Source organism: Sinohyriopsis cumingii, chromosome 19 (genome assembly GCF_028554795.1).
Source record: "Sinohyriopsis cumingii isolate HCF-2022 chromosome 19, ASM2855479v2, whole genome shotgun sequence".
NCBI lineage: Eukaryota > Metazoa > Mollusca > Bivalvia > Unionida > Unionidae > Sinohyriopsis > Sinohyriopsis cumingii.
The window spans coordinates 53,180,412-53,252,500 of NC_142979.1; the positions used below are offsets into that span (position 1 = coordinate 53,180,412).

Below are 72,089 nucleotides of genomic sequence, written 5' to 3' on the forward strand. Positions count from 1 at the left end.
AATGAAGCTATGAGGAGCTCTGTTGTTTACAATAACAGAAACTCCTCCTGATGCCCTATCAACATTTGGAGAGCAGGTGTTAAACAGGGAGTAGTTTTTAAATGTGATATTGTCTGTATCTTTCAAGAATGTTTCTTGAAGGCATAGTACCGCAGGATCATGTTCGTTTAAAAGCAGGAGAATATCATTGTAATTTGCTTTAAGTCCTCGACAATTCCATTGTATGATAGTGTTTTTCATTATAAATTTAAATTAAAGATTGTGGAGCTAGGTTAGACCTTTCGCAGACGGAATTTGTTTTGTTATTTCTCTGGAGGAAGTACGGGGGTGAATTTTTTGTTTGTAGGTCTGGAGTTCCCTTGTGCGCATGGAGCAGATTCTTCTGCATCCATGCTCTCGATGTCTCCAAACCTGTTATAAAGTTTGATGGGGTCATCTGACCCCTTTTGTTGCCTGTTTCCGTGAGATTTTTTATTCTTTGGTGATTTAGGTTGTTGGGTATTATTAAATGTAGTCTGAGTAGATGCCGTGTTTTTCTGTGCTTGGTAATGGGGGGTGTTTGAATTTGGTGTTGAATCGGGTGCTTCTGTTTGTGTTTGAGCGTCCTTCGTTGTTTTAGGATTGCTCTTCACTACAGTGGAGAAGGATGGGCCAGGATGGGCTGTTTTTGCCTGTACAATTTTTCTGGCTTCTGGATAGGGAATATTATTTGTGTATTTTACCCTCTGAATTTCCTTCTCCTGTTTCCAGGTATCGCAATCCTTGGAATTTGCGTGGTGCTCTTTTCCGCAGTTGACACAATGCGGAGTTGCTCTACAATCAGATTCCTGATGAGCATTGTCTCCGCATCGGCCACATATTTGGCTCTTGGAGCAGCGGTCTTCGTGATGGCCGTATTTTTGACACTTATAACACCGAAGGGGGTTGGGAATGTAAATCTCTACCTTTACTTGCAAAAAGCCAACTTTCACCACTTTGGGTACAGTTGGCCTGTTGAAGGTGAGTACAATGGTGTTGGTGTCCTGCAGATTGTTATTACGTTTAATACGTATTCGTCGTACTGCAGTGACACCTTCATCTTTCATTCCTTCGATGATGTCAGCGTCGGTGACTCCAGCCAAGTCACGGCAGCGAATCACGCCTTTGGACGTATTCAGTGTGGTGTGAGCGAATGAGGTTACTGGGATATCAAAGAACGTTTTCATTTTCCTGATATTGTCTGATTGACCTCGTCGCTCACACTCAATAAGAAGACAACCCGATTTCAACTTTTTAACACTTTTAGGTGTGCCAATCGATCCTGTGATAGTCTTTTCGATGACAAATGGAGATAGTGCGCCAAGCGGTTTCGTGGCATCTTTTGACTGTATGACCATGAAGCGTGGAAATGACTCCACACTAAATGGTTCATCGTCAGACTCTGATAAGGGTTTCGATCTTTTATTTTGATTTTTTTTGGAATTATCCATGATGGCTAGATTAAAAATTCAGCACCCGTGCTCCCCACCCACCAAGGAGCCCAACAAGGGGACACTTTTCAAGTGTCAGGGATACACAGATGCCATACTCAGTTGATAAAATTACCTTTGAATGACCCTGAAGTCGCCAATTTCTAAGGTCGGTAAAATTACCCCCCGATTGACCCGTTAAGCCACCGCCTTCTAGGAAGTCTTCTAAGACTTGGAAAAGGGAAATATAAAGGAAAAGAATATAGGGGCAACGGTGGTATCAAGAGAGATACAAGGAGAGAGAGAAAGAAGGTGAGAAAGTTAATAAAGACCTCCTAGGGCTCGGCGTGACCAGCCGATTTGTCGGAACCGGGCCCATCCCGACCACCCGTCTAAGAGAAGTAGAGGCCAAAGTAGTGTATTGCAGGGAAAGCCACTGCTCAACTACCAGGATCCTTTCCTCCCCCGACACGAGACGCAACCCACGGCAAACAGGTTGCCTCTACTTAGTCGCCTTTTACGACACGTAGCGAGGCACGTCGGGCCAATTCTACAACCCCGGACCCGCAGGGGGAATGAGATAATGAAGTTTGGGGATATTTGTTCTTGCAGAACTACTATATTCACGGGTGATGATATAATATGATTTTCAAACTTGACTTTTTTTCCTTCACTAACCGATGTTATTAATACGTCTGTCTTATCTGGGGAATTCCCTTCATTTTTGAAAACTGAAATTGTAAAGCCTCTGTTGAAGAAACCAACTCTTGACTAATGATTTATAAAACTACCAAACTGTTTCCAACCTTCTATTCATAAACATTTTGTTAAGAAAATTTTGTTCTGCCCCAACTTGTATTTCATCTGAATTTGAATAGACTTAGCAATTCAGTCTCCATATCGCCCGAGACACAGTACCGACAATGTTACAGAAAGTGTTATTTGATAAAAATCCTTATATCTGTCACTAGGAGGAATCAAATAATTTTTTTCTTTTCTATAGTTTTCGTTTCTGAGGTTTCACCCAATGTCGGATTAGCATGACACTTCCAATGGGTTACTGTGACTTGAATAGATATGCATCGAAGTTATGTGGCTATCATCGTTACCACTGTTCATACATATCAACAAATGATTGGGGAAAAGACACAACTGATGCGTGTCATAGTCTACATTTGTTTAGCCCATTGTTGCAAGCTGAAGTTTACACTAACAGTTCCAATCACAAAATATAACTGGAACATCGGCCAGAAAAATACATTTTAATTTTTGGGGAGACATTCTCCAGAATGTCGGGGTTACTGTTTTCGTTTTTTTATATTTTTGGCTCCTAAAATTAAGAAAAGTGACGTTAACACAGCGTGCATGACGTTTTCTTCTATTTATATTAGATGAGTTTCAAAGCTGCAATCCAAGAATTGAAACTTGGAGGATAATTTTTAAACGGACTTTTACTTCTTGTTTCCCCATTCATATTTTCCAGTATAAAGACAAGTGGGTAACTTAAGTAGCACTCTGGAGTTTTGCATTTTGCATAGTTAGATGCAGGGGAAAATCGCTACATTACCCATGCCTCAGAGAAATACCTATGCAATTTAAAATAAAATAAGAAAATAATGAAATAGATTTTAATAATGGTAATAAAGCTATCAACACATTATCAATCAACCAGAACATTTTAACACGATGCGTTGGTTCACAATGATTCTATATATGACAGAGCAACTTATTTAGAGGACATCTGAGATATCATGGAAGACTTCGTTCTGGGCTGCCTCCAATTTGTCATCAATGCCCTTACAAAGGCTATGTCACAATCTGAATGATATCTTCATTGGTGCTAAGTTTCGAATGTCGTGCTCTCCTCTTAGACGAACCGCTTTCAACCATCCTGAAAGTTTAGTTAAAAGATTCTTCGATCAGCGCAAACTCTGCAACCACATCTCTATCCTCACCACGTTCTCAGGCGGTGTAATAAGCCATTCGTCAATTACTATTCTAGACGTCATGTTAAAAAAACTAAGTATACAAGCACCTTCTTCAGTTCGACTTTTGACACCAGTTAATATTGGACGTGTAAGGAGTAATGTGTCAGCGTCAGCGAATATTTACAGTTTTGGTATCGAACCTTGCCCCCATGCTGTTTTATTTAGAGATTGTTATCAGTAACTGATAAATATTCTCTCGCCTTGGCGCTTGCCTATGTGAAGAAGATAAACACAACTCGTTTATCGCCTTTAACATTGCTACCGCCGTAGACAGCTTTCCTCAGGCATTTCACCTTTTATCTATATAATACAATAATTACCTCACGGTTATCTTCTTGATTTATCATTTCTCTGGTCTTTTTTCTCTGAGGACGCACCACACTAGAATCCCGAGTGAGATTGCCTTTGGAGTTTCTATACACAGCACTAAGTGAGCTATCACGTTACATGACGAGTTTATTCATAACTGGACCAGCCAATTCTCAGTAAGGGGATACCTATCAAAACGGCGACCTAAGATGCAAGGAAAAGTTGCTACAGTACCAGCGTTATGATGGTGCCCATTTGCGTGTAAATAAAAGTTTCATTTCTTCTTTATCTTCTGCTAGCATAATGTGTTATCTCGGACTTTCTAATAGTAAAGAGTGTGCTGACTGGCAGTTATTTTAACGCTACACAATGTGTTCTGAAGGACGATCAAAACGAAAGTTCTTTTGTGTTCAATCAAACGCTTGACACATTCGGTTTTACCTGAACCATTAATTCCAGCAAATGAGAATGTTATAGTAGTGGCGATATTACAATTCTTCCAAACGTCGAGGATCAGACTTTTATTAAATATCTTTGTAATGTAAGATACAATCATGATTGGTGACCTCTAAGAATAAACAGGTGGCATATGATATTTTATGCAAAAACGAAATTGAATTGTTTTTCTCAAAAGAGACAATAAATGCAACATCATGTCACAATAATTAAAAATATATATTTTTGCATTTCTTTCATGGGGTCACAGCATGATCCGTCATCTGGGTTCTTGTTTGTATGGAAGTGGTGGTAATGGCTAACACTGTAGACATTCAAACACAAAATTGTTTACATAGAGAGCCGCTTCTCGTCTCCAAGCTTTGATTCCAATACTTTTCCAGCCATGTACATTATTAGCGTGTAAAGACTGTTGTGTACTTCACTAGCGACAAGCCATTCCTGGCAAATGTAAATTGTGGACAAAGTACGAACTCTTCTTCACAAAGTACATTTGAATTCATCACTAATTTCATAACTTTCAGCGCAATATTCTGGTGAAGGATGTTTTTGTCGTCCTTGCAATCATGTCTTTTCGTGATGATATACGTGCCAAAATTAATATGCATGTTAACAATATCTAGTAAATACAGTTTCCAGCACATACACGATACGTAGTATCAAATGCAAAGGAGTGCCGTCTAGTGCTATGCTTTCCTCTAAGAGTACACTGTAATCTGACAAGGCTACAAACGTTCCATTACCGTCCTCCCAAGTAGTTCAACTTAACACTGCATGTAGAAAACAGTACTGAATCCTTATGACGTTTATAGAGAAACGTCTTATTACGAGCGAATAGAAAACATCCCTTCCAGATCATGCCTTCTTCAATCTATATTTTCATATTATTGGGTTAGCAATGGCTGTTCGTTTTATACCGTGATGGATTTAATTGTTCTTTGTATTTGTTGTATTTTACTTGAATCTGAACAGTATTATGGTAAATATCTTCTCGCAGCTCAGGAGAGCACCGAGCAAGTGAATGTAATGACGGCGCTTAAACCACTTAAAATGTTCTTTGTTCCCATTAGTAATGTTTCAGTGCACACCTGAAACACTGTTCCGTGTATCTTTCACCTATGTACAGAAATCCTGCTCTAGCTAAAGTTTTGGGAGCAGATCCTCTGTAGATTTTGTCTGTCTGACTATAAACGTGTTATTTTTTGACAAAAATCAGGTAAAGCCACAATGAATATGTATCCTCTCCTAATTAATGATTATCCGTAATAAAATGGAATTAAAATCTTGAACGATCCATTAACCTCAAGCTTAGAGCGAGTGTAACGGTGATGGCATTCAGTACAACTAGACCATGCATCGATTTTGTCGCAGGGTACAGCATCACTCATGTTGTAGGGTACAACATCGCAATCTTCTTTTTCTTATGATGGACTCTGGACTCTTTCTGGATAAATGTCTGTGGTTAAAATTATCTTTCTTCGATAGAACTCTGCCTTGTTTATACCGAAAGGCTGTACGAAAAGGTACAGTGATGTCATTGGAAAGTTGCACTCGTTTCTCGTAGACAATCTGATACACTTTCTCCAAAGGGTTATTCAGAATTTGGTGAAACTGTCTCCAACGGTTTACTGAAAATGTCGTGATTAGACACACGTATAATCGTGATTTATTAGTTTTGACGAGAAGGGCTTTATCTCGACCTGGCGGTAGGCTTCTTCCAACAAATAAAATTCAACGATTTTACTAGAATTATATTTCAGTGTCAATGCTTTAATTTTGCATTTTAGGAGGAGTTGTCCTCTCCTTTCTCGGTGTGCTGTTATTATTCCTTATTTTTGAGTCAGGTACTGGCGAAACTGAGAACAGTATGTTGAAGATGTTAATCGGTTCACAACCCTAAAGGTTCATTTCTGATATGAGGGTCATAGCCTTCACGTTCATCCAAGCACATACAACTAACGATGTCAATGTAAAACACGTGGTCCCCTAGAGGGTCCAGATCCGAGTGTTACAGGGGATGGCTGTCACATAAGCAGCAACATTCGCATTGGCAAGCTAGTTAGGCTGACCCGATTCGATGACCTCTTCGTAATTTACTATGATCAAATCTTTGTACAATTTCGATGTGTTTCATGAGTTTTATTTTGAATTTTACTTTCATCGAAAGTATTGATTTGCATCCAAGTATTCTGTCTTAATTGTTGACCAAGCCTTCCCCCAACAACTGAGCAAAAGCCCGTATTACTTCGTCCAGTTCAATGCGTTCAATCTCGACGCCTTCCCTGGATTGGTATTATTATTATTAGTAGTAGTAGTAGTAGTAGTAGTAATAGTAGTAGCAGTAGTAGCAGTAGTAGTAGTAATAGTATACTATAAACGCACGCGCATATATACTAAGGTGGGGAGCCACTGTTTGATTTGGAAATGATTGAGAAGTATCTTCTCTGAGACATATCAATGCTTTTTGGATTGAAGACAAAACTTAAATCCTTCATGGATATTTCATAATTAGCTGCAACTGTCTTTACCTCAATCACTGACCGGACCGGTTGCCGAGTGGTTAGAGCAGTCGCCTCGGATGCGTGATGTCACGGGTTCGAACCTCAGCCCAATCATTCGAAAGACTTATAAACATGGTGCCAACAGCTGCCTCGCTTGGCACTCAGAAATAACAGGTTAGTGTTAGGATTGGTTGACCTGGTGTCAGGATAATGTGATTGGGTAGGACATCATTCTACATGCATGATGCCCCAGTTCTGGACATCACTATAAACTACCACACTGCAGATATCGTATTGATATGACTGAACAATTGTTAAAGGTACTGTAAAAACCCAAATCACACACACACACACACACAGACACACACAGACACACACACTCAAACATTCTGTTCCTACTTTACAGATAACACTTTTACAAGTCCGTTTGTAAGCGTTATGGTGCGTGTTGGTCAATATGGGTCAGTCTTGGTTAGTAAGAACGTGTGACGGTCAGTAAGGATGCACATTTTTCAGATAATGTTGGTGGTGGTCTTGGCATAGACGTGTGTTGAATTCGACTCCTATAGATCCCCATATTTACATAATATCCCCATATAGTCTGACAGTGTTAAATAGCCATAGATCTGCACAGTGGTAAAAATGGACGGTTACAACATTAAATTCCTCTTCTCTCCATACCTACAGTTGTTCCTCCATAACCATTCGTCCAAATTAGGTGAGCACACCATCTTCCCAAAAGTCATAATGAGTATAATTAATCAGTCTCAGTTTCCACGATTCATACATACATACATACATACATACATACATACATACATACATACATACATGCATACATACATTCATACATACATACATACATACATACATACATACATACATACATACATACATACATACATACATACGTTGTTGTTGTTGTTGTTGGCTTGACTTCGTTTGCGAAGATTAGGAAGGGGTATGTCAATGTCTATTGCCCGCGCTCTGGTGTCTGACGAGCCCTATACGTGGCAGGCACGTTCGTCCACTGAGGCTGCAGGGGAAAATCTGGGTTGTGGTGGGTGCTGCCGATGGTTCCCGTTTTTTCTTCACCATCTAGGAACCTCCATCCTGGACACGTGCCCTGCCCAGAGAACTGTATCTTCATGAGCGTGGCCTCAACGCTGGTGATCCCTGCTTGTTTGAGGACTTCAATGTTGGGGACGAAGTCACTCCAGTGGATGTTGAGGATGGTGCGGAGGAAGCGCTGATAGAAGCGTTCATGGAGGCGGAGGTGGCGGCTGTAGGTGACCCAGGATTCGGTGCCATATAGGAGGGTGGTCAGTACGACAGCTCTGTAGACGCTGATCTTTGTATCTCTGTTGAGACTGGCGTTGTGTCAGAGTCTGCCGAAGGCGCTATTTGCCTTGGTCAGTCTGTTGTATATTTCTTTGTTGATCTTGGCATCAGAGGATATCACACAGCACAGGTAGGTGAACTGGTGGACTACGTTCAGCTCTGTCTGGTCAATAAAGATGTTTGGTGGTCGGTACTCTTCCTCGGCAGCAGGCTGGTGAAGTACCTCAGTTTTCTTTAGGTTGACCTCAAGACCAAATAGCTGGCAAGCTTCTGCAAAGCAGGATGTTACGCGCTGTACATACATACATACATACATACATACATACATACATACGTACGTACGTAGTACGTGCGTGCGTGCGTGCGTGCGTGCATGCATACATACATACATACATACATACCCTCCAAATCTAAACGGACAAGCATGATAATTCTAAACATATCATGAACATTACAGAGAATTTGCTATCATGTTCAAAGCGTTTGGTTTATATCACTTATGTTGCAAGCCTGCTCCCACCCCAAGTTCGCCCCAAAATACACCGCTCCCCCCAAGAACCCCAAGAAACTAACAAACCAAACAATATACAAACAAACCGAGTAGACAAAACTAGAGTACCATCGATCAGATGGCAGAAATGAGTAATCGCGTTCTTTTTTTGTTGAAAATCGCGGGATACGATAATTAAGTGTGCGCATCATTAGATTTTGTTTAATATTTGTATTCATTTTTTGCAATTAGTTGAACCAGCTGGATTCAAAAGAGAATAAGAATGAAATAATTCCGTATTGGTTTCTTGACATCAGTTAATCAATATTCTTTTCTCGATAACCGATTATCATCGATACCAGTCTGACCATTGTTAACAAAAACAGATATAAATATGAATTATTATTGACATCAGCTAATATTTAACTGTTCAGAATGCAAGAATTATAAATTCTGCTTTGAAACTTATCTGATTCCTATTATTCTCATCCCCAATTTGTATTGACTACATTTGTGTTCATATTGTACCCCTAATTATATTAAATGCACGTCGCAAAATTAATTTTCAGGATTTATATATTCAAATACCCCCCATGTATCGTATTACATATCTCCATTTCGATCAATGTGACTGTTTTATTTCCATTTTAAATGATGTTCTACGCTTCCTCTGAAACTAAGTCCTTTTACACTCGAACGACAGTCTCTCTGGGAACAGGTGATAAATTTACCAAAAATTAAAAAAAGCAACATAAAGATGTTTCGTTAACTTAACACGTGGCCATTGCTCTTCAGAATGTTAAGATCTATCTATAAGGATTATACACTTTTATGCTATGTCTGAATACATACATACATACATACATACATACATACATACATACATACATACATACATACATACATACATACATATCTATAAGGATTATACACTTGTATGCTAAGTGTGGTGAGATACTATCCGAAACTTTAAAGCATAATATCCCGTTTTTCTTATATAAAAAAATTCGGGAATGGAGGCATAGTGACCATTTTGTCTGATCATTATAATCATAGAGATTGTGAAGCCTGGTCACAGTTATAGGGGAAATTGCCCATCGTGTAAAGGACTGAAAGTTGAAGTTGAAAGACGCAAAACAAACGAAAAAAGGGGACGGATAAAGGATTAACAAACATCCAAATCCATATTTATAACACCTGGTAAGAATTACGTCCAAACTAGAAAAAAATGTAAATCTGTAGAAGCACTAATGACCTAAGTTTTTCAACAATCTGAAACCAAACGATATTTACTGTTATCATGTGACATTCATCTTTAGCTTCTGATCCATCATTCTCATTGATTTTCTTATATTCGCTATACTATTCGCAAATTAATAGAGGTGTACAAACAAACAGAATGGTGTCATAATTTGTGCACAGTGTCAATCCATTGAAATATCCATTCAATCAAGTGCCCCTTACGTGAATTTAAACAATCACTAATTGCTATTTTGACCTTGCACCGGTATAGCTTTATCATTTTGTATATGCCGTTAATGACTTAGTTAATGAAAAGATTCAGGACTTTCTCCCAGAATCTACTCATGATTAGAAGAAATGCATGGTTGATTTGGCAGTCAGAGCCAAAAATCGAAGCAAAGAGTATATGCAGCTTTGACTCCACTTGTAACTTCGGTCATATCTTTACCGATTTTCTATGATAATAAACGTTGTATTCATAAAACTCAGAAACAGCAGCAACAGAAATAGGATGGTATTCTAAGTGTTTGCAACATATTATTTTGAGTCATAGTACACCAAAAGGAACTTAGATCATGATGCCAATACAAAGGAGAGACTTTTTGTTACAATTCATACAATGTATCGGTAAAATTCATATCGAAATTATAATTATCGTTGAACCACAAAGTGATATTCGTGCTTCATCGTGATATTGTTAGGACTCATCTTTACATTATGACGTAAGAGTGCTAGTATAAATGGTCGAACTTTTTGCCGACAAGGATCGATATAATGACGTAAGGAACAGACTATTATTACTTTTACGGGTTAATGGTGATGACAAAGCTACGCTGCAATATCCTCTCTTTCGAAACGTTGTCTGCTGCAGAAAATTTAACAAAAACACAACAAATTATCTTAAAAAGGCTAACAATATTGGTTCTTTCGGTGGTATCCCAAAATTATTTATATGGTTATTCTTTGTGAAGCATATTCTTTTTCTTCCGAAAAGGCATTCGTTTTCATCTAAACCCACAATCTTCTCAAGTAATCTTTGTTAAAAGTACCTTTTTTTAAATAAATATAATTATGGTTCACACATGCAAACGGGAAATATTGCCCTATCCAAAATAGCTCTTCATTTGTTCAGTTTACAATTGTCGTAAGGTCGTTCACCTTTTCGTAAGCGCGACATAATTCAGAGGACAAAGAAACAAAAAATTATTGCGAGCGATGTACACACCTCTGAGTCACCTGACTTAATTTTTGTTAAACTTTCCGTATGTGTCTTTCTTTCTTTCGTAATTCACCCTGCTCCAAACTTTTAACCGGATTTCTCCAATTAAACCGTTGTCATTACTTTTTGTCTATAACTTAAAGATTTTCAAGTAACTTTCAGTCAATGAATGGTTTACTTTAAAAAGGTTTATATAAGTACAGCTGAGTAATTGAATATACCTTCGACATTGACTGGAATATGCAATTGATATTATTATTATTATTATTATTATTATTATTAGTAGTAGTAGTAGTAGTAGTATCATACATTTAATATTATATAGTTTGCATAGAACATCACCTGATTCAAAGGTACATTAACATTTTTATCTTTTTCAGAAGCTGAATCGTAACATCCACTGACTAATTATCTCCATTTCATCATTCACAGAACTCTAGCTTGTCCCGATTTATATGTGCGCGTGCGTGTGCATGTGCATGTGTTTTAAAAGAAGTTTTCCTAATCAGTTAGTATTACTTTTTGAGTATTAAACCATTGTTTTCATCGATAACGCCATCGTTTTCGGCGTTTAGCATGATCTGATCTCTTTTTCTGGGGCAGGTGTGATGTTGCTTCAGTCACTAATGTTATTTTGTAGTATAACAAAAAGTGCATATATTACCGCTCGTTTTCCCACCTTCTCCCCCTCTGCAAACTTTGTCTCTAAAAGCAAACTCCCATTAGTCATCGTAATAATTCAGTTCGTATTTAGCATAGAGGGGATAAATAATTATCTTTTAAAGTTGCACATTATTAATAATTAATGTCCAATTATCAGTAAAGTTTACTTATTTGTTTTTGGACTTGATGGGTTGTTGATAAATTATCTGAATAGGTAAGATAACAAGGTCATATAAGGTTAATTGTTATGGAGTTAATTGAAATGACACCAAAGTAAGTATGTGTGTTTATTTACCGAAAGTGTGCATAATGCCCAATAAATGTGAACAAGAACAAAATGATGGTCAAATTTCAAGTGATAAGTGACTGTACGTTTGTGCGTGTGTACGTTTTACGTTTTGTTTTGGTCTTTTTTTTTTATTTAGCCTGGTAGGGATTTCAGGGCCCACCCCACCCCCTCTTCGACCCTGGACAATCTGTTCAAAAGATGGAAAGTGTATTTGTTATTCTGGATAATTACAGTAAATATGTTCTGTTTTATTCTTTGATGGAAATAAATAAATTAAAAAGATGTCAGTATATTATTAATTATATAATTATTATCCCGAGTCAAACATCATCTTTAAGGGGTTTCATGATAACCAAACTAAAGTTCAACTTGAATTTAACAATGCGCAGTGTTGTACACATTGCACGATTTCTTTGATGTGGCATGAGCATGTACTTCCGCTACATTCGGGTCAGGACACTCAATTATATTATCAATCTCGCTGCAAGATTATCACCTGTTGCGATGACCTTAAAACTATACACAGAACGACAATGTTGTAATTTCTTTTTTAATTATCATTACAAGTCTCTGATGATACCATGTTTCCGGAATTGTAATAGACGACTGATTCCGGTGCGAGCAGTATATAAAAGCCGGCCAGTTGTAACAAGCAGACAGAGCAAGGAGCCGAGAACATATAGCTTCGGTGGCTGCAACACCTCAGGTAATCATAATGTATTTCCGTATTCCTCTCTCTCTCTCTCTCTCTCTCTCTCTCTCTCTCTCTCTCTCGTAAGGGTTTCCAAGAAGATTTTTGAAATTCATTATGATTTAAATACGAAAAAATGTGCCAAAATATCAAAATCTGAAATTCCTAAGAATAAATGTATCAAAAAGTAGCAAGGTTCACAATATTAACAGACGTTAAATTTACCTAAGGGGAATGTATATTATTGAGATAAAAGTAATTATATCTTTAAACCTTTCAAATGTTGCAGTTAACATATACAGTATCGCCTAATGTTTGTCAGTTAAAATAGGTTCGACAAACTAAAAGGCAATCATGATTATTTGTTCCTGTTGCTGAAGATTAAACTTTACCACAGTCTCCATGCCTAACATATTATCCTATTGTATTAAATATGTAAAACAAACACAACTGCAGAATTGAGAGAGAGAAAAAGAAATAGAGATTCTGTATATAAGATTCTGAAAGACACGCTATTTTAATTTGTCTTTTATCTTGTAGGAATAAACATTAATTTTATTTGGAAGGTTCTACCTTCTTGAAGACTTAAAAAATTTTACTCTTTATTTTGTAAATTTTGTAAAGAGCTTAGGCTGTCATATTTACTTTTATTTGGAAGGGTTTAAGTTATGGACGTTTTTCAAAAATTATCTTTTAATGTTTTTAGAACTTTATTATTAATTGACACTCTATATAATGGATTGTGCTGACGTGCCGCCAAACTGTGTGTGTGAATGAATATGTATGTAACGTTCACACATATACGAGTATCAGCAGTTATCTATCACATATATTTATGAATAAATAAATTTTTGCAACTTTTTCGTTCTCCCCCACCCTTCGCTATGTATCTGAAATACTTATAAAATGTCATGAATTATTTAAATGGAAAATCTGCCCGCTTCCCTTAAATGTAACAGTATTGATTAAATTCTATTCCTTTTAATAAAAACCAATTTTCACTTTGAAATACTATATTTACGAACCAGATAGTACTAGGAAAGTTAAACAAATATAAATGGAAACTTTAACAAGAGTGGGTTGTTTTTTTTGTATGCAGGAAACAACCATGAATCCCATAGTACTGCTTACCGTTATTAATGCCTTGGCAAGTGCCGCCAGTCTTTACGGAGGTGGTAAGTATAGATATGTTTCTATTTTTAAAAGATGGAGTTTAAGAATTGTAGTTTCACCAATTTAAACGTTATTCTCTCTCAATACCTCGTGAAAGAAATTGTTCGTAGTTTTTGCTTTTATTTGGAAGGAATTTCTCAAGACTCAGCCACGTATTCCTCTTGTAACAATATACTAAATTTAACCAATGTCCGTTCACTACGGAGAGTTTCAGGAATTTGCTGTAGCTCTTGGAGGAGAAAAGAGAAATATAATCCTTTTTTGATTGGGTCTAATTGGAGCAACTCTAAAAAGGTTCATTGATATAATCAGATTTAAGTAACATGTGCCGATAGTTAAGTCTCTCAGTTCCGTGACATCGATGAGGAAGTTATAGCTTTTAACGTTGAATCAAGTAATAGTTTGTAATGGAATTAATAATATATCTTTGATTTTGAGATATGTGTTTTCATTTTCCGTTCTCTGCAGGATCTTACGGTAATGGTGGTGGGAAAAATGGCGGTGGTGGATACATCCCTCCTCCACCACAGAAAGGAGGTAATGGTGGTGGTATGGACATAGGAATGATGACGGTAGACAGGAATGGTGGGATGCAAGATATGAACGGAGGAGTGGATATGATGAACGGCGGTATGGACACGATGAATGGAGGAATGAACGGTGGAATGGACACGATGAATGGGGGAATGAACGGTGGCATGGACATGATGAATGGAGGAGTCAACGGTGGCATGGAAATGATAAACGGAATGATGAACGGAAGATTGAATGGAAACAAGGAAATGAACAGAGGAATAGACACGAATGATGGAATGAACGGCATGAATGGGATAAACGGCGGATTTAAACTGAATTCCCAGAACGGCATGGAAATGATGATGGTAAATGGCGGAAGTGGGGAAGGAATGCTTATATTGCCTGTTTATGGTGGATCCGGTATATCTGATGGTGCTCCCGGTAGAAAGGGTGGAAATGGAATGGGTCCAAGAAAGATGCCCATGCCATCTATGCCTACTGTGCCAGCTCAACCCACCATGCCATCAATGCCCACTATGCCATCAATACCCACCATGCCATCAATGCCCATCATACCACCAATTCCCAAAAATTCACCTATGCCACCCATGCCTCCAATGCCACCCATGCCTCTAATGCCACCCATGCTACCAATGCCTCCAATGCCAACAATGCCAGTTGGTGGCGCAGGCGGCAGAGTTGGAAACGGAATGCCATATGAAGTATACTTCCCTTCTATAGGAGGAGGTAACATTTACTGTCCTATGTTGTTTTTCTTTCAGTTGTTTTGGTTGTACGTTTTGTTGATAACAGGATCACAAACGGAAAGAAAATTAACGTTTAACGTCACAGGCGTAATTCCTTGTTGTTTTATTATGGTGACAGCAATGGACAAGCACTATGAGAGCGGGAATAAACCTAAATTATAAATTCCAAAATTATATATCTGATATTCAAGATTGGTTTGTATCCTGAAAAGTAATACATTCCTATCTCTTTTCAAGAACTGATTTCTGAAAATATGTTTTAAAAGAGACGACAGTTTATACATTTTCAAACCGTATTTAGCCACGACTAAGTGTCTTGTTATTATTGTTTACAGTCGGTGGTATGGGAATGGGAATGATGGGTCCCACAGCAGGGGGAAAAGGAGGTAATGGTGGTAACGGACCTGACTGTCCTCCAGGAATGGCACCAGGGAATGGAGTTGCTCCAGCAGGTTGATTATCATATCGCAAAGACTTCCACGTGTTTCTTTAGATTTCAAAACCACTGCTAATTTTCTCCTTTACTCTTTTATCATTAAAAGCTCTAAGCTAAATGTGACACTTTTCTGTTTGATATCAAACGGAATACGAAACAAGCAGATGTCAAATGGACCCGAATGTATCATTTTCTTCCATCCTTTTTACTGTTCAGAAAAATGTTCAATTCTCTGTTACTAAGTTAATGTCTCGAAAGGGTTATAATCTTTTAGATAGCACACTGAAATACTCCTTGTTATTTGCATTATTATAAGATAATGATTCATTTTAATTATGTGGGTCTGAAAGATTTACTGGAAATAAACCCCACCGTGTTATAAAATGCTAATCTTCTAGAGGGACTATATCATAAAAGCTTGATACCTCTTATTACATTTCTTTAAACCCTTCATATTCTATAGGAAACACAATAAAAGTATACCGTTGACTGTCGATGAAGGAAGCTAGTTATTTATTTTTGATCGTTGTTTCAGATCAACAGATGATTTTGGCTATTCACAAAATGGCTAAGATGCGTATAGGCATGGGTAGTCAGGGAGCGATGGAAGGTGGACCAACGGTTGGAGCTAATTCAGGTGGAACTAAGAACGGAGCTACGGGAGGTGAAGCCAGTGGAGCAAATGGAAACGGGGGCAATGGAAATAAAGCTAATGGAGAGGGAGCCAACGGGGCAAAGAACGGTCAGAGTGGTGGAGATTAATAAATTTGAGATAAATATAAAACATTGGTATAATTGGATGTGATCTGCTAATTTATTCATGGCATTTTATGTACAAATATATATCTGCGACTGACAATTAAAGAAGGAACATTGAAATAACTTTATCTTTCTTCTTCACCCACTGCACGTTTAAATGGTCACACGGTCTCATTCAGAAAATATTGATATATAATATTTATCAATGCTCTAACTCTTATAAATACACTGACGCTCATAAATGAAGATATACTCGTGTAAAAACATGTACCAAGATTATTCATTTATTTATTTATTTATTATTATTATTATTAAATTCTGTTTGTCATTCATTTGGTATCCCACCCGATTAATATATGTAAAACATATCAATACATAGCCTAAATGGTAGAACACACCAAGATCGTGAGGGATGGGGCCAGTGTAGACGATTATATTTTTAAATTAATGTTCCTATTTCGAAATTGGTTCTAGTAGTAAATCTGTGCAATACCCTGTCTTATGTGAGTTCTCTTTCCCACTTGTCGACATTAGAAACATGCAAACATTGGAGGAGAGATATTCGAGTCAAATCTTTGACAGGTAAAAATGGAATGAAAACGCAGAAGAACAAATTTATTAATTAATTCCAACGCAACCTTTCTGAATTCTGTGTAATTTAAAAAAAAATGTTCTCTACCTAAATTTTAATTTAATTGTTCAACACAAAATCTGATAGATTGTAAAAGCAGCAAAATGTTCATAAATGTAATTCGCATAAGGAAAGAGAATAATAAGAAAAATATTAATTGAATCAAGGTAAAATATCTCAGATTTGTGGAAATCGATCAAACAAACATGTGAGCGCAAAGCATATAGTAATGTCACGATCTTGTTTCATTTAAGGGTATGAATACATCAGATAGTTATCGTAGCGTCATGACTCAGATTCTAATCACATGTTTGACAGTAGGACTGAAACGCCAGCTAATATTTGTGAAAGCCTTATTTTCAAATTTGTAGTTCTTGAAAATATCCGAATTATATAATTTGGAATGTTTCGTGAACCTGATGGAATAATAATATAAAACACACACCCCCATTAAAAACAGAAACAAAACACCACTACAAACAGATGTCCTTATTGTTTTTATTTTTTATATTAGTTAATGAAAGTTTTGACAGACAGCGGATCAGTGTTTGAAAGGTGGGGACAAGCATGAAACGGAAACAAGGCTCATCAGATGACCCTAACAATAATAATTAATATACTCAGTAGTGTGAAGCTAACAACACAATTTTAAAAGATCAGAAGGGTTCCCGCAAAGACTAATCAGCAGTAGATAATTGTTTTTTCATTTCAAGCAATGGTTCAGAAATATCTGAGTAAAATGTTAGGTAGTTTTAATTGTCCTTTTATGGTCCTTTTTGAAGGGTTTTGATCCTGCTGATCATGTAAAATTACTGACACGCTTTGTCAACAAAGGTATCGTTGGAAAGTTGTTCAAAGTTCTAGACTTGATGTACATAATAAACGTTCATGTGAGGAGATGAAAAAGCAATATACCGAATTCTTCAGTTATAAATCTGCATATTATGCACTCCTCTGCTAAGTCTATTGATAAATGACTTAGAGTCAGACCTTAGACTAACGTTTCTAAACGATATCTTTACGACACATTAAATACCTATAATTATGGAATGGTTGTATGCTGATGATGTTGCTAATTGTGCTGATACGGTCTGTTCTTTACAAACGCAGATTAATATTGCAGAGACATTTTGTGAAAATAATGAAATATATGTTAATTAAGATAAAACGTAATGAATTGTATTCAGAAACGATGGATATTTGACGAGTTACGAAAAGTGGCACTAAGAGTAAACAAATAAACATAGTAAGTAGTAATGTTTTGAACCAAAACCTATATAAAGCGTGATAATACCATTCTGTCCACGCAACTCTATGAACTGAGCAAGTGCCTTTTAAACCAAGTTAGCCTAGAGAGCTTGTTCAAGGGAAGTTATTATTATACCAGGTTAATACACTGTTGATGCTGCCTACCTTTGTAATGATTTATCGCAAAATATTTTATAAAATATATAATAAGACTGTTTTCTCTGTGCGAGAATATGTAACTAGTATAATATACTTGACGGAGAGTATCGTCATTATGTTAGTATATAGTTTATTGAGTATGGCTATATTTCTATGCAATATTATGTGCAAAAATATAGTAGCTTCAATATATTTCATACCAACTGTGTGAGAATATATTATATTAAGCAACTATGGAGGTGTATATCATATAAATTGTGAAAACGTCACAGATAGATGCGTACAGTATTTTGAAAGAATTTATGAGTATATCAATTATGTGATTGTATTACCTGAGCAATGGAGTGCTTCTAACGTTACAGAAAGGATTAAATCGCTGTTTCCCTCAAATGAATCATAACGGTTCGTCAAAGAAGTCCAAACCATGTAAGAGGTACTGAAAATCTGACATACTTGTGTCATAAGGTCTTATTGTTGCACAGGGTCTGATATAGACCTACGTGCAAAGCAGTACTATCAAATATAAAAGTTTCTACGAAAACTGTACGTATAGTCGAGGATGATCAAAACCGTCAACGTATCGCAGCCACTATCGCATTCGAGGCAATCGAGTATGTTCTTTAAAAAATTCCAGATTACCAGACCATTATTCCAAGCGTATATAAACCAAACAGAGATGTTGCATCAAATATGTGTCCGGGATCAACTTTACGCCACTTGGGTGAGAAAGTGCTGCCGTCTGCATTCAAGGTTGTCATTGTTCTCTCTTTATGAGGAATTTACCATGAATGGTCATATAACTAAGGATGTCTTTGCACATCACAGCCATGATCTAATTGTGGTACCTGTGTAATCTTGAACCATATAGACAAAGACTATTAATAATGAAATTGATAAAAGTTTTCCTTCACAAGTATGCTCCACTGTAATCAATGATAAACGGAACAAATGATGACAAATGGACAATCTTATCTGAGTTGAGTCTACGAGTAGTACCTCGAAAATACAAACAAAGCCTGGGAGAACATAAGTTTGGTAACATTTAGTCGCCTATATAAGTTATTGTTATCAGTATGCTTGAACGACTCGATCCTAACATCGCCGACAATGTGTTTGTTAGGAACAAAGGCCCGCGGACATTTTCTTTATCCACGGCAATATTGGTTTGTTATTATTAGGTGAAATTAATGGTTCATAGGTAGTACTGTGTATAGATAAAATATTTTCCACGAATCATTAACCTGCAGAGTAAGAAAGTTCCCATACAGGCGTTTCATGTATGTGTTTAGTACACAACAATTCTTAACAACAATGACGTTTATTGTGACAGAATCGATGACGAACCCTAATAATTCTGTCAGAACTCAGCAAAAACAGTTTGAAATTTACCGCAGGCAACGAAAAGTAAAAGTCCCCGTGGTTTTACGCGGATTTTGAATGTTTCCAGTGGACAGAAAGAATCCAAGTGGCGGAAAAGTCCATTGCAAAGTTTGTTACTCTGTTGTCAGATGCCACACGCAAACGGAGCCTGCAATATTGTGAAAGCCCAGAAAGCTAATGCCCCAGACACATTAGAAGTATTTATATATTTGCTCGATGTCACAGCAAAGTGGATGCTGCAACCAATTGGTTCGTCTGTGAACATGATTTTAACTAGGGATAATATGTTTCTCAGGATCTGCTGTTGCTGGACCTGTAATGGTCCGTTTGAGATGTGTACCGAGGAGCTACATACAGCGTATTCAGTTTAACTAAACGTGTATTCTCGTAGTGCTTCATTATCTTCGCTGGTATGATGGCCACTTACTAATGCTAGCAGCGTCAAATGTACGAAAAAACGTCCTCCCAAATGCAATGGAATAAAACATGGCTTTTAGGCTCAGTTTACTGACTTGCCGCAGTTCTTGAATTTCAGCACGAATAACCTTGTAAACAACTTTGCATCAAATGGTAGCGATCCATTCAAAATCACTAGTCGATACGGTGGTGCCAACGATGGTACACTCAGTTTACTGACCCGCCAAGGAATATATCGCTACGAATCACAAGCGATTGCAACAAGTGTATTTTCACGTCCCACCGATCGAGGCATTGCATTGATTGTTATGTGTTGAAGGTATTTCCTCCAAGTTTGTCAGAATCTTGGCGACATTCATGATCTGTATTTGTTCACTGAGTTGGATATACTTAACGATATTGTTAAGAATCTCTTTGTGAAAAGTAGCATCCGCTATTGGACATCTACTGATAAGCTTATGAAAACAATCCAAACATAGATGGTTATGACCCCATCATCATAAAATAGTTACGTTATGTATCTTCTCCCAGACAATCGTTGGGGTAAGGCAACAATGCAGCCATAATATGTTGGTGGATTTAAACGGAGTACATAGATATTAACAAATACGTACATGAATACGCCAGAACGATTAACACAATTTCAATAATGGCTAAAAAGACACGTAAGAGTATCTTGGAGAAGAACTTGCAAATCTTGCACAACAAGGACAAATCAAAATTAGACACACAAGTAAAAAAAATTAAAGAACCCTCATGGAAGCAGATCTTTGACTTTCCTCTAAGGATCGTCAATAACATAACCAGTCCCAAAGAATAAAAAAAAATTAAAGCTTTATGGTAGGTTTCAACTACCAGCGGCTACGTGACCTGGTTTTATGAACAAGGAATGGGATCGACAGATATTCAAGGGTTGATCTCGAAAAAAAGAAATATACAGTAATAATTACTGAAATTTTTAAAAGTTGTCTGCTTCATAGATACAATGTGCTATTTATTATGGATTTTGATGTGCTGAGTTCAAATATGACAATTAAAACAACAACTGATTAGCTACTGGTTCCAAGATATTTAAATTTTTAAATTTTACGTCTATATATATTGTGTAGATAGTAGAGTTTTAATCTTAAATTGTAAACCTAGATCTTTTCATGTGTTTATGGTTGCTTTACATGATACTATTTCACCTGTCTTGTTTATAAAACACTTTACAAAACAAAATAGCAAGACGGTTATATAAATAAAATGCATCATGAAACAAACGTTTAGTCCTTATTCATTGTCTAATCGGCGCTTCTAAGTTTGTGTCTTGTATTCATTAAATGGAGCATCTCTTGTCACTGTCCAGCAATAGTCACGACAACGCGTAATAAATTCATGAAGCTAAATTCATCCAATATTAATCAAGCAAGGAGAGGAACAAATTGATATGGTATCATTATCAAATGGTTGGCTTGTTTTCAAAACTTGTGAAAATGGCTTTGCTAGACCTAAGCGCCACATCTTAAAGGTGCATGAGCCTGAATAATATTTGCTTATATTAACCGCAAGCAAATGTGTGTGACTAGAATGGTAATGATTACAAATGTTCAGCGTCATCTTAGTTTTTATGGTAACTATCGACAAAACCAGCAAGCTCTCAGATATTTTAACATATACAGTATCGACGTCATTGGTCTCCAGAGATCAAAACCAGTTTGAAGTATTTATTGTTTATCTAGAAGGTTACTTAACCGTCTTTGGTGATTGTCTTTATGATCAGATTTATCATTCCATATAAGTGACCCCGGTAATGAACTTGCGTAATTGATAATGGGATATTGAAACAGATTGTAGCGGATTATATATCGATAGTAATTGTCTACCACTTGTAGATAAATATCTACTTCACACTGGTGTTACCAAACCCGTATATACGCTCAAATGTAATCTAAATGAAGGTAAGACAGACATAGACCGTTGGAACTACGGTAATTTGCCACTACCAACTCGAGGCTAGCTTGGAGTCTGAGTCATAGCATTAGTACATAAAATCTCCAGTCAAAAAGAGACGTCATCACCAGGCACAAAATTAGCCAAATATTGCTTCTGCAACGAGGAAGTGAGAGTCATTGCTGAGTCCACCACGGTTACATATTCCAGCGAACATGTTAAACTAACTTTCACTCAACCAAGAAAAGAAAGATCCTGAATGTTATTTAATAAGGACACACTTGCCAGAGTATCAGTTCTGGGACGAAAACGATCGTTGATAGCAAAAAGTACCGGCTTAATTGGTGTCTTTCTAAACAAACGCGGTACAAAACACAAGTAAGGTACAATCGCCAATATTATGTATTTGTGTGTTACCTGTTCTACATGATTATATGTTATGTACATCTATATTGTGTGGTGCACTTTAGTCGGTAATCGAGTGTTAGGGCCAACCTAATTAATGTCTTGTTATTTCTTAAACAAGATATTACATAGCTAACATGTCTCTTTGAGTTTTCAAATATATCTCAAGACCGTAATTTATTGGCGGCAAACTTGTTTACAAATGTTGATTCGAGTTCTTGTCTTTTTAAAGATATTACGAATGTTCTAGATGCATGTTGTTTACTAATTCGATAAGAAAATGATCATCATCCTGCTATTCGGTTTGAGCTTTATTTTAAAAATCTCGTTTACTTTAGAATTACTCATTCCTAATTTAACAACTGTGCAGCTTTAGCTGTGTTCAGTATATAATATGAGAGGAGTTATTTATTTAAATTATTCATTGGAATTACAAAGTGATCCTTGACCTTAGAACCAATGACTAAGTTACAAACTATTGCGAATTCATTTTGGATTATATCATTGTGCTTCATAAAGACTGTTTTCATATCGAAGATTGGAACTGATTCGGAGCACCACTGGAATTCATTTGGAATGCTCAATAAGTTTGGACTAGTGATAGAACTTTTGGAACTGTTTGAGACTTAATTCACAATAGTGTAAATTGAGTTTAAATGTTCACTACGTGTTCCTGAAAAATAAATTATTTCTTGAATTTTTTTAAATTAAATTTCTAGGTTTTCCTCGATTTCTGTCACTTAACATAAGTATTTCTTTCAAATATATCAGTAACTTCAAGTTTGCTTTAGAAATTTAAATTCACTTAGTTTGAAACATTTGTATAGTCTCTGTTTTTTTTTTTTAACTTTACACGTTCGAAGAATCTATAGCGAAACCAACAAGCTTTAATGATGTCATCTAAAGTGCAAAACGTTAATTTTAAATCATACCCAGGAAGGGTTATTGTCCTTGAAACGGGACAAATTGCTTCAGTTTGCAAGACAATCCGATCTTCTGAGTCGAAGGCTTCTTCAAGAAACAAGAAATAAAACTTATTTTGATCCAATAATTGTTGGAAGAAAAAGTTGTGCATATAGTGCCTTAGGTTCGATTCGTAAGTCTCTGGCTCTGAAATGGAACGAAAAAATTGAGACTAAAGATCCAGATGGAAATTGTTTTAAGGAAGTTTAAGGTTCAAAACGAAATCATTGAAATCTAAAATACTAAAGAAATACAATTGTAGAAAAAGGAAATGGAGAGAGAGAGAGAGAGAGAGAGAGAGAAATGCAAATTCACATGCAGAGAGTGAGAAATGCAAATGTAAAAGGAAGGAAAGATAATACACAATAGCTCATGTTCTGTTGTAAACGTAAACACAAGGCTAGTATCCGCCTTTGGGGGAAAATATACAGATCAATATTTTTCTCATTTTGAGAAAGTTTATGAAAATTTGAGATGGTTATGAAGCATTGAACTCTATTATTACAATGTGAACTTATTGGTAAAGTTTTTGTTGTTTACACTTCACTGTTGGTTAAACAAAGTGCCAATTAGATGTAGTTAAGGAATATAACTAGAAGGATTATGAGTTGGTTCCTAAGGCATACAGACAAAGGTTTAGAAATCGTGCAAAGGAAACTGAACAAACCCATGTCGAATTTGCCTAGGAAAAAGAACAACTATTTAATAGGTGGTGTCCAGGCAAGAATGTTAACCAAAATCACGATAGCCTCAGATCATATCAGTTGAAGGGTTTAAGAGTTGTATCCATAGTGACGTCAAGACTTACTTGGATGAGCCAAAGGTTGAAACTTTAGAAAATGCTACTCGTGCAGCTGACAATTATTTCTTGACTCAAAATGTTTCATTTGCAATAGGTTTTCGTCGCAGCAGTTTTTCCTAGTAATGAAATCTCAGTCCCTTACGATCAACTACAAATATCAATCTGGCACAACTTTTAAGAATTAAACTTCTAATAAGGCTGATCAGAAATCTTTATCTTTTCCTACGTGAACCTATTGCAAAAAGAAAGGACACGTCATACCTGATGAGTACAGACTGAAAAATAGGCAGCATAATAAAGACAGAGCTATTCCAAAAGCTCGTATTTAAAGGAGGTCATGGTCTGATTTGCTCTGGCGAATTATGAAGCATACATGTCGAAATGTATTGTATAATGTATTCGTGGTTCTGCCCAATCTATCCCGTTTGACATATTAAGAGACACAGGAGCTTCTAAGAGTCTTTAATTATCAGGTACTGTGGTTTTATATTAGAAGTCTTCTTCTAGTGCTAGTGTTCTTATTGATAGAGTTGATTGCGGTGTTGTTAATGGTCCTCTACACGTATGAATAGGCAATTATGCAGCTGGAGAAAACATGACAGTTAATCCATTTGCAACTGACAAGCCTTGTTTAGATCAGAAAGTTGATTCTGTTGAAAATGAGATCCTTGACGTTACCCAGCTTGTACAGTTACTAGAGTTATGGTTAAAAGAACTCTTGAGAGAATGATGTTGATAAAATTTTTTATTCCTTTATCTGACATATTCATTGGTCTCTTAATGAGGTCACATTGATCAGTCAAGATGTATTAATTACAATGATCCTCTTTTTATAACTGATGCTCTTTATTCTAATCAAGGTGACAAAAGAGAATTACTTTTTGTCTAAGGTAAACATGATTATGAGATCTCATGTTTGTTTCAGAGGCATGTTAGAGAAACTGAAGCAACGTAAGTACCTGTTTATTATTTTGTGAAAACTGGGTTAGTTTTGAGGAAACGGACACCATCTGAGGTACCCGCTGGTAACGAGTTGTGAGTGAGGTATTAAATGTTTGTTCTTAAATCATATCGACAGGAATATGTTTAGTCTAACGATGTAACTCCCTTGACTTGTCATATGAAGTAAATAACACTAATCACAAGACCTTGAATCTCTTTTGTTGGTCGAAAATTAAAAGGGATGTTTCTAAGTGATGATCTTTTCACACTTGTCAAATGGCAAGAAGATACTCAATGCTCGTCTGCAAACTACTGTTTCGGTTGACGTTCCATTTGGAAGGATAATGGTATACTTTATGGGTCCATTACCAAAGAACAAGTCAGGCAGTCAGTACTTGTTGACCATGATGTGTGCATCCACAAGATTTCAATTGGCAATTCCTTTGAGAAATATTAAAACTAAAATCATAGTAAAACCTTTGGTGAAGTGTTCTTAACGCCCTTTGGCCTTCGCCAATCTGTTCAGCCTAATTAATAATCAAATAGTGTGCCTGGAATTTTCCAGCAAGTTCTGAATCAATTAGGCATGCAGCAATTTAAGCCTTCTGTCTATCACCCTGAAAGTCAAGGAGCTTTGCAATAATTTCATCAAAATTTGAAAAACTGTTTCGGTCATATTGCTTTGATACAGGAAAAGAAGAAATCAGTTTAAGGTTTAAGTCCTTTGAAATTAGTTTTGGAGACACATTCCGTATACCAATGAAGTTATTAAAAGAGAACTTCATTAACAGAAGATTTAGAAATTAATCGTCTCGACTGTATTACTATATTTCCTTTTTTAAATGTAATTTGTCAAAGACTTGAGAAATAGTCTTCACTGTACTCAATGAATAATTAATTTAAGGTACGACAGAATTACAATGAAAATAATTTTTCAGCCTGGTGCTAGAGTTCTAACTCTCTTGCCTGTACTACAAAATTATCTTCTTACTAAATGATATACTCCTTAAGCAGTTGAAAGTAAGAACGGGACTTAAATATATCAATAAGACAACTAGAGGAGAAAACAGAAACAACTTTGCCATATAAATATGTTAAAGGAGTATGCTGAAAGAGAGAACATGTTAATTATTCAGTCAATTTAGTTGTACCTATCCTACACATCGAGGGTCTAAACTACGACATACAATCGGACTATAGTGTCTTTGTTGTGATGCATCTTTGTAATTGAGAAATATTTAATAATCTGGACCATAAACTTTCACATCATCAGCCACAAGAAAAGACAACTAAAACAGCTGGTAAGTGAATATGGCTACTTATTTACCGATTTTCCAACCCGAAAAATAAACTCTGCTAGGACGTTAAATTTGTAGATTCTACACCTCTGAAACTCCATTCTTACAGGATAAATCCTCTCAGACAGGAATGTTTGAAAACAATTCAGTATTAGCTTGAGAATTATTGCATAGAACCAAGTAAAATAACTTGTGTTCACCATGTATCCTAGTGCCGAAACCAGGTAATACTTTCCGCATGTGCACCGATACTAGAAAAGTGAATACTGTTACAAAAATAGATTAATTTCCATTGCCAAGAATCAATGACTGCATTGACAAAATTAGAAGTGCAAGATATATCTCAAGGTTTGACCTTTTGAAAGGATTCTGGAAATTACAGTGACGAAAAGGGATAAGGAAATGTTATCATTCGTAAATCAAGATGGTCTTTATCAATATAATGTGATGCCATCTGTTATGAATGTTCGCCTTCAACATTCCAGCATTTAATGAACATGGTTTGGGCTGGTCTAAATAAGTGTGACGCTTACATCGACGATGTCATCATCAACAACGACTTCTGGACAGATCACTTGGAAACCATTGGCAAACTCTTTGAATGGACTGAGTGATGCAAATTTGGCAAATAATTTAGATACAAGCGAGTCTTTGTGTGCTTGTGTTACATTTTTAGGACATATTGGGGATGCGGTCAAGTTAAACATACAAAAGTTATGGACAAGATTAGCTCTGAATTCCCAGTTTTTATCAGGAAAATGCGATTGATAAATTTTTTTGATATGGCTCGATATTATCGGAAAGTTTGCTCAGAGTTTTCCATGATTGCTGAATCCATGACCAATTTGCTTTGAGAAAACCAAGTTTCATTGGTCTGATAAATTTCAGGATTTTTGATAAATTAAAGGTCAAGCTTAAGAGTGCACCAACTCATTCAACTCCAAATCTGAGTCAAATTTTTAAAATGAATGCTTATGCAAGTGATACAGGTTGGTGGAGTAGTGATTGAAGTAGAGGAACCATTAAGTGTGCTATATTTCTTAAACATTAAACAAGCTCCAGAAACATTATTCCACAACCGAGCAGAAATGTTTGGCTTTATTATTGCTTTACAACACTTTGAAGTATTTATTCAGCTCATTCACCAATTATTGTATTTAGTGGTCACAACACCCTTTTTTCATTAAAAAATGTTGTTGTTGTTGTAGGGTTTAACGCCATTCTCAGCACAAGATAGGCTATAAATGGCGGCTAGTATCAATGTTGGAGGTAGAACACAGAAAAACCCTGGAAAGAACCACCGACCTACGAGAAGCTACTGGCATGCTTTTTGACGCACCCACATTGGCTGAGCTTAAGACTCGAACCAAGATGCACTGTTACATGTATAGAAGTGCTGTTTTGCTTTAAGTATATCATAAGACATCTTTCTATGTAAATGTAAACATTATAATAACTTTGATTATTATATAAAAAGTAAGGTTTTATTGTATAAATATTTCCTTTTATCTGTGAAAAGTTTTGTTATGTATATTTAATTTGCATTGTGTGTTGGGTTTTCTCAGTGACTGTATATTATATGTATTTATATTGAGTAGGTGACCTTTGCTGGTAATTGAGGTTAGGGCCTACCTGGCTAATGTCTTGTTAATTTGTAAATATAGCTAATATTTCTCCATGATTTTGGATTTTATATTATGATCACTATTAACTGAAGGTAAACATGTTCATGGATGTTTAGTTCAAGACCTGTTTTTTTATAATAAAAAAAAGAAATTAAGAATGTTCCAGACGCAAGTTATTTACGAATTTGATGGAAAAGTGACTGTCATCCTGGTTCTATTGTCGTATATTAGATTTCTATTTCTACATATTATCATCTCTAGTTGAATAACTATTTAATTGTGTTCAGTTTAATTTGAGATAATGTATTTATTTAAATTATTAATTGGAATCCATAGTGCTCTTTGACTTTAGGACCAAATCACTATTTTGGATATTATTGTGATTTTGTTCATAGACATTTTAGATTATTACAATGTGCTAAATCGAGACTGTTTGCTAATTAACACATTCGATGCTACTTGCTAATCAACACATCCAAGATTGGGGTTGATTCGGAACACCACTGGAATTCTTTTGGAATATTCTATAAATCCTGTTGAACTTGTAATATTCTTTTAGGAATATTTTGGATTTTATTCACAATACTGTAAGTTGTTTTTAAATGTTCACTTTCGTATTCAAGTGAAGTAATTTATTTGTTTAATTTTGCAAAACTTGTTGGGTTTCGCTCTTTTCTATTACTTATTATAAGACCAGTCATTTGTAGCATCGGAGATTGAACTATTCCTCCGGAAGATATTTTCTACGATTGCATGACTATTGTACAAGTAAAGAATTGTGTTTCGTTGCAAGTGCGTCCACACAATGCACCAAGGTCAGTCCGCTGTCTATCTGGTGGCAATATTAGTAGAAGAACTATGAGAAACACTCAAAGTTACCAAGGCAAGAAACCAATCAAAGCGGAATAACAACTGCGAGATGAATTTCCCAAGAGAACCGTGGTCCTCGTAAAATACAAACGCGTATGTGTAGTAGTAGATTATATTTGCTGAATCGCCACTGGAGGCACCATCTGACTGGATGAGTCACACTAAACGGAATTGATGTTTGAGTCATATCAATCATAACCGGTGTTACGGGCAGTGCTATTACAATAAATGCATCAACGAATACGTATCTATGGAGTGCTCGTAACAGCAAAAATGTATTCCCAATCCGATTACCAAGCTGTACTCGATGCCTAGCAAGGATACATTAATTACCAGAGTGGAGTTCGAGACCGTGTTTTCCCCAAAACAGGTTTTTGATTTGCAGGCAGTACAATTGAAGAAACACGTGTGTTAGTGTATATTGATCAGTTTTTCAGTGCATAAAGAACTTCACTTGAAGCTATCGCGGGTTACACCCAACCTAGGTTCACCTAGTATTTATATACATTTGTATACACTTACGTGTGACGCAAGATTAGTATCATGGGTTATAGAGATTCGGCTCAGTTAAGTAAAAGACATAAACCGGTCATAAAGGTATTACTCCGTGTTTGGGTATAAGTACATTGGGTTATATTTCACTCCGAAACTTATTAGGACGAAGCAAAGGAAGAACTCCTAATTCAAGCAGATAAGTCTCAACATAACATTAGGTATTATTTAAAATAAGTTAGGCAAATTTTAAATTTTCTGTAAAAGAAGCCATGAGACTATTTGATGCTATGATCGCACCTGCTTTAACTTATGTCACTGAAACTTGGGGGTATGATTATTCATATAAAGTTGATTGGTGTTTTCAACACCTTCCAAGACATACTCCCTTAACTACGAGGATAATTGGAAAGATTTTCTCTTTGTTGTAACTATTATTGTAAATGTATCAAGTATTGGATTATGTTGATTAGAATGGATGATAACGATGTTATATTATGCTTAAAAATATGGGCGAATCACGTAAAGTCACATGTTTTCAATGTTAAAGACATTCAGATATGGATTTGGTTATATTTGGTTCGCACAGGATGTATGAGAGGAAAAATAGTCTTGTTCAATATCAGCCAACGTCTTAAAGACAATTTAATTTAGGATTGCAATTCTGCTGTTAATAAATCACATAAAGCATAATAAATGTTAGGATATTTTTTTTGTTCAGTTTTAAATAACCATTTATGTATCCACCCTTATACAAAATGGTTTAGCCAGACTCGGATGTTCCACTCATAATTTAGCTGCAGAGAAAGGACGGAATAATGCATAACTCCAGATCAATAGCCAAAACCAACCATGTCAAAAATAATATATTCTCTAATAAGTCTAGAAACCGATACATAACGTCTCAACTTACACAATAGGTCTTTTCAGCATTTCATTGAAGAGAGCAAATGTACATGTAACTATATTATTCTTTTATTTACCAACTTGCAATATCACATCTATGCTATTTTCCGTTTCATCTTCCTGCATATTTCTATTGTGGTTGCTGGATTGTTTCTTTCTTAATATGTTATTTCACTGTATTAAATTAATTTGTAATATGGCGTGTACATTATTGCAATATTGTTGTCACTGTAGTATTGTGTGTTCATGACTTACAATAAAAAATAAACCGTTATCTTTGCTGTAGTAGTAGTAGTAGTAATAATAATAATAATAATAATGATAAAAATTATTATTATTATTATTATTATTATTTGTGGTCTTTTCCGTTTTCGACCAGCAAGTATTTTACATTTTAAAGAATTTGCCATTGTCGTGTTCTTTATCTCCAATGAATTTAAGTTTTGTTGCATATCAAGTACATCAAACCTTCGATAGGTCAGTTACTCGAATACTAGATAACATTCAAATGATTAATTCAGTCAGGAGTGGAACATCTTTTTTCTATTAAATTTGCTAGGGTTTTACATATATCCCAAAATGACCACCAAACATGGTATTAACTTAAATTGTCTTGTATCCTAATAGTTGCCTCCATATGCTTACCAAAACTAACACACACACACGCACACAAGCACGCACACACATTCATGTATTTCTGCATGCATATTAACATAGAAAGACCAACCCCAAATAGTTAGGTTTTGCATGTTTTCGTGAAATTTCATGTGATTTCCTGCTGTGTAAGAATAGGTTAGTTTCTCTCTCTCTCTCTCTCTCTCTCACACACACACACACACACACACACACACACACACACATATATATATATATATATATATATATATATATATATATATATATATATATATATATATATATATATATATATATATATAGTATGTACAAATCGAAGATTTTTATGCCCATATAAGTAATTATTTCATTGGGTGTATGACTGGTTTCATAAATGCGCCTCACAAATTCTGCATTTCGACCAGTAATAGGACTTTTGCATTTATCACCTGGTCAAAAGCCATGAGTTTGGATGGGGTAGGAGGATACTCATTGCAAGTCTTTGTCTATATAATATCGACTGCCGTCATTTCCGCTCCATGCAAACTCTCTGAACGGACCAAACAATTCATGTAAGTTATTTTAACTGAACTTTCATGCAAAAGAGTTGTACATGCTTCCATAATTACTAATTTTAGCATTTATTCTGCTGAGAAAAGCGGAAATAGAGAACAATATGTCAGTATGATGTAAAAAGTTAAAAAAGATATATTTGATTCCGTCATGCTTTGCGTTAAACGATTAAATACTTGTAACTGAATTGAACGGAATTCATATTTAACAATGTACAACCCTGTCCAAGATGCACGAATCTCTTTGATGTGGCAAGAACATTCGTATCCTTTACATTCTAGACGGGTTACTCAGATTTAGTATCATTTTAGCTGCAGCTTTATCACCTGTGGCGATGACCTACAAATATAACACGAAATTACATTGTATTTATTTCTTGTTAATTGCCAGAACGAGTCACCGATCAGACCATGTTTCCGGAATATGTATATATGGTCAATCTGCTTTTGGGAAAAGTATATAAAATGCATCGGATTCAATGAGTGGGCAGATCAGGAGGCCGAGAACACGTAACTTCGTTGGCCATATCACCTCATGTAAGTTTAAACACTCAATCCTTTCTTTCCTCTTTGCTATTTTTCGTTTCTTACACCTTTTTCTCACCTTTCTTGAAAATTATCAGTCGTAAGCTTTTTCTATAAATTTGCAATCAATGTTTTAAAGCAATAATACATGTTTATTCTCCAATGTCTATGATTACGCTACTCAAAATGTTGAGGAATATTTGGCGAACAATACAATAATTGTAATCATCGAAAAAGGTAGGTCTTGGAAATGCGGTCAGATATTACGTCATTAATTAAAAATCGTTCCCCTCGTAAATTAATGTGCTTCATTTGACACGTAGCAAAGCAGTTTAATCTTGTTTTACTAATTTAAATTTTGTCAAAGTCTACTCTAAAAATTTTTAATATAAATGTTACAAAAGAGCGAGATCCTAAAGATACAAATAAAACTAGGTGCTGAAACCACCACCACCACCACCACAGCAACAAGAATACGAGTTCATTTAATATTCAGAAATTTATATATATATATATATATATATATATATATATATATATATATATATATATATATATATATATATATATATAATTAAAATAATCCTTTAAAGTTCCTCACACCACAACCAACCCACCCTCACATTCAAGAATGGTAGGAAGTAAATGTATGAGCCAGCGTCAGTCACTACAGAGGTCACACTTTCTTTATACCATAGTTTCTCGATATCAGTTAAATTTGTAGATTAGGAATACATATATCTCTTCATAACTTATCGCACCCAATTTCTACATCGTATATTTGTCTACATTTTCTGTCTCATTCCGGTTTACTCGGAATCGTAAAATGTCGTAAATTGTAACATATAGACCTATTTTTTAGTGTGTAAACACTATGCCGAAAGAGTTATTTTCAACGAAATCATACTTTCATGTAAGTAGGGTTAGTGTATTCTGCTAATAGCAAATCAAAGTTTTTAAAGAGACCAGTCAGTTATATCATAATAAGGTAGACAAAGGTATTTTTTAAATCACTTTTCAACAAACTTTTCACTTCTGAAACTTTGATTGCAGGAAAGAATGATGAATCCCGTACTAGCGTTTGCTGTCGTCATTTCTGTAACCAGTGTTGCCAGTTATAATAGGGTTTACCCATTAAACGGAGGTGAGTTTCGTTTAACAATGCCACTAACTTTCAAGTTTTATATTTTTGGATTTCCATTTCATAGTTATCAGAAAAGAGCTACCTATTGCAGGATGAAGATGCCTTACTCCCTTAGATGAGAGTGCATATTTAATCAAAATATCAAGAAATAAATCCATTCACAAGTGATAAATTGATAAATAAACGATAGCATATAATACTCATTTACTTTCAAACAGAATGGCCATCAAATGGTATGTTAGAAAAAAAAAGTGTAATTGAACGACGAATCTAGTCGAGACAATTGTTATCTGAGTTTTAATTAAATTTTTTCGGGGGGTGGGTGGGAAGAAAAGTGTCTGTGCCTGGTACGGACAAAGTAATAACTAAAACAAAGGTATACTTGGCTGTGTCTAGTGTTGACAAAAATCTGTAGAACTGTGATACTTAATAACTCTAAGTACTAAATTAATAAGTGCCAAGTAATAAATTAAGTATACTTAATACCTCTAAGTACTAAACGGAACTTCAACAATTGCACATCAATAATTATTAAATCAATTAAGTTATCTTCATTCCCCAGAGCTTTATGAATGAGTATTGTGACACCATGGCAGTCAATTTTAGTGGATGAAAATGTTCTACTCAAAGTTAATTATTAAAACATTTTAACTATTATTTAACGATCTGCTCAAAGATCCTGCTAGTAAACCGTGTCATTGTCACAACTCTCAACAAATAAAATTACTTACTCTAAACATGACTTAGATAACATATACTAAATTAGCTTCAGAAAAGCCATTTGGACAACTTATGAGAATTAATTCTAAACTTTTAAAAACATTAACTTACCAAAAATCGACAGTGTAATGTCCTAAATTTTGATCACATGTAACAGGCACTTTGTGAATTACGGTCTTTCTTTGCGTATAATCCGGGGATCGTATACCGAGGTCCGCTGTCACATAATTAACTAGCCTGGGTCAACACTGTTCTATTCATACTTTCAACTGGTCAGCTTACATCTTTCTTTGCCGTCTCTCTGTGATGATACATTAGGATCTACATAATCACAGTTGGGTGTGCGTTACTGGCAACATGCAGTAATCACGTGGGTATCGTACCACAGACGTGTCGTTAAAAAAAAAGTATTAACACAATTATGCTTTTTACACAACTTACAATTTTACATTGAAACCTGCCGTAAGCAGCAACCCCCCGGAGAGAAAAATGACCCAAAAGGACAGATGACAACTTAATCAAGGCATACTTTCATCCAAACTTTGTGCAAGGGACATACAACATGTTAATGTTCAAGACAGCAAATTGGTTCATAGGACAATCTGATCAAAATCAGATCGGTACTTTCGTACTTGAAGATCTGACAGCAACCGCTTAGGGGTCATGTTCTGGTGCCCTATGTCATTAATATGATCGCTAATTTTATCAGCCAATTAGACGAAGTCATACCTTTGCATTTGGAGACAGAGCAGTATGGCTGAAGAGTACCAATGTGTGAAGAACGATCTGAGTCACTTTCAAATTTCTGAAAGCTATATTTCTATTGGCTAATTCAAAGGTCATCAGAACATGACCCCATAATGGTCGCTATGAGATCCTCACGTAGTACAGTGGAGATATGATTGTTTCATACAAGTGACCGTTAATGCAAATGTTATTATTATTTTTCTGATAAACAGTGGTAACTGAGATGACCACTTTTAACATAATTGCAACGATATACAAAATATCGTGCATTAGCTAAGCTGGCACAGGGTAGTTATTTTTTTGATGACAGTAAAGACAGTTCTAAAAGAATACAAGCTAACAACCTCCATGAAAGTCTAACTGTGTTTTCTAAATCACGCCCTTTGTTGAATTAACCCAGAATATAACTACTTTTTCATCAGATCACCATAGGAGTTTAAATTTGTCAATCTTTTTCTCCTAGTATATGTCTATTCATGCATAAAAAATCACTTTCAACTGTACTTTGGTCATTATCAATCATCATTAAATCTTACTTACAAAAGATTCAATTCACTTTTCTGCTCGAAATAGGACCTAATGGTAATGGTAACGGGAAAAATGGTGGTGCTGGATACACCCCTCCTCCATTTTATGAACCCCAACCAAATCGCCAGAAAGAAGGTAAAGTTGGTGGTGGGGACATGACAGTGATGATGGTAGACATGAATGTCGGGATGAAAAGTATTAAAAGAGAAATGAATGGAGGTATGAACTCGATGAACAGTGGTATGGACACAATGCACGGTGGTATGAATGTAAAGTACGGAAGAACGGACATGATGAATGGTATCAAAGGAATCAACGGCGGTATATACATGAATGGTGGAATCAATGGCACTGATGGAAAGAACGGCGGTATGGAGAAAAATAACGGTAGCATGAATGGAAAAAACGGAGGCATGGACACAATGAACGTAGTTATGAATGGAAGGAATGGAGAAATGGACACGATGAACGGCGATATGGTTATGATGAACGGAAAGAAGGGAATGGACATAAACGACGCAGGTAACGGCAATAATGGAATGAACGGTGATATGTACATGAATGGTGGATTTAATGGCAATAATGGACTTAACGGAGGTATGGACGCGAACGGCGGATTTAATGGCAATAATGGACTTAACGGAGGTATGGACGCGAACGGCGGATTTAATGGCAATAATGGACTTAACGGAGGTATGGACGCGAACGGTGGATTTAATGGCAATAATGGACTTAACGGAGGTATGGACACGAACGGCGGATTTAATGGCAATAATGGACTTAACGGAGGTAAGGACGCGAACGGCGGATTTAATGGCAAATATGGACTTAACGGAGGTATGGACCCGAATGGCGGATTTAATGGCAATAATGGACTTAACGGAGGTATGGACGCGAACGGCGGATTTAATGGCAATAATGGACTTAACAAAGGTATGGACGCGAACGGCGGATTTAATGGCAATAATGGACTTAACGGAGGTATGGACGCGAACGGCGGATTTAATGGCAAATATGGACTTAACGGAGGTATGGACCCGAACGGCGGATTTAATGGCAATAATGGACTTAACGGAGGTATGGACGCGAACGGCGGATTTAATGGCAATAATGGACTTAACAAAGGTATGGACGCGAACGGCGGATTTAATGGCAATAATGGACTTAACGGAGGTATGGACGCGAACGGCGGATTTAATGGCAATAATGGACTTAACAAAGGTATGGACGCGAACGGCGGATTTAATGGCAATAATGGACTTAACGGAGGTATGGACGCGAACGGCGGATTTAATGGCAAATATGGACTTAACGGAGGTATGGACCCGAACGGCGGATTTAATGGCAATAATGGACTTAACGGAGGTATGGACGCGAACGGTGGATTTAATGGCAATAATGGACTTAACGGAGGTATGGACGCGAACGGCGGATTTAATGGCAATAATGGACTTAACGGAGGTATGGATGCGAACGGCGGATTTAATGGCAATAATGGACTTAACAAAGGTATGGACGCGAACGGCGGATTTAATGGCAATAATGGACTTAACGGAGGTATGGACGCGAACGGCGGATTTAAAGGCAATAATGGACTTAACGGAGGTATGGACGCGAACGGCGGATTTAATGGCAATAATGGACTTAACGGAGGTATGGACGCGAACGGCGGATTTAATGGCAATAATGGACTTAACAAAGGTATGGACACGAATGGCGGATTTAATGGAAATAATGGACTAAATGGAGGTATGGATATGAACGCCGAAATAAATGGATACGGAGTGGATTCAGCAATGATGCCCATGCCATATAAACCGTCTATGCCCATTATGCCATCAATGGCCTTAATACCGAAAGTTCCACCAATGCCGCCAATGTATCCAGTGCAACCCATTTCACCAGTGGCCCCCACGCCAAAGTATCCAGTGAGACCCATGCAACCAGTGACCCCGACGCCAATGTATCCAATGAAACCCGTGCAACCAGTGATCCCCACACCAATGTACCCAATGAAACCCGTGCAACCAGTGATCCCCACGCCAATGTATCCTGTGCAACCCGTGCCACCAGTGACCCCCACGCCAATCTATCCAACGCAACCCATGCATCATCCAGGTGGCAAATTTGGGAGCGGAATGCCTAACGGAATATACATTTCCTATATAGAAAGAGGTAAACTTTATACATACATACATACATATATATATATATATATATATATATATATATATATATATATATATATATATATATATATATATATATATATATATATATATATATATATATATATGTATGTATGTATGTATGTGTGTGTGTGTGTATGTGTGTGTGTGTATGTGTGTGTGTATGTATATATATAGTTACTGGTAAATAAATAACTGTGTACAAAAGCTTTTCTGCTGAAATCAGCCAATATCGTATTCTGAACTGGTGATGTCCAGTCGAACAACTCTATTAAAAATAAAAAATACGACGGTTTTAATTTAAAGTTCTTAACGGAATGACTAAAAATATTGCAATTAAATGGTACGCTTCTTTATATTTCGTATGTTCCTTGCCTATAAAAATATAGAATGAAATTTAAAATATTTACTTATGATCCTTTTTATTTTGCATCGAAGTCTAAGAAAACCACCACACACAAAAAAAAATTAAAACAAATGAATATAGCCCCTTACCGGTTTAATATCTGAATGGGGCATTGGCATAAATCTGGTGAATTAGAAATATCGATAGCAATTGTAATAGATAAATATTTAACCGAATGTACACTGAGCTTGGCAGCAGCCATCTTAAATGTGAGATTGCCAAACTTTATCCAGGCATGTAGAAACACAGCCTGTTAAAGCCAGATAGGTAACAGTTTCACTGATTAATATCCGATCTCCACAGTCCTACGTGTAGATCTTACAGGCACCGTGAAAATTTCATGTTTTGGTGACCTTTGGAATTTCTAGCCCACTTACTTTTAGTATCCTATCAGATAAAGTATTGCGTATTCATGTTACGGTATGTTATCATTAAAAGTTACATGTTCCGAACGACGTGCGTCACTTTCAGAAATGTGAAAGTTGTTGTTTGATTAATAAACCACAGGGTCAATAGGACATTACCACATATTGGCGTAAATCAGATTTCCACGTTGGACTATGAGATCTGACATTAATAAGGTTGCAGTTTAAATCTATCCCAAGCCTATTTGATGACAGTAATAACTAAACATTTTTAAAATATGTACTATTTATACATGGTCATATAACCTCATCATTTGGTTAGGTGTCTGTTTTATTAAGATATCACAATCGTGTTTCCATTGACAATGAGTACTTTTGGCATCGTTCAAAGTGATAAGGTTCGACTTGCAGAGCAGCTCAAAAGTTTAAAAAGCATTTTTAAATATCAAAATGATTATATCACATCGGTGTCAATTTAGTTAAATGTTACTTTCACCCACAGTGGGGAACATGCGACAGGGAATAATGGGCCCCTCTGCTGGTGGTAAGGATGTACATAATGGTGGCAGCGGCCCCGATTGTCATCAGGGAGTCGCACCAGGAAAAGTTGGTGCTGCAGAAGGTAATTTTCCACTTCATTTTATCTCTAATTCGGTTTCTCTTTATTCTTGTATTTTTAACATTTTGAATAATAGAGTATTACTAACACGAAATAAGCGATGTTCTTTACAAAGCATTTAATCTCTACGTTCATCTGTAGATGTCTATGCAAATAATAAGATCTTTTTATAAAACATATATGGCTTCTTGGTTTGGAGCTACGTCGATATTGTAGTATCATACAATTTCTGGAGAACTCCAGATTAAAATCTTTTCACCAGTACTGGATAATACTTTATAAGAATTTTCATTGATATAACGCATGAACTGGATAAGTATAAAAAAAAAAACAAGTTTTAGTCACAGTGCCTGCACTGGTACCAGCCTGAATTGGCAAGACAATATCATACGCTGGTAGTTGGTAAAATACGCTTTCCGATTAATTAGCCGCAAAGAAGAGTACACAGAATAGAGAATATAAAGCAGACAACTATACTATGGCGTGGTACATCATGTGAAAAAAGTACGGCGATTCTGTACTTCAGCTAATATGGAGGATGGAAGTTATTTCTGGTCTCGCAAGCACCAGAAGTGTGACAGTTTTCAGCAAATCACAATATCTTGCAGAAAATTACCCACAAAGTCTGTGAAAAAAATGGCGCTGATTTTACAGGAATTGTTGAGTTTGCTGTCATCTGACGCAGATTATACTTGTAGCTGAAAATTGAAAATCGAATACTTCGCAAGAATAATTGGGCTTTCGTCACATCAGCTCGGGGTAATTATCGAGTTAAATGTGATGAAATGTTTATTTGTTCAGAAATCTGGAAGGATATATCTACTTTACCCTGTTTATCTAGACATTACTATAGTATTACCCAGGGCTACTACCCCCGCCCCGCACCTCGCCTCTATTTCTCTAGTTGATGAGTTTGTACAATCAAGTTTCAATTCTTCAAACTACTTACTGTATTTACTGTGCATGTTTCAAATTTAAGGTCATACGTTTTCTTTTATCAGTTTGTGGGAAAATATTAGAACTGGAAATTTTTAAAAAAATTGGGTGCAGATGCCACAATATTTACCTTCTTTGTATGTGTGGTCCAAAGATCCCACCCCCTTCACTGAAAATATATTTTTCCTAAAAAGATTATCTTGTACATTTTTAAGATCCTTGACGGGGGTGGGGATAGGGGCTGTGGATAATATTATGATTTCAAATTTCCCTAAATTGCTACTTGGATACATGTTGCTAAACCTTGAAGAGGTATTGTGATTCCAATACACTATAGCATTCTAGTAATCTTGAAGAGATACTGTGACTCCGACGCACTATAGCATTCTAGTAACCTTGAAGAGATACTGTGGTTCAGATACACTACAGCATTTGAGTAACCTTGAAGAGATACTGTGGTTCTGATAAACTATATTATTCTAGTAACCTTGGAGAGAATCTGTGGTTCCTATACACTATAGCATTCTAGTAACCTTGATGAGATATTGTGGTTCCGATACACTATAACATTCTAGTAAGTGGAGGATCATGTTTCTCAAGTTGCATTCATTCATTCATTCATTCATTCATTCATTCATTGTTTAGAGCAATCCCTGATGGAGGCAAATACTCATTAATGTTGTTAATTTGCTGAAATTTAATTACATTGTCATAACTTAGCAAACCTCGGTATATTTTCAAAAATACAAAGAAAAGGGAAAAGCAACGTGTAAGGAACATTAAACTTCTAGTGTTCTTTTTCAGGTCAAAAGAAACTCGTATCGCTTCCTGAAATGACTAAAAATGGAACAGGTATAAGCGATCAAGGAGGTATGGTAGGCGGAGTCAAAGCCGGAGCCGTGGGAAGTAAAGCCCAGGACGCCAATAGAAATGGAGCCAATGGAAAAAAAACCAACGGTGGAAAAAATGGTCACAAGGGCGGTGATTAAATCGTCAAGATTATAAATATAATGAAAATATCACCTGCTGTGATCTGTTGATTTGTTGATGACGTTACTGTTCAGTATTTACTATGTAATTCTGACAATAAAATGGGCTACAATGTAATAATGGCAATCCGAAGATATCTTATTTACTCAAGTTACTGACGAGGACCTCATTTCTAAATGACTGTCGAGGACATCATTTCTAGATTAAAAACCCGATGCGACTGAGCATAATTATAATCTCTCTCTCTCTCTCTCTCTCTCTCTCTCTCTCTCTCTCTCTCTCTCTCTCATTTTGAGACAGAAGGAGCTCATAGAAGATTAAGAATTCAGATGGGGCCCTATGGATGTTTAAAAACAGGATGAAAATATGAGAATTTGAATGTAATGGGCCTGTACGGATCCATTTTAAAGTTTACATTGGGCAGTTATGGGGGAATGTGGAAATTGAATATGACTTGACGGTGGGGGTGGGAATATAATGGGAAGGTATGGCATGTGATGGAAAATTTTACTGATGATGAGACGGAAAAATACACATATAATTACAGACAACACTCACATTTCATAACTGGGGAAAATAATGGAAAATCCAAGATATGATATAGTTTTCTTCTTCTCGATTAGGAAAGTAAGAATCGCAACACTTGATTAAAACATGGACTGCTCTTTTCGCTATATTCACAGCTGTTAGTGTCTGTGTGTGTGTGTGTATGTATGTGTGTGTGAGAGAGAGAGAGAGAGAGAGAAAGAAAGAACAAACTTGTACACATTTTAATAATTTTCAATTTTAATTAATTTTATAAGAAAATAATATATGCGTTGAGTTTCAAATAGAAAATCAAATTCACTAATAAGTTTGTCCTCAAAAATTTACATGGAACAGGTGTGGTGACGTCACGGTACTGGACTTCGGCAACCATATGGCAAGTTTGTGACCTGAATACGCGCTTTTCTAGGGAGAGACAATAACAGTGGAGATATAAACATATATGAAACATATGCATAGATTGATGAACATCAATCTGTCTCACCGAAACTATAAAATCGACTAAACTTGTTTTAGATAAGAGAGTATATATGTTTAGAGGCAAAGATAAAGTATAAATAGACAATCGATTAAAAATATATTAGGCAAGAAAGCAAATCTTTTCGAAGCATATGAGTGGCTCTGAAAAGTGCCTTATTTTTATGTTGTTAACACCATTTCGTTAACATAGAGGGTATTGCATAGGTCGTCTTCTCTTCTTCAAACTTCTTCTGACTTCTGGACCGTAGATGAGGACTTTCGTCAAACAGCCTTGTCTCTCCACACAGATCCTTCTTTTACAAAAGCTCTCATCGGTGATCCGGATGATTGTACATGGTGATGTGACCTACATGGGTAAGTCCATACGGAACAGCATTGACGATACGAGAGCTGATGATTCAACGTTAGTCCACATCTTCTGATGAGAACAGGTGAAGAGAATGAAGTGAACCGGGGTTATTTCTGGTGAAAGAGCGGATCGAAACGGGTTGAGTGTTTCACCAATCCTAACACGCATTACAAAATTCATTCTCAGTCTTCCAATCTGTCTGTCTTCCAATCCGAAGAGAGCTGACTGTGACGTCACATTTCCTACATAGATGTGTTAGCGTCTGTGCTCAGTGAATCAATGCGACGGAGTTTTCAAACATGACGGAAACTAAGAAGACGGTGAATTACGGTGCACCGGCCGTGGCGACGAGAAGCGATGGCATAGCAGTGGTAACCAAAGTCAACACAGTCCAACTTCCAGAAGAGACTGATTTTATATGGAATTTAGTGGATTTTCTCTTTTCGTCGCAAGAATTTGTTCCGGTACCAGCACCTTCACCACCTTCTCCTTCCTTACGACACGTCGAGGATTGTAAACAGAGACAATAAGATGAATTGGAGAGAATATTACAGCGGCAGAAAGAAGCAGAACAAGATTTTCTCCTTCAACAACAACATTAACAGCAATAAGAAGAGGCAAGAAGAAGGAAATGACAGGAAGAAGAAGAAGCAGCAGAAAAGTAATACTGTCAAGGAGAAAAGTAGGACAGTGAAAGTCAAACAGTGACGGTACTCTAAGACATTTTGGCAGCGTATAGGAGTCTGAAACAAATGAGAAAAAGACCTTCCCGAGCCAAACAGCCCAATCCTGTTACTACACCTGAGATACCAGCCCTAGTGATTTCTACCAAGTCATCGACAGGAGCAAGTCCAGAAGTAGGCCTTGGCCATGGTAAAGGCTTAAAGCAGTTAAAGCTGATTGCTTCCTGTTCCTCAGTTGTTGTTTTTTTTTTTTTTTTTTTTTTTGTTAAAGAATAAAAACAGCCAACGGTCCTTTTAAAGGCCACCCACTTCTCTCGAAAAGAGATCGCAATCATTTTGCCAAAATCAATTAAAACTCAAAATCTCTTTTTATGTTCCATGATGTGTGTGTGTGTGTGTGCGCGAGTGTAGGTCCTTATTCTAAAAACCAAGAGACACTTACGTTTTCTGTCTCGTCCATTCTGGTAAAAATTTTACAATCCAATTCACAACACAATAATACAAAAAGTTCACAGACTTCTGTGTATTTGGTCACTCTCTCTGTTTTTTGAATTTCTTCACTTTCACAGGGGCTTCCTCCTCTTCTTCCACACTTTCTCTTCGATTTCTTTTCTTCTAATGTTTTCTTTCTGGACGTGTATGGGTTCTTCCTTTTGGGAGGGTACCTCTTCTTTTTGTTCGGAACCCCTCTCTTCCTTTTGCTCCTGTTGCTTCTTAGGGCAGTCTGATGACCAACGTTCTTTCTCTTGACAATAATAGCACGTATCTTGATCTTTGTCTCTTCTGACACCTGTCTTGCCTTTTTGACGATCTGGACATCATGTAGCCCAATGCCCTTTCGTCTTACAGATATAGCAAGTATATTGACTTTTATCTCGAAAGGATGGGGAGTAGTCCGTCGGCTTGTCTGAAGAATACTTTCGTATGACACCTTGCAAAGCTCTTGTCAGAAGTTCGATCTGTGTGGGCTCTTCAATCGTTCTGGTAGGTTTGAGAGTGAAATGAACACTGGAAGGGAAGACACTGATCATTTATATAGGGAAGACACTGGTCTAACATCGATTTAGGGACCCATAGCGTTTAATATTTAGTCATTTGACTTTTGCCGTCAAGATGAAACAATCGCATCATTTCTTGTTGAAAGGAGAAGAAAGTAAGAGGCATACACGTGACTTATCGCCTCGCACAGTAGCTGAAGTCTTGGCTCAAATTCATGCCACCTAACCAAAGTTCATCACCGTTAGTAAACCCTGAAAAGTACTACTACTTTATGGAGACCGATAAACGCTTCTCAAGAATATTTAGAACAACGGGTTACAAGTACAAGGTGAAGTTTAAAGATTTCAAGTCCGACATATTCCTGGAGAAGCAGGAGAGTTCATCACCTAGGTGTGGGACTCTTTGTTAACCACACTAAAACGACAATGTCAAGCCAAAGAAGACGATTGTTTGAGACCTTCCATTCATCACTACAGTTTGAAGTCCCCTGTTTGGATCGAGTTTAGCAGCCTAGCAAAACTGACACCTTCCAAAGTCATCGACATGATTCAACACGTGCAACAATCCAGCGAAAAGTTTCACACTATTGATGGAAAAGCGACACTGTTCATTACCCACGTGTATCTTTCCCAAGGGACAAGACACAAAAAGTTGTTTTTGGTGGACGACCTTCGCATCACCAAAAGGAACCTCTTCCGAATTAACGACCCTCAAGACAAGATGTGTTTAGCCCGTGCCATCGTGGTGGGACGAACGTATGCCAACAAGAACGACACGGTAGAATGGAAATGAACCTGGAAAACTATTCAAAAATCGAACCGAGACAAACAACAAAGAGAAGCAGAACTCTTGTTACAGCAATCGGGGCTATCCAACGACACACCCTGTGGCATTTCTGAAATGCAAAAATTGCAAGATGTCCTGGCTACACGCAACACCTTTAAAGTGCACCCTCAAGAAGTGCGCTGACCTTTGTTGTTTCGAGGGAAAAATTTCAAAGACGGAACATACATTTACGTCTATCATCACGATAAACAGTTTTATACCATTACCAGTATTGGCCCTTTCCTGGGCTACATTTATTACTGTGAGAAATGTGACAATGTCTATAACAATCGAGAGCAAACCAAGTATTGTGCATCGAAATGCTCAGGATGTTTGGCCTCTAAACCTTATCTTGACGAAGGAAAGGAACGAGTGCATTACCCTGCTTGTCAGCGCACTTTTGCCAGCGCCGCTTGTCACCAACAACATCTGAAGACGCAAGGTTCACAACAGAAAGTGCTTGTCAACTCATGAGTTTGTGCTCTACTTGTGGACAAGGCATACGTACCAATAATGCCAGGTCTCACCTATGTTCAGGCAAGAAGCGATGTCACATTTGTCACCAAATCGTTGACTTCGAACACGAATGCTACATTCAAAAATACCATTCAAAACGTGAAGAAGAAGGTGACCAGAAGAAAGACATTTCATCTTTTTCGATTCCGAATGCATGCAAGAGAACGGCATTCACACTCCTAATTTCTGCGTGGCATCCAAGACCCTATCTTTAGTCATTGCTTTCACTGCAGCAAGATTCCTGGATGACGTGAAAAAATATTTCGGGACATCGATCATTATGCAGATTGTCATCGCCACGCCACGATGATGGCTCAGAATTTCTCGGGATACGATGGACAGTTTCTTTTGAGATATTATACGAAACAAAGTACCGAACGTTCTTAAGCGACTTTGAACGGAGCCAAAATAATCTACATGTAACCGAGTGCAATTTAAAGATTCGATGAGTTACTTGGCTATGCTTAAAACATTCGGAATGACAGAAATTGCAAAAAGCTTATTTTCCACACTTTTTCAATACCGAAGCCAATCAACACGCTGTTCTGCCTAATTTACCTGAGGCTCACTAATACGATTCCGACAACATGCGCACAGAACAACGATAAGCTTTCTTAGCTTTGTACCACACTCACGTCTCAAACCCTTTCAACCTTCAGGAACAAATGTTAAAGTATTGTCTATCGGCATCGACATTTTACGGTGTTGGGGATGGAAAATTTAGAGAATTCTTCATGGAGCACGGAGGGATCTATCCTTTGAAAGAAGCCTGCATCATTGCCAAAACATGTTCCTTTGTGTACCGCCAACGATTCATGCCCGAAAACACCCTAGCTGTCATAGGCCCTCAAACGACTCAAACGACCAACTGTGTCAAACGTCAATACGCGGTCAAAGCCCTACGCTGGCTACATTACATGTGCGACAAGGAAGACAAATGGATCCACGTATTAGGTGGATAGCTGAGACTTAGAAAACCCCATGACCGTGTACGAGTTTAAAGACTGCTTATTTCACGGATGTCGCATCTACTACCCTCCACGTGACACTAAAAATTAATGTTTACAACGTACCATGGAAGATTTGTATCAGACCACTTGTCGGCGGCGTTTGAAGTTAGAACAGTAAGGATACCAAGTGATGGAAATGTGGGAACACGAGTACGATCACCGTTTGAAAACCGATCTAGAGTTTAAACGCATCGTGGAATGCTACAAGTTGGTGGACCCACTGAACCCTCGGAACAGTTTGTACGGAGGACGGACGAATGCCACCTGTTTTCTGTACTACGCCAATGATGATAAAGGAGAAGAAATCAAATACATGGGGTGTGCTTGCTGTATCCTTACGTGTGCAAATATTGTCCCGCAGGACTCCCTTAATTACTGACGGAACAAATCGACCTGGACAATATTCGACAATACGAAGGATTGATCAAGTGCAAAGTCCTGCCTCCCATGGACTTGTACCATCCCGTTTTACCTCACCAAAGCCAGGAAAACTGATCTTTCATTTGTGCTGTACTTGTGCCGAAACGTGCAACTAGGACCGACCTTGTCAGCACACCCAGGAAGAACGTGCCTTGACGGGAACGTGGGTCAGCGTGGAATTGTTTAAAGCTCTGGACCTGGGATATCCTGGGATACCAATTGTTAAAAATGTACGAAATTTACCACTTTCCCAAAACAGAAAGATCCCACAATGGTGAGCAAACTCAGAAAGGCATTTTTCGTAGACCATGTGGATGCCTTTGCGAAATTGAAACAAGAAGCCAGTGGCTATCCCTACTGGTGCCACACTTCCGAAGACCAAACGAAATTCAAAAAGAAATACTGGGAGCAGGAAGGCATCACTTTAGACCACATCGAGAAAAACGATGGCAGGCCATCGTTTGCCAGAGTGATGTTAAATTGCTTGTGGGGAAAAATGGCAGAACGACCGTGTTTACCTAAGACAGAGTATTTGACAGAACCTTCCCGCTACTTCCAGATGATTCACGACAAAACTAAATACACAGAACACGTGGTGGTCCTTCATTAGGATTTAATCTTAGTCAGGTATGAAGAAGATCTTGACTTTGTAGAAGCCGACGAATTTGGAAATGTCATCATTGCGGCTTACGTGAAAGCCCATGCTCGCTTAAAATTCTACGAAGTTTTAGAACTGTTAGGAGATCACTTGCTGTATTTTGATACAAACAGATCTACATCGATCGCCTGGTTCACTGTTACCCTAAAATCAAGGAAGACTTTTAGGAGCCTGGACGGATGAGCAGCCCGACTACAAGATTCTAAGTTTTGCTAGCGGCAGTTCTAAAAAAGAACGGATACTAATACCGGGACAAACAAGGAGAAGTGCACAAAGGGAAAGGATCGACTACCAATTATCGCACCAGTCGAGTTGTGAAAACTTTGGCGTGCTGAAAGAAGCGATATGGTTTGGACAGGATGGAAACTGTAAATTGACCACCTACGAACCGCACAAGATTGAACGTTTACCCACACACCAAATTGTCAGTCGACCTTTGGAAAATGTGTATCAAATAGTGTACCACATGCGAGTGCGGCAGTAGTTAAGTGGGATACCCTAGGGACAATGGGACTTAGCATTAAAAAGACCCCTGGGACACTCTAGGGACAATGGAAATTTAACATGGAGAAAAATCGTGGGTCACTCTAGAGACAATGGGAATTTAACATAGAGAAAAATCGTGGGTCACTCTAAGGACAATGGGAATTTAACATGGAGAAAAATCGTGGGTCACTCTAGGGACAAGGGGAATTGAACAAGGGGAATAGAGTTTGGACTTGTCTAGGGACAAGGGGAATTGAATATGGGATTTTTTTTTTTTTTAAATTTTTTTTTTAAAAAAAAAAAGGGGTAGGCAATTGAAAGGCTATCTCTTTTCGAGAAATATGGCTGGCCCTGAAAAGGGCCTTTGGCTTTCTTCTGCTTCTTCTTCTATTTCCTCCATTTCCTCATCCATCCCCTAATCTTTCCCCAAATTCCTTTGTTCTTCCTTTTTTCTTTTTCAGGTAACCAGTCTGGGTGACCCATAGCCCTGAACTTCTCTTGTATCTTGATCCAATTGTTGTTGAGTTTGTCAAAGGCCTCTTTTTCCTTTAAGTTTTCATTATCCTTTCGTTCTTTATTCCAAACTATACTCTCCACATACGCTAAGAAACAATAAACAAAATCCATAATCTACTATCCACACAATCGTACGTGAGCGGATACAAAACCCAAACTATACTCTCCACATACGCTAAGAAACAATAAACAAAATCCATAATCTACTATCCACGCAATCGTACGTGAGCGGTTACAAAACCCAAACTATACTCTCCACATACGCTAAGAAACAATAAACAAAATCCATAATCTACTATCCACACAATCGTACGTGAGCGGTTACAAAACCCAAACTATACTCTCCACATACGCTAAGAAACAATAGACAAAATCCATAATCTACTATCCACACAATCGTACGTGAGCAGTTACAAACACAAACACACAAACACATACCCTCGCACTATGAAAAAAGAGTTAGTGTTTATAATCACACTACTCTACCTACACACACACACACACACACACACATTGGCAAATTAATAGTTATTTCTTTTCTAGAGTATTGGGTAGCCCTTAAAAGGGCTGTTTTTTTTGAACTCCAGATGCACCTATCTAATGGTTGCACCTTCCTGGCCTGGCGCCACACACGCATCTTCTTCCCCAGTCTCCTTTCACCTTTCTTCTGGGGAGCGCAGAGGGAGGATGATTCGCTTCAACACCCCAATCCTCTGTCTCGGGAATATTGTACGACATCCTCTCTTCTAGTTTCTTTTCCTCCTCTTCCCTCTGTCTTCTCTCCTCCTCTTCGTTCTTCATTCTTTCCTCTTCTACTATAGCCTCCGCGGCCAGTTCATTTAATAGGCGCCTGACATATTCCAGATGTATCTGGAGTTCAAGAAGTTTGCTTATTCTGTTATTCATTCTTGTGTTGATCAATCAACAAGGGTAGCTAGACTGCCCAGCGAGTTTCAATTTATAGTGAAAGCGCGGACGTGATGGAAAACATCCCCCTAAAAAACATAAAATTGATCTTACCTAGATCATAACCAAAAAAAACAACAACGCGCGGACCTAAAAGAAACACTCACTCAATTTTTTATGCTACCCATCACTATTTTAAAATTTTTTTATAAATCACTTCAATAGACTATCCACATACACAAAGCAATCCAATCTAACTCCTAATCTACACCTCAAACACCAAAAAAAAAGACATCATTTTAATCTACTATCCATACCAACCTACTTAACCACTTACAAACACAAATACACAATCACATACCCTCACATTTTTAAATAAAGAGTTAGTGTTTATTTTCACACTACTCTACCTACACACATTGGCAAATCGATGGTTATTTCTTTTCTAGAGTATTGGGGTAGCCCTGAAAAGGGCTGTTTTTTTTGTTTGCTATGGCATTTTTTTTTTTTAGTTTCTAAGAATGCGATGTCCTCTGAGGATAGACTTTCTGGCGATAGGTCTGCTTCTTCGGAAAGAGAAGAAGAACTCTTTGGTGTCGATACGACAATCGACAAAGCCTCTGTCAGCTTCAGGTTGCTGCTGTTGCTGTTGTTGCTGCTGTTGCTGCTGTTGTTGCTGTCTCTGAAGTCTGTACTTCTCTGTCCATTCTTCTTTCTCCCTGTTCACTTCTTCTCTGAAGAGCTCTTCTATCAGGTCTTCAGTGATTTTTAGCATTCTCACATTCTCTATTTCTTCTGGCTTCGGTATCAGACTGTGTCTGACCCTATGCAAATTCACGTAGGCTTCGTTGAGCTTAGCTAGTTTGGAGCACATCTTCGTAGGAGGATGAGTCGACAATGGATGGTTAGACTGGAAACAACCCGGTTCTTAAAGTCAAAGCGCGGACGTGAAGGAAAACATCCCCCACACGGTTTTTGAGTCGCAACGTTTAGTGAGTGTCATGAGAGGGATAGTAAGAAATGAAAGAGCATCAATCCAACATTCTTATAGCTAAACAAAAGACAAAGGCATTTTTTTCAAAACACAACATTTTTTATTCAAAAATCACTTAACACTAAACAACAACTCTAACATTTTTAACAATAATCCAACAATATAACATCAAACAATTTTTTCAAAACACAACATTTTTTATTCAAAAATCACTTAACACTAAACAACAACAACTCTAACATTTTTTAACAATAATCCAACACTAAAAGTTTCTTCACTAGGTAAAGAGGGAGAACAGTCTTCCATGGTTTCTAGTAATCTAGGATGACTTCTCTCAAACTGTTGATTTCTATGGTATTATCGAATTCTGCATACAGGATGACGTTCACCGTTTCATCAGGGTCTCGGTCTTTAAACTGAATTTCCACACGAATCTGGCCGGATTTTATAGGGTGGAAATGTCCCTCGTCGCTGCCTTGGTCTGGAGTGAAATCGAAAGCCCACAAAGCGTAGCCTCCTGCATAATCCTCGTACGTAATACCGTGACTGGTATTGGTTCCTAACTGTCCGGTGGCTTCGTACAGGGACAAGTACGACCTCAAGTAATTCTTCTTGGTAAAGTCAGGTTCGAAAGGTCGGGTACACAAGGTCTTGCCATCGCGACTGACTTCGATTTTGGACACGCCAAAGTGTTGAAAGTAGAAAGGATTTTTTTCGGCAGTTCCATTGAAGGCTGTATTCTCGACGATACCAACGATCAAACGTTTGGGTAACTGTCCTTGGAACAGATGATCTTCGATCATGGATCGCTGTCCCTTGGGAATGGTGAAGGTTTTCACTTCCACGCGTCGTATGGGATACTTGGCGGTCGTTCTGCTCAACGTCTGACTGATGTCGTTTCCCACTTTAGGTAACACTTCCACACGGCGTACGTAGAGTCTGGCTTCTTGGATTTTGGTTTTGTAACCGTCACTATCAGCCAATAAATGGAAAGCGGTACTGCTACGATTCAGTCTCAGGCGGACATCCATCCCGTTCAGCAAATACTTTTCTTGCAACCACATGTCCAAATGCAAACGATCCATCAGTTCTAAACTTGTGTCGGCTCCCGTGATTCTCTTTCTTCGTTCTAGAAATCCATCATTGTTGTCTTTCTTTTCATCAGTTTCCAATATTTCAAACTTGGTAGGTTCGTCAGCTTCCCATACCACACAGGCATTGAGATGAGTGTTCTTGGCATCTATTCCGTACGTCAAGAGATTTTCCAGGTAGACACGATAAGGGTAAGTATCCATGCTGCTACTGACCAGTTTGTTATTCAAGTACAAGTCCACTCCACTGAACAAGGAATGCATGAAATTGTTGACGGGAGCTACTGCTTCATCGTCTATAGCACCTCCAGTCTTATCTAGAATTTTGACTTTCAGGTACAAGTAACTGCTATTCAGATCGATGTAATCTTCGGGCTGTCCTTTGATTTCAAACTCGATGGGAGCGGAATCGGTCAGTGAGAAGACGGAGTGAAATTCCACCCACTGAGATTCTTGCATCGTCATCATCGTGGGGGGCATGGCAAACAGGTCCAGTTCCGTCTTGGAACAAGCGCAAGATTCTCGGTGCATCATTTTTTTTGTCTCTTTTCTCAATAATCGAAAACGTCTAAGTCTCGAACGGTTCTTCTTTTCTTGGCCTTTCTCGCTTGAAGTCTGGTGAAAGGGTGTTTTCTTCGTCGTCTCTTTCTGCCTTGTCCTTGCTGAATGCCTGACTCGGTAGCGTGCAGGGCATTTATAGGTGTCTCTCGGTGACCCAAAATGTCTTCGCCCGTTTGCAGCAAGACATTTTTGCCTGCCCTCATGAAGGCTTCTTTGGGGTTTTGTTTGTCGATGATGACATTTTGGAGAAATTCTTTGCCTTGCGTCAGTGCCGCATCTTTCAAGGCGTGCAATCCGCGTGTCACCATCGGTTTCAACACCGGGGCCACCGAACGAAAGGCCGATTTTAACATGTCTCCTAAGCCGTGTCCTCGCTGTCGAGCAACCCCTCGGTACACTGGATACATGACTTACTGACGAGTCGTGAGAGAACCGTTTTCGAAAATGGAGTTTCACCGTGACTTTTCCTTTGGTGAATGGAATATTTTGTCCCAGATCTCCTTTTATAGCAATGTTGACCGTGTCCAAATACGACTTACTGACAGGCAAATAGTGAGGATGTACAAATTCGCGGTGGACGTGGTAAGTGTTTCCACCTTCCTCGTCAGTGTTCGTGGCAGAATCCACTTTGAAAGGAATGACACGCAGTAACGGTACGGAGGTGTGTCCCACCACGTTGTACTCCACCACATCGGAATACACGAACATCAAATTCAGTCCTTGGTTCAGTTCTACCGGGGCACGAAATAACTTGCTAAAAGACTCGTTGTCGTAAACGATGGCTAATTCGTTTTTCTTGAGCATGGCCTTTCTCATGTCCATGTCTCCGCCAAACATGTCAAACAATTCAGGACAAAATAAAATGGACATGATTTTACTTCGTTCAAATTTCATCAAGAAGCGACGAGCTGTTTTGTGGTATTCCATGGTGACACTTTTGTTGACATGCTCCAAAGCTTTCAGAAACACGACATTAAACCTGGAGGCTATGGTGCTGACCAAATGTTGACCACTAAAATAATAGCCTGGGGGAATGAACAAGTGATAGGTGGTGTACTTTTGTGTACGGGTTTTCTTGTCATATTTGACATTGGAATCCATCCACTGTTGCATTTGCTCGTCATGAACTTCCACATCAAAAAAATTTTGATTGGGAAGGACATTGAGGACTTGGGTCGGGTGAATGATTTCTACTAAAGCCACTTCCCAATGGGCTTCGTGATCTAACTGGATGGCCTGAGGTAATTTGGCCGTGTAACAGCACAACGTGTTCTTGGGAAACACCTCCATGGAACTGTCACTGGGTAAAGTTAAGTAAAATTGGCTTTGGTGACTCATAATTCCAGAGTTCTGTGGCTGTCCGAGGGGTTAGTGGACGTCAGAGGCGTGTCTCTGTCTAAAATGGGGTTCTGGTTGTGGTTGAAGTGGTGACTGGCACTGGCACTGGACACAAGGTTCCCGGGGTTCCCGTTCGAGGTGAATTTCAGGGAGGGATTAGGAAGCAGGTAACCGATGCAACTGCTCAATAAAATGGTCCACAATTGTTTGTCTCCTTGTTGCAAACTCAAATTGGCGATGGCTGCCCCGATGACACAATACACCACGAAGATTTGGCAGAAAAAGACGATTTGCGTTTTAGGCACACGTTCTCCACACCACACCCACAAGGGTTGTTTTTGTAAATCTTGCACAGAAGAACTAGGTGAAGGAGGAGTGGTCGACGTAGCTGCGTCTGTGTGAAAAGGCATGATGGTCACGTCTTTTTATAGTCGATGACTTGCGAAGCGTCGATCCAAGAATCAAAACTGGGTGGATATCCTTTCCAACGTACTTTGACTTCTTTGACACGTCGTTTGCCCACTTTACGGGTTCTGCGTTCGAGAATGCTTTCGATGTCGTACACGTCGTCTTCTTTTTTGGTGACACGTTGTAACTCGGGCAAATAAAACGTTCCTTTGAGCACTTCTCCGTTCATGTCTTCCAATTTATAGACGGCAGGATGACGGCCATGCACTCGTCCAGTGACGCGAAACAATTCGGTCGTCCAGTTAGGTAAGTAACCTTTGTCGAAAGTGCGTTTGGTTTTGCCAATGCGCACCCAATCTCCTACGGCCAACATTCCACTTTTCTTGGGGACAGCCCTCGTCGGAGACGTACCAAACAGGCGCTCAAACACCAACACTTCGTTGTCGGGAGTCACGTCTTGCGGGGCACGTCCGATGCTTCGATGGTAAGATTGGTTGTACGCTTGCACCAGGTGCGGTAAGATGTCGATGTACTTCAGAGTGTGGTGATGCGTAAAATATTTCCACATGCGTTCTTTCAAAGTGCGTTGAAAACGTTCCACGATGCTGGCTTTGGTTTCGGGATTCTCGGTGCTAAAAAAATGAATGTCACGTTTCTTTAATTCTTTTTGGAAAGCTTGGTTCAGAAATTCGGTGCCTTTGTCCGTTTGCCATCGAAGAGGGTGACGACCGCTTTGTTTCAACACTCGTTGCAGGGCTCGCACTAACTCGCTGCTCGATTTGGAAGTCAAGGGCACGACCCAGGCAAATTTGGAAAAGACGTCGATGACACAAAACAAATATTTGTAGCCACGATTGTAGCTGGCCAAATGAGAGACATCGGCTAAATCGGCTTGCCATTGATGATCGATGCCTTCCACTCGGGTGCGACTTCTGGCAAACTTGCGTCGAATGGGTTTGTGTAAAGTGTAGGTAGCTTGTTCTTGTAACCATCGTTGCACTTGAGGTAAACGGAGACTTTTCAGTCGCGTTTTGGCAGCACGATACAATTTTTGAACTCCTGCGTAACCTGCAGGATGGGAGGGATCGTAGTAAATGCTGGTTGTGTTTTGTGTTGGTTGGTGTGTTAATAAGGCACCCACTCTTGGAGGATGCTACTCTTTTTCTCTTGGGGTATTTTCTTGGATTGCAATGCTTTGCGTGTGCGACCGGCAATAGGTGTTGAAGAGGAGGAGGATGTCTGAGCGGGGGATATCGGTTCTTGTTTCACTTCTGTATTCACTTCTGTCTTCACTTTCTTTTTCTCTTGTGATGAAGAAGGGGTGGCCATCATCTTTTTAATCCATCCAATTCTGGAGGTAGGTGGTGTTGTTAACTTGCGTACTTTTTCTGGTGGAGTTTGAAACCCTTCTTCTTCTTCTTCTTTTCCTTTTTCTGTCTTGGTCACTGGTACTGGTACTGGTACTGGTGATGGTGCTGGACTTTTCATCAAGGTCTTAAAATCTTTCAGACTGGGTAGAGCTGTTTCGTCTAAAGCTTTCTGGTGAAAGAGTTGCAGTCGTTGGAAGAGTTGACCGTACTTTTGCGATTTTTCTGTTTCGGACAAATCTTGGCGATCCATCAAGGACTGCAATTCATGTTGTAACTGGGACATCTCGCTCAAATGGGGATTGGGAGGTAAATGCGGGGTGTGTTGTTCTTGCCACCGATGGTATTCCATCCATCGTTTGTAAGGCACTAAAGCTAGTTTTCGTCCTTCCATGGGGTTGTCAGGGGTCGATTCTGAGATCTTGGAACTTCCGAGGCCCTTTTATCTTGCTCCCACCAGTCCTCCCAACATGGTTCCCAAGACTCCTTTCAGTATGGGGCCTAACAAGAGAGGTAAAATACCTCCACGTTGTACTAACATCTTCTTCTTTTGACGAATGGGAATTTTCTTTTGAACCATTTGACGAAGAACGTGACGATGTTTGCCTAAGCATTGTTTCTGGTGTTTGGACAAAGGTATCGTGCCTTTCAAAACGTTCAAACAACATTCGCACACGGTATCGATGACCTCTTTGGAGGCTGTTTGAATGAGTTTTTTTCGTAGGGGTGGAGAAGCTTTGGACAGGACAGATAACATGTCCCCATGTTTGGCTAAACGTGGTGGCAGTCCTTTCCTTTTCTTTCCTTGGGGTTTTCTGGAAGGTGACATCTTTGAGTCTTCAGGAGCACCAAAAAACACTGATACCCGACTTGGTCACAGGCCTTTTTTATACTGGAACGCGTCGCCACTGATTGTCTTTACGTCGTATTAGTTTGAGGACAGGCATGACACGTCGTGCAGGGGTACGTAACGGACTAAATCGAGCCAGTTCTTGCTTGGACAAATCCAGTAAACTTTGTAACATGCCCGATCTTTCATGGACTTTGATTTTGGGAGAAGGTACTTTGTGAGCAGCAGCCACTGCCACTAAATTGGAAGGTCCTGCCACTGGGGAAGTTCTTTTGGGGGTCATCAACGGAGAAGTTCTTGGTGTGATCAACGTCTCCAAGTACTCTTCAGTTCTGGGTGTCATTAACGGAGAAGTGGACAAACGTGAGGATGCCGGAGACGCAGTCACCGCCGTGGTGGCAGATCGTAGTTTGCGAGTGTAAGGTTGCGTCCTGGCCGAAGTGCCTCTCTTGCGACTAGTTTTCTTCTGTGGACTTTTCTTTTTCTAGGGACTTTTTTTCTGTCTCTTTTTGTGGGGGCTTCTTTTCTTTTTCCGGGGTGGTGGTGGTGTCTGGTCAGAGGAGGGTCCTGCCACTGGAGAAGTTCTTCTCTTTGGGGACCTGGTCTTTTTCTTCTTCTTGGGACTTCGTTGGACTTTTGTCTTGGGGATAACTTTGGGGGCATTAGGATCCCATCTTAAAAGTGAGCGAATGATGACCCCTTCTAGAGTACCGCTCCCTCCAGGTTTCAAAATGATTTGTTTTTTGGTTTGAGTGTCGATGCGGGGATCGGCCAGTTGGACCAAAGCGACTTTGTTTCGATCGAAAAAGCGTTTGGTTTGATGAGGAATCTGAATGATTCCTTGGAGTAATTGACGTGCCGTCACCGTGAACCATCGTAAGACTTCTTTGAGACTAGCTTCTAAGACACGAGCTCGTGTTTGTGGATTTTTTTCTCGACTGATGCCATACAAGGCACGAATCAATTTGACGGGAAGATGCGACTGAAGGGACGTCATGTTCACACTGTGTGAGACAGACGAAAAAGGGTCTGAGGTTTTTATAGATTTTTTGATGGGGAGTGAAATGAAGTCTAGGACGGAGACATGTACAGGACAGGCCCTCCGTCTTGGCACCAGTGGTGAAACAAGTGGGTACGAAATCGCAAATCCTCGGGGGTCGTAGGTTTCAAATCGACGAGTAAATAGGCGTGTGGCGTTTGAGTGGCATCGTCGTACGCCTGAGTCAGCCAAGGCGTTCCTAACTGTTTGGCTAAGACTTGCACTTGCGATTTATCTCGAGGGCTTTTAAACAAGACCACGTAATGCGCATTGAGACTGATGGTGCGATGGGCTTTACTTTGTTGAAACAAATTTTGGGTAATGTAAACGACACTGGCATTACGGTGATGCCCTTTGCGCGTGAACCACAGTTTAATTTCTTCTTCGTCTTCTCCTAACATGTCGTCGAAAATGACCAAATGGGTTTGACGGGAGTCAGAGACGATGCCGTCGTCTTCTTTAGGAATGCCTTCCACAAACACGATGGAATCGCCTTGACTTTCTCGCAAGAGGCTGTACGCCGATTGCCACTCTTTGTAACACCACACGATCCGTTGAGGTGGCCGATCGATCAAATGATGTTTATGTTCGATCAAACGTTTGACGAATTCGGTTTTGCCTGAACCGCTAGGTCCAGCAATGAGCATGTTAAAGGGATGGCGAAGATACAAAGCCTCCCAACTGGCACGATCTAAGTGTTCGTCGATGACTTTGACAGTAGAGGAAGAGGGAGCAGAGACAGCAGAGGTAGCCATTGTGTGAGAAATGTCACTTGTGACACGAAAAACAAACAAGACAAGAGTTTATATACTTTTTCAGAACACGTTTATTGAATGTTTTTTTTTCAAACATGAATACGAAAGACAAAAAATACATAAAAGCCAAAGGCTTAAGTACAAGAATAAAAGGCACATGATAACCATGAACGTGGAATAAACACAAGTGTCTATACAACATGTTTTGGGTAAAGTTCTAACCAGTTCTATAGTAGGGGGTAAGGTCACACAAGTGTCCTCCCGAAAGGGTCTTTCAGGCCTGTCCACGACAGTCCCGTCCTGGGTGACGGGTTCTTCTGGCACCATCACTAACACGGGTTGAAAAGTAACTTTTTTCCTTGAATAACTCTCGTGCATACTGGGCCACCTCTTGGGTCCAAGCCAAACCAATCTGGTTTCTTCTTCGTCAACGACATGGTCAGTTACTTCAATGAACAATGAACTATTGATCTTGCCTAGGGTTCCTTTTTATATACCGACCAATACCGACGTGACCGTTTGGGCTGTCACGTAAGCCGCAATGATGACATTTCCAAAAGGGTTGTCTTGTACAAAGTCCAGATCTTCTTCGTAATTGACCAAGATCAAATCCTCTCGAACGACGTCCACGTGTTTCATGTATTTGGTTTTGTCGTGAATCATCTGGAAGTAGCGGGAAGGTTCTGTCAAATATTCCGTCTTGGGTAAACACGGTCGTTGTGCCATTTTACCCCACAAGCAATTTAACATCACTTTGGCAAACGATCGCCTGCCTTCGTTTTTTTTCGATGTGGTCTAAAGAGATGCCTTCTTGTTCGTAGTATTTCTCTTTGAATTGTATTTGGTCTTCGGGAGTGTGACACCAGGAAGGATAGCCGCTGGCTTCTTGCTTCAGTTTCAAAAAGGCATCCACGTAGTCAGCGAAAATGCCTTTCTGAGTAGGGTCACCCTTGTGGTACTGTTGTGTCTTGGGAAAGTGGCAAATTTCGTACACTTCTAACAGTTGGTATCCCATGTCCAGAGCTTTGAACAATTCTACGCTGACCCAGGTTCCCGTCAAGGCCCGTTCTTCCTGGCTGTGATGACAAGGCTGATCTTGGTTGCACGTTTCGGCACAAGTACGGCACAAGGGAAACATCAGTTTGCCTTGACAATGGTGAGGTAAGACGGGATGGTATAGGTTCGTGGGAGGCAAAACTTTGCACTTGATCAAGCCTTCGTATTGTCGAATGTTTTTCAGGTCGATGTGTTCCGTCAGCAATTGCGGGTGCCCTACAGGAAAGCGACAATATTTGCACACGTAGGGATACAGCGAACACACGTCCAAGTATTTGATTTCTTCTCCTTTCTCTTCGTCGGCTTGGTACAGCAAACAGGTGGCATTGGTCCTTCCTCCGTACAAACTATCCCTCGGGTTCAGTGGGTCCATGAACTGGTAACTTTCCACGAGGCGTTTAAACTCGGGATCGGTTTTCATACGGTGATCGTATTCGTGTTCCCACATTTCCACCACTTGGTATCCTTGCTGTTCTAACTTTAGGCGCCGCTGACAAGTGTCCTGGTACAAGTCTTCCATGGTCCGTTGTAAAAACTGATTTTTAGTGTCACGGTCAGGGTAGCAGACGGGACATCCGTGAAATAAGCAACCGTTAAACTCGTACACGATCTTGGGGTTTTCTAAGTCCCAGCCATCGACCGAATACGTTCCGATGGTCTTTTCGCCTCCTCCGTTGCGGGCATGCTGAATCCATTTGTTTTCCTTGTCGCACAAGTAATGTAACCAACGTAGGGCTTTGACCGAGTATTGACGCTTGACATAGTTGGTCATTTGAGGACTGATGACAGCCACGGTGTTTTCAGGCATGAATCGTTGGCGGTACACTAAGGAACACGCTTTGGCAATGGTGCAAGCTTCTTTCAAAGGATCGACCCCTCCGTGTTCCATGAACAGTTCTCGAAATTTTCTACAGCAACGTCGTAAAATGTCCACGTCGGAACGACAATACTTTAACATTTCTTCCTGAAAGTCGAAAGGGTCAGAGGCGTGAGCCTGGTACCAAGCGTAGAAAGCTTCTCGTTGTTCGGTACGCATGTTGTCGGGGTCGTAATAGTGAGCCTCAGGCAAATGGGGTAGAACGGCGTGTTGATTGGCTTCTGTATTGAAAAAGTGAGGAAAGTACCCTTTAGCCATTTCTGTCATTCCAAACGTTTTAGGCATTCGACTCAAAGGCATGGCCAAGTAACTCATCGAATCTTTAAACTGCACTTGTCCCACTTGCATGAAAATGATTTTGGCTCCGTTCAAAATCACTTTAGGACGTTCGGTGCCATGTTCCGTATAGTACCTCAAAAGAAACTGTCCATCGTATCCGGAGAAATTGTGAGCCATCACCGTGGCATGACGATGACAATCTCCGTAACGTTCGATGTCCTCTTGGCTCCACGTCTTGTCGATGGGGTCTAAGACCCATTGGGCAAAATCGGCTAACGTGTTTGGTCCCCGAAAGATTTTTTCACGCCCTCCGGGAATCTTGCTGCAGTGAGGGCAATGACTGAAGATAGGTTCTTGAATGCACTTCTCGCACGCTCGATGAGCCACGCAGAAATTAGGAATGTGAATGCCGGTCTCTTGCATGCATTCGAAATCGAAAAAGATGAAATTGCCTTTCTTCTTGTGACCGTCCTCTTTCTCTGGTGGGGGTTGGTATTTTTGCACGTAGCATTGGTGTTCCAAGTCCACGATGCGGTGACAAATGTGACATTTTTTCTTTCCTCGACATACGTGTGCCTTGGCATTATTGGTAAGTATGCCTTGTCCACAGGTAGGGCACAATCTCAGGAGTTGACAAGCACATTTCTTCTGTGAACCTTGCGTCTTCAAATGTTGTTGGTAACAGGTAGGGCTGACAAACGTGCGCAAACAAGTTGAACAAGGCACTGGTTCTTCGCTCAGACAGGGTGGAGAGGCCAAACGTCCTGGGCATTTCCATCCACAATGCTTGTGTTGCTCTCGATTGTTATAACCATAATCACATTTCTCACAATAATAACCGTATCGCAGGAATGCAGTGATACTGGTAATGGTATCGAAATGGTCATCGTGATGATAAAGGTGAATGTATTTTTCGTCCTTAAAATCTTGGCCTCGAAACAACAGAGACCCACGCATTTCTTGAGGGTGCACTTTCAAGGTGTAGCGTGGAGCTAGGGCATCTTGCAATTTCTGCATCTCAGGAATGCCACAGGGTGTGTCTTTGGACAGACCAGCTTGTTGCAACAGGAGTTCTGCTTCGTTTCGTTGTTTGGCTCGGTTCGATTTTCGAATGTTCTCCCAGGTTCTTTTCCATTCTGTCGTGTCGTTCTTGTTGGCATAGGTTCGTCCCACCACGATGGCTCGGGCTAAACACATCTGGTCATGAGGGTTGTTAATTCGGACGAGACTTGTTTTGGTGTTGCGAAGGTCGTCCACCAATAACATCTTTTTGCGTCCAGTCCCTTGAGGAAGAGAGACGTGAGCCATTTTCAGTGTGGATTTACCATCGGTGATGTCAAACTGGTCATTAGATTGTTGTACGTGTTGAATCTTGTCCATGACTTTGGAAGGGGTTAGTTCTGCGGGTCTGCTAAACTCGATCCAAACAGGGGATTTCAAACCGTCGTGATCTATGGATAGTGTCAAGCGATCGTCTTCTTTGGGTTGACATTGTCGCTTGAGTGCGGTGAGCAAAGAATCCCACATCTCGGTGATAAACCCTTCTGCTTTCTCCAAGGGTACGTCGGCCTTGAAATCTTTAAACTTCACCGTGTATTTGTAAGCCGTGGTTCTAAATTTTCTAGAGGAGCGCTTTTCCGTCTCTCGAATGGAATAGTATTTTTCAGGGTTGACTAAGGGTGACGAACTTGGTTTAGAGGTTTCAAATTCTGGTTCACTCATGTCCTCTTCAAAATCACTGGCATGAATTTGTGCCAAGATTTCAGCTCTGGTACGAGGCGATAGATCACGTTTCTGCCTCTTACTTTCTTCTTCTTTCTTCTCGAATGAATGGGATCGTTTCATCTTGAGTGCAAAACGCCAAATGACTCAAGTTTAAACACCATAGACTAATTTATAGTCATGGCAGACCAGCGTATATAAAAAGCCGAGTACAACGATGGAAGAGACTACCCAGATGGAACGTTTCGTCAGAGCTTTGCGAGGGTTCATTAAAAAATTCTCTTCAGACCAGCCGACGGACTACTCTCCTTCCTTTCGAGATAAAAGTCAAGATACTTGCTATATCTGTCAGAAGAAAGGGCATTGGTCTTCAGAGTGTCCAGACCGTCAAAAAAGAAAAAAAAAACAGGGGCTAAAAAAGACAAAAGTCAAGATACCTGTTATTATTGTAAAGAAAAAGGACATTGGTCTCCAGATTGCCCAAAAAAGAAACAAGAGGAGTCAGAAGAAAAGAAGGATTCTTCAGAAGAAGAGAAGGATTCTTGGAAGAAGAGAGGGATTCTTGGAAAGAAGAGAGGGATTCTTGAGAGGAAGAAGAGGAAGAAAGAAGACAATTCTATTTAAAAGAAGCAAAGAAACAGGAGAAGAAAAGAAGAAGGGAAGAAAATGAGGAAAAAACGGTGAAGAAATTCAAAAAACAGAGACTAAACAAGGAGAAAGAAGAAGTCAATGAACTTTTAAAGTGTTCTGTGGTGAATTGTGAATTGGATTGTAAAAAATGGATAAAAGAATACATGAATGATATAAGGTAAGTGTCTTTGAGTTTTGATTTTAAAATAAGAAGCTACACTCGCGCACTCATACAAAAAAGACACGTACTATAAGGGTAAAATGGTTTGATTTTTTTTTGTTGATTTTTGAGTTATTGGCAAATTGAAATTGTATTTCTTTTCGAGAAATGTGGGTGGCCCTGAAAAGGGCCTTTTTATTTTGGTGTAGGGGTGAGTTTAACCAATCAACTTTAACTGCCTTAAGCCTTTGCCACGGCCGAGGCCTATTTCTGATGATTGGGTTGAAATCACTAAGGGTGGTACGATAGGCTTAGTCACAGGGTTGGCGTGTTTAGCTCGGGAAGGTCGTATTCTCTTCGGTCGTGATAAAGAAGTCTGATACATTTGTTTCAGACTTCTTAACTCCGCTAAAATGTCCAACAGTACCGTAGCCGTTTGATTTTCACCCTCTTGTTTCTTTGCTGCTACTTCTTCTTGTTGTTGTTTTTTTCTTACCTCTTCTTGTTGCTGTTGCTGTTGCTGTAGGAGAAAAGCTTGTTCCGCTTCCTTTTGTCGTTGCATAAATTTCTCCAATTCTTCTTTCTGTCTCTGTCTAAAATTCTCCACTTGCGGTAATGAAGAAGGTAACGAAGTTTCCGGAACAAATTCTTGCGAGGTAAGAAAATCCACAAAATCCCAATGTACCTCTTCTGAAAGTAAGTCCGGGTTCCCTTGGGCAGTCTCCCCTGCTGGTGCACCCCAATGGATCATTTTCTGAGTTTCCGTCATGTTGAATCACTGTCACATAGATTGACTGCACACAAGCGCTAACGAATCTATATAGGCCACGTGACGTCACAGACTGCTCTCTTCGGATTGGATGCGAGCTGACTGAATTTTGTAACGCGTGTTCGGATTGGTGAATGAATTCAATCCGTTTCAATCCTTCCTGTACCTATAAATAAGCGCAGTTCACTGCATTGATTCACCTATTCTCGTCGCTTCAAGATGTGGACCACAGTTGAGTCATCCACCTTTGTGTCTTCCATGATGTTTAGGACGGACATGCTCATGTATGTCAGGTCCAAGTGGACTGTTGTTGATAGGACAGATACTAGTCAATGGATGAGGAGAGTTTACATAGAAAGACAAGGATGTCTCAAGAGGGTACTTGTGTATGGATCGGCAGTTAGAAGGAGTTTAAGAAGAAGAAGAAGAAGATGTGACAGATGCCATCTATGTTAATATTAATATTAACATAAACCCAAAGGCCCTTTTCAGGGCCAGCCATATTTCTCGAAAAGAGAATGACTTTCAATTGCCTAGCACATTTTTTAAACTTTAAAAAAAAAAAAATCCTATGTTCAATTCTCCTTGTCCCTAGACAGACCCAAACTCTATTCCCCATGTTCAATTCCCCTTGTCCCTAGAGTGACCCACGATTTTTCTCCATGTTAAATTTCCATTGTCCCTAGAGTGTCCCAGGGGTCTTTTTAATGCTAAGTCCCATTGTCCCTAGGGTATCCCACTTAACTACTTGCGGCTTCCAAACCACTTCACTTTATCGTACAAACACTCGATGTTGGTCAGCATATAAAAAGGAAAACGTGCAAAACCAATAGTTCATTGTAACTACACACCAAGTGTGAAAGATGAATACGTTTAAACAGATATCATTCAAGTTCGGAGATTCTCAAGTAGAGTGCTGTGCTGTACCTTTCCATTGCAGGAATGCCGTACGCTGTGACCCCAGCGATTCAGTATCACATCATGGGAACTTTGCTATGACTAATACTACCGTTATTACCATACCTCCCATAGAAAGTGAGACGTTGCGTGTCAAAACTGACGGATGCGAAGGCGATGCCACTTGTTATCGTGGACTCTTTACTGGTTTTCATGGTGGATGTCAACCTCCGCGCGAGACCATTCGTCTACCACTCTACGTATGTCATCCAACCCTGAGTAAACCACCTGCGAATTTCACCTTACCCTCATCGAAATGAATATGTGAAAGACGAATATTCGTTCCATGTGCGTTTGCCTGAATACTGCGACTTTTAGAAATTCTTTTTCAAACGTTCCAAGGAAAGTGACCTAAAGTTCTGGGAGGATCTACCCCCGGAAGAATTAGCCGGAGCCGGATTTTTCTACTTGGGTGAAGGGGAAAAAGTCACGCGCTTCAGTTGTTGTGTGTCACACTACATCCAATTCCATAGGAAGAGTTACAGGATTACCAAAATCTTTTACGCTATCAAATTTTGTATGTAGGGGAAAATTCTGTGCACTGTGTGGTGTATGAACTAGTGACTAAAATTTGGATTTGCTAATGGAGTACGATCAGTTTTGTGTAAAAAAAATACACTTATGACCTCCGACAAGAGAGATATAAAAACGGACTACCATGCCACACACTTTTTCAGTTGTGATACAACATATTCCGTGGAAGGAAATCAATGAGAGTATTCAAACTGGGGAGGATTACCAACACTTATTATGAGAACTGTGTCCCATGAATTAGGGTCGACGCGTAATGTGTGTCTTAGTGACTTCCTTTCTGCGATTTCGTTTACCAGCCGATTCCTTGTTGACTCTTTAGGAACAGTACCCATCACCAAATAAAACATGAAAGTGGTCCCTTTAAATGTCCACGAACGACACATTCTGTTAAAAGCTTCGCGTTTTCATCTGGATACTTCTTGACCTCTACGGGAAAAAAATAATTAATTCAGGTTCAGAAGATGTGTACGACTATTTATGTATGTCTTGTGACTTACACCCTCACTAGACAGATGAACATGACTGAAAAAGTTGGGGTTTCGTGCCCAAGGGTTGTGATCATAGATTCAAACTTCCAGTGAAAAAACTAACTTTTAAACCTGTGTTAGTGACAGTGTCAGAAGAAGAACCAGCCACCAAGGACGACCACTCCCTTCAGGACAGGACTGTCATGGACATTCCGGGAGGACACCTGTGTGACTGTTCCCGATGTAGAGACTGTAAGAACATTACACACTGTCCCTAGGACACCTTTGTTACCAAAAATATATTGTACAGTCACTTGTTTATATTCTACTTTGATCGTTTTGATGTGTATTTTATCGCTGTACTTAACCATTTTGCTTTTATGTATATTTGTCTTTCGTGTTGTTTCATTTTAAAAAGATCAATAAACGTATCCTGAAAAAAGTATAAAAACTCTTGTCTTGTTTGGCTTCGTGCCAAAAATGACATTCCCTACCCTAAGGCTACCTCTTCTGCATCGGTTCCCTTTTCCTCAACTTTTAAAGTCATCGATGAAAACTTAGATCGTGCTAGTAGGGAGTACCTCTATCTTCGCCATCACTTTAACATGTTAATTGCCGGACCCAGCGGTTCAGGCAAAACCGAATTTGTCCAGCGTGTGATCGAATTAAAAACATCACCGCATCGTGCGGTGGTACAAAGAGTGGCAATCTGTGTACAATCTATTGCGAGAAAGTCAAAGCGATTTCATCGTGTTTGTGGAAGGAATTCCTGGCGAAGACGACGGGATGGTGTCTAACCCCAGTAAAACCCATCTGGTCATCTTCGACGACATGTTAGGAGTAGACGAAGAAGAAATTAAACTGTGGTTTACGCACAAAGGGCATCACATCGTAATGTCAGTGTTATTTACATCATTCAAAATTTGTTTCAACAAAATGAAGCCCATCGCACCATCAGTCTCAATGCTCATTACGTGGTCTTGCTTCAAAACCCTAGAGATAAATCGCTATTGCAAGTCTTAGCCAAACAGTTAGGAACGCCTTGGCTGACTCATGCGTACGATGATGCCGATTTAATCCGTTGAGAACCTCTCCAAGACGTGTGATGCCTGTCATCAAGTGAACAGGACGTAAAGACAATCAGTGGCAACGCATTCTAGTATAAAAATACATGCGGTAAAGGATGGGTATCAGTTTTTTTATGCTCCTGAACGCCCAAAGATGTCCACTCAAAGAAATGCACACCGCTATCACCATCACGCTCTTCTTCCCCCCCCCCCCCAAAAAAAAGGATTGTCTCGTCATCCAAAAATACCACTTAGGCAAGCATCGACGTCACCACCCACCCCAGAAAAGACAGTCGTCCAAAAAGAAAGAGTAGAACCAAAGGAGAAGATTTTGTTCAAACCCTCGCAGACAAATAAGATAAAATTACGCATGTCAAGCGATGGACGTCAGTGTATTGTTTGCTCCTCAACCAAAAAGATGTCCCCTAAAGTAAGTGCACACCACTCTGGCTAAAATAGAAAAGAAAACTAAAGCACTGTCTTTTAGTTTAGCCGAATATTGGGAAATGTTGTCTGTCCTGTCTAAAGCTCGTTCACCCATGCCAAAACAGCTTATTCACACAGCCTCCAAAGATGTCATCGATACCGTGAGAGAATGTTGTCCAAATGTCTTGAGAGGAACAATATCTTTGTTTAAACACCAGAAAGAATGCACAGCCAAGCATCAACACGTTCTTCGTCAAATGGTCCAAAAGAAAATACCCATCCGTCAAAAGAAACAGATGACCTCTTGTAAAAGGAATAGCGGAACCCATGCTGGGAGGACTCTTGGGATGTGTTTTACTCATGGATCCAAGATAATAATAATAATAATAATAATAATAATAATAATAATAATAATAATAATAATAATAATGAGGACTTTGAATAGCGCCTAGTCTTTAGAAAGTCTAAGCACTTTACAACATTAGACAACACCTATAACATAAAAAAACATATAATGATATGATTACAAAACATAAAACACCATGAAATTACAAAACATAAAAATCATGCTGAAAATATTTAAGGTAGGAAACATGATTAGGTCCTTAAGTTTGTTCTTGCGATCGAAATGAGTGAGTTTTGAGAGCACTCTTGAATGGGATCAATGTGCCTTTGTGTTTAAGTTCAGTGGGCAATTCATTCCACGTTGCTGGGCCCTGGTATCCAAAAGAACTTTGTCCATATGACTTCGTTTTCATAGTGGGGATAATGAGTAAACGATTGTCAGAAGAGGAGCGTAAGTATCTTGCTGGTGTATACACATGGGTGAGGTCGGATAGGTATGTTGGACTGGAGTCTGTCAGTGAAACGTAGCACTTCGTGTTTGATTCTGGATCGAATGGATAGCCAGTGTTGGATACAGAGCAGCGGGGAGGTGTGCTCTGATCGTGGTACTCTAAGTATGATCCGAGCAGCTGTGGTTTGGATTTTTTGAAGTTTCTGGAGTAGATATTGAGATGAACCAGACAGAATTGAGTTACAATAGACCAGTCTTGAAAGTACTAATGAACACACAAGTGTTTTAGTGGCATCAACTGAAAGATATCTGCGAATGGAGCTATGACATGTTTGTGCAATGTGAGAGTACTGTTCAGAGTAAAACCTAGGTTTCGTAGTGACTGTGTGAATTTAATGTTGGTGTTGCTGATATTTATTGTTTGAGGCAAAGGATGTGAATGAGGAAGTCTTTGTTTTGTGGCCTAAGTTATATCATCATTCGTTTGCAGCTTGTTACATGTCATCCATGATTTCACATCAGAAATGCACCTCTCTACACCTTGGAGGTTAGCACCAACTTCAGTTGGGTGGCTAGATTGTATATTTGGGTGTCATCAGCGTACAATTGGTGAGACACTGGATGATAATCTATTACACTTGAGAGCGGATGATTGTATAGAATGAAGAGAACTGGTCAAGGAACAGAAAGAAGTGACTATCACACCTTTTAACACAGTTGCATCTACCACTACAACCACGACCACTCCGTCGCGCAGTTCTTCTATGCAAGATCTACAAAAGCAGCAACAGTTGTGAATGTGCCGTGGAGAACGTAAATCGTCTTTTTCTGCCAAATCTTTTTGGTGTATTGTGTCATCGGTGAGGTCATTGCTCATTTGAGTTTGCAACAAGGAGATAAATAATTATGGACCATTTTACTGAGCAGTTGCATTGGTTACCTTCTTCCCAATCCTTCCCTGAAATACTCTTCTAACGGGAACAACTGGAGTCTTGTGCCCAACGCCAGTCACCCTTCCAACTGTCACCATTCAAACATCAATCCTCTTTTAGACACTCCTCTGATTTCTGAACTCTGGAATTATGAATAACAACAACCAAGTTTACTTAACCTTACCCAGTGACAGTTCCATGGAGGTGTTTCATAACAACACTTTGTGCTGTTTCATAGCCAAATTACCCTATGCGGTCCAATTGGATCGCGATTCCCATTGGGAAATGGATTTCGTGGAAATGATTCACCCTACACTAATCAAAAACATCACTGAAAGGCAAAACACTTTTGAGGTCAAAGTTCTGGACGGCCAAGTGCATGAGTACTTGGATAAAATTCCAACTGTAGATGACTCTAAGAAACGACAAGTAGCACCCACTACTCCGCGCTACATTTATACTCTGAAAATTCCGACAGACTATTATTTTAGCGATCAATATTTTGGTGGAAACGATTGCTGACAGATTCAATGCACTGTTTGGTATTGCCTTGGAGAGAAAACAAAAAGTATAACCCTATAATACCATAAATAGCTCTTCGCCTACTGATGAAATTTCAGGATAACAAAACGTTAGCCATTCAATTTTGTCCCAAATTCTTTGACATGTTGGGTGGGAATGTCAAGATGATTATGCCATTCATCACCATCAACCTGGATTTGTGAAGTATTTTAGATTTCTTGTAGAACTGAACCAAGGACTACTCTGATATGGTGGGGTACAGCGTGGTGGGACACACCTCCGTACCGTTACTTGGTGTCATTCCTTTCAAAAGGAATTTTGGCACGACCGCTGATCAGGAAGGTGGAAACATCTATCGTTTTGACTGCAAATTTGTATATCCTCATTATTTACCCGTCAGTAAGTTGTATTTTCACACTGTCAACATTGCAATAAAAGGAGATCTGGGACAAAATATTCCATTCACCAAAGGGAAAGTCACGCTGAAACTCCATTTTAGAAAACGATTCTCTAACGACTTGTATGTCATGTATCATGTGTACTAACGCGTCTTTCGACAGCGAGGACATGGTTTAGGAGATATGTTGAAATCGGCTTTTCGTTCGGTGACATCCGTGTTGAAACCGATGGTGACACGAGGATTGCACGTCTTGAAATATTCCGCTTTGACGCATGGCAAAGAATTTCTCCAAAATGTCATCATCAACAAACATAACCCCAAAGAAGCCTGCGTATTTAGTTTGGAATACGGCATGCATTCAGTTACTTTGTTTCTTGTAGTATATTTTGGTAACATAATTAAGCATTAAGTAGAATACGAAAATGAGCATATACTAAAAAGGTTACTGCATTTTTGTGTGGGAAAATATGAACTCGTTTTGTCGGATGGATATATTGCACTCCCAAGGTCGTGCAGTATTTACATCCGAAAAAACTCGTTCATATTTTCCCATACAAATGCAGTAACCTAATAAGTATAGGTGAAGAGTGTCTATTCTATTTCAAGATAGTATAGGTGAAGAGTATCTGTTCTACATTAGGCTATTATTTATTTGGCTGTTCTATATTAGGATAGTATAGATGAAGAGTGTTCTATATTATGATACGGTATTCACATACATCTGGATCTGAAAATGTGATGTCACGCATCAGACAAAAAAAAAAGATCATTATGACATATCATCTACATATTATTTAAAATTACATAAAGTTCCGATTCCAGTAACTTTTCACCTATTCTATTAAACTTTTCTGTATGTGCAAGAAAAGAACGCAAAAAATTGCGTACAAAACCTGACCGAGTGAAACGCTCTTTTACATTTATTAAAAGTTTGGTAAAGATAGTTTCAGAACTCTACTTTGTTTGCCTTTGCACTCATTTGCCGCCAAATTTACAATGCACATATGTCTTGGGAAGAACTCGTTTACTATTGCTTCATACTCGTGTGGCGGTTTTAATTATAACATTCGTTCACATATCGCCACCATATTTGTACAAAGGATGCAAGGTGTTTGTTTTAAGGATGCACGCTGGGTTGATGGTATTTTATGTACTAATGCTAAATAGTGATGACGTTTTTCCAGGGATTAATGAACACTACATTATCATCATCCATTCTATGCAAATTGAGTTTCTTTGCAAGACAGTAACATTTCTTTTTATATTTTACTCTCTGCAATTAGAAAATAGCAACAAAAATGTTTTACAGACTTTGAAATGGATATTAAATTTTGATAACAAATACGGTACAATATCTCCTATGTGGCAGTCTCGTTCTTTCAGCCATCTGTTGCCACATCATTATAGACTCTTATTCAGGAATGTTACTGACAGACTTATTGGTCATACATTTATTTTTGTGGAGGGCAGTTAAAATGACAGACTTATTATTCATAAATTTACTTTTGTGAAGGGCGTTAAACTGAAAGACACCTGCTTTTCAGAGACAAGATTTTACTTGTTATCTGATATAAAATTATCAGTGACAGCTCGTAACGGGCCACTAAAAATGACTGATCTTAAAAAAACTTGCGTAGCTGATTAAATAAGACTTTTGCACATTTTAAGAGAAATTGCAACACTTTTAAACGGAAACAATGTATGGATTTCAACACTTTTAAACGGAAACAATGTATGGATTTCAACACTTTTAAACGGAAACAGTGGAATGTGCTCGTGTAAAGTACTTCCTAATTAGAGATAGGAATAAGACTGTGTTTGGGGTCTGTTTAATCCTACGTGGTTTGATATACAGATATACGATTAAGAAAGTGCGTGCTGATGAATTATATAATTATAAAATAAGAAAGAATACGCAAGTGTGAGATTATATTTTCATTAACGAGTGGTCCTTAGTTTGGTTAGAAGAATATTTTTTGTGGTTTTAGAGCGTTCAACAATGCTTCAATTGACAACGGCTGTTATGTTGAGATCATTAAAAATAGGGAAACAGCGACCTCAAGCCAAAGTCACGCAATGTGTTCTATATTGTTGTCGTTTTTCCCGCTCAGTCTTGGTGTGATTATATAATAGCTGCTGTTAGACTATTGGCGTATTGAAGGCTGTGCGTATACTGCAGATTGAAACTCGTTGAAAATGTACAGCTAGAACATTCAGAATCTAGAAGTTATTTGTTCGAATGTGGTCAACAAAGACATCAACAGGATAACTTAATACATGACTTAAAAATTCCATCTTTCCATTGTGGTTCACAATATTAGTTTGAGATTTGTAAATGAAAGGTATTTAGTGACATTTTTACACCTTTGTGATACATTTAATACACACACACACACGCACACAAACACACACACACACACACACACACACACACACACACACATATATATATATATATATATATATATATATATATATATATATATATATATATATATATATATATATATGTACCCTATTTGATACCGATTGGAATTTCAATTTAACCCAAGGAGTTTGGAATCAGACCAAAGTAGAACATAATTCCAATATGCAACAGTGTAGCCCCGATAAATTATGGTGGGGTTCCCTTGGGTAGGTTGCAATCCAAATTTATGTATATAGTCGGGAGCAGCGCATGCCCAGTGGTTAGCTTGCCGGTATGTACTTGGGTAAGGCTCTTTACTCCAACTGCTTCGGCACTCAATAGTCGACTTGTGCTGATGTGCCATAAACCACCAAACCAAACGAAAATGTGTATACAGTCAATTAAATCTATATTCAATCGGAACAAAGCAAAATTAAAACCAGTAGCAGCTATGGTATTTCATCCTGGGTGATTTTTAAAATGTCGCATCTCCATACTCTAAGGTCATGTGCAAAATTCAACAGCTCTGTATTTAAGTCATTTATTGCTTTGTTCTTTCTGAATAATTTTCCTCTCC

The 72,089-nt window shown here is 38.7% G+C and overlaps 2 protein-coding genes across 2 annotated transcripts; both read left to right on the top strand.

Annotated features, from left to right (window-relative positions):
* The first annotated feature begins 12,586 nt into the window (after positions 1–12,586).
* LOC149775713 (uncharacterized) lies at positions 12,587–16,411 on the top strand. The gene is made up of 5 exons (XM_089943361.1): positions 12,587–12,652; positions 13,737–13,812; positions 14,279–15,073; positions 15,429–15,545; positions 16,065–16,411. Exons 2-5 carry the CDS (start codon positions 13,746–13,748, stop codon positions 16,289–16,291), a joined length of 1,206 nt encoding a protein of 401 aa, XP_089799487.1. The 5' UTR covers positions 12,587–12,652; positions 13,737–13,745; the 3' UTR covers positions 16,292–16,411.
* A 20,087-nt stretch (positions 16,412–36,498) lies between these two features.
* On the top strand, positions 36,499–40,848 carry LOC149775714 (uncharacterized). The gene is made up of 3 exons (XM_089943596.1): positions 36,499–37,384; positions 38,672–38,791; positions 40,529–40,848. Exons 1-3 carry the CDS (start codon positions 36,529–36,531, stop codon positions 40,711–40,713), a joined length of 1,161 nt encoding a protein of 386 aa, XP_089799722.1. The 5' UTR covers positions 36,499–36,528; the 3' UTR covers positions 40,714–40,848.
* The last annotated feature ends 31,241 nt before the right edge of the window (positions 40,849–72,089 follow it).

Coding starts and splice junctions, on each gene's coding strand:
- LOC149775714 (XM_089943596.1), top strand. CDS start 36,529: ATGGACCCGAACGGCGGATTTAATGGCAATAATGGACTTAACGGAGGT. Junction 37,385..38,671: donor CATTTCCTATATAGAAAGAG/GTAAACTTTATA, acceptor TTTCACCCACAG/TGGGGAACATGCGACAGGGA. Junction 38,792..40,528: donor AAAAGTTGGTGCTGCAGAAG/GTAATTTTCCAC, acceptor GTTCTTTTTCAG/GTCAAAAGAAACTCGTATCG.
- LOC149775713 (XM_089943361.1), top strand. CDS start 13,746: ATGAATCCCATAGTACTGCTTACCGTTATTAATGCCTTGGCAAGTGCC. Junction 13,813..14,278: donor CGCCAGTCTTTACGGAGGTG/GTAAGTATAGAT, acceptor CGTTCTCTGCAG/GATCTTACGGTAATGGTGGT. Junction 15,546..16,064: donor GAATGGAGTTGCTCCAGCAG/GTTGATTATCAT, acceptor TCGTTGTTTCAG/ATCAACAGATGATTTTGGCT.